The sequence below is a fragment of the Vigna angularis genome, chromosome 7 (assembly GCF_016808095.1).
Source record: "Vigna angularis cultivar LongXiaoDou No.4 chromosome 7, ASM1680809v1, whole genome shotgun sequence".
Classification (NCBI taxonomy): Eukaryota; Viridiplantae; Streptophyta; class Magnoliopsida; order Fabales; family Fabaceae; genus Vigna; species Vigna angularis.
Window position 1 is genome coordinate 24,208,247 of NC_068976.1, and position 61,333 is coordinate 24,269,579.

Sequence of the window (61,333 nt, forward strand, 5' to 3'; positions counted from 1 at the left end):
CAACCGGCCCAGTCAGAATTACTATATCCTTGTAGATGAATCTCATTGTTGGCAGAAGAAAAATGCCTTGTACGATAGTCTTTTTTAAGATAACGTACCTCGAAAAGCAACTTGAAGATGATCCTTAGTGGGAGCAACAACGTACTAGCTAAGCAGCAACATATTGGCTGAGGTGGCTCACCGTGTAAGTAATGTCGGGTGTTAGTAAGATATACGAGCTTTCCTATTTATTTTGAGTAGAACGTGAGATATAAGTGTTATTTATAAAAAGATTTAAAAAATAATTTTGATGTATTATTTTATATATTAGTGTATCATATATATATATATATATATATATATATATATATATATATATATATATATATATATATATATATATATATATTTCTTTATATATAAGGGTTTTATGATTTCTGACATTTGCACAAATTATAATAATGTCTAAATTATAGTTAACAAAATCTTTGACATATCTTAACTTCCAGTCAAGTTGATGCAGGAATATCATGCATTCCTAATTTTAAGAGAGACTTAAACACTTTGTTTGACACTCCTTTGGTGAGAACATCAGTCAACTGCAATTCTGATCTTACAAAGGAAAAGGAAATTATTTCAGCTTTAATTTTCTATTTGATGAAATATCTATCAATCTCCACATGCTTTGTTCTATCATGTTGCACATGATTGTGAGCAATTGTTATAGCCGAAGTATTGTCACAATACAAACTCATAGTTTCATTTGGTTTAAAGTCCAAATCTGATAACACATTTTTAATGCACAAAAGTTCACGTGCAACTAGTGTCATGCCTCTGAATTTTGCTTCAACACTTGCTACTACAAGTTGTTTTTTATTCCTTTAAGTTACAAGATTCCCTCCTACAAAAGTAAAGTATCCAGAGGTAGATCTTTTATAATCTTTTGAACTTACCCAATCTCTATCAGTATACCCTTCTACCTTTAAGTTTCCATGATTTGAGAACAAAATTCCTTTTCTAGGAGTGGACTTCAAATATCACAAAATCCTCTCAACACATCCATATGAAGCTTTCGTGGGTCATGCATAAATTGACTAACAACATTCATTGCATAGGTAATATCTAGACGTGCATGGGATAAATAAATTAATTTTCCTACTAGTTTTTGGCATCTCCCTCAGTCTATGTGATGTGTGAGTAAATGTAATTGCATTCATGTCTTAGTTTAGGTCATTTGCATGCATAATTGCATTCATTGAAGGATTTAGTCATGGATTATCTTTGTTTCGGATCATACATTGGCATTTTGTGTTTTTATTGTAGATTGATGATTCTAAGTGCCAAAATCACAATTTGGGAAGAATTGATGTACAAGATACCAAGATGAAACCAGAGAGTTCAACAACCAAGCTGTGAACAGTCTCACAACCTGTGGAGTTACATGTGGATGTTGCTTCTAAATGGAGTTGCAAAACAGAAAGTTCAACAACTGTGCTGTGAAAGTTCCCACAACCTGTGGAGTAATCTATGGATTCACGTAAGAAAACAGAATTAAAGCAGAGAAGAACACAGGCAGAGTGGGGAGTTTTCCATGGGCTGTGAAAGTTTCCAGGAGCAGTTATTGAGCAGTTATTGATCTCTTTTATGACTGATTTAAAGAGATTAAATTAAAGGAAAATTGGAGGAAGTTAGGGAAAAGGAAAACCACTCTCCTAAAAAGGAGGAATTTGTGGAAATGATGGGAGAGGAATGAAAACACGTGGAAGGGGGAGACAAAAAGGGTATTCACGCACAACAAACGAGTGCTTCTTCTTCTTCTTGGAGCTTTTGGCTGCAACTTTTTGGGGAACTTTTTGCTTTTTGATTTTTCTTTTCCATTATGCAGAACTAAATTTCCTTTTGTTAGTGGATTGATGTAGTGCTTTGGATTATATTTTCTGAACCTTTTTCAATTGATGTTAAGTTCATTTTAATTATCCCAGTGTTCTATTTATGTTTTAATGTCTATTTTATGAGCAGTTTCACAGTTGGCAGATTGGGAATTGCTTGCGTTTATAAATAGAACAAATTAGATGCTGTCACAATTGGGAAATTGGGTAGGACTAGTTAGTTTGAATTGAGATATGATTGTTCTTCATGATCTTGTTGAATTTGTAATTGGCCTAAGGGATTGGGGATTCAAATTCAAGGGATACGTTTGCTTACTAAGGGATTAGGGGTAAACAAGCTCTAAATAAACTCAAGTGGATAATTATAATTTACACATCGATTGAAAAGGGGAGGAAATTATATGAAAAGGTATGAAATCAATTCTCTAACATTGTTTATATCATTTGAATTTCCATCACTTGTTTATGTTCATCATTTCACTGGATAAATTTCATCACTCAAAATTAAGTAAGTTAGTAAACTGGTACTCAACTCATTCAATCCCAGAGGACGATATTTTGTTACTACAATTACGATTGGTACACTTGCCAAACGTACATCACTATGCTATCTGAATTTGAGCATTGAAAGAGTTTATGATTTTGTTCAATTGGTTTATCAACTAGTTTACTCCCAAGCAACCCAGTTTTCGATAATAAGTCAATAGTATATTTTCTTTGGCATAGAAAAATATCATGTTTTGATCTAGTTACTTCAATACCGAAAAAATATTTGAGGTTTCCAAGTTGTTTCATCTCAAATTCAAATGCAAGGTATTGTTGTAAACTAAAAGTATTGTTGTAAACTAGAAATCTCATTTTGGCCATTTCCTGTAACAATCATGTCATCTACATATATATAATCAAAGTTCTAATTTTTTCTTTTCCTCTATTAAAAAATGAGGTGTGATAAGATTTACTTACTCTATAGCCAAAAACCTTCATAGACTTGATAAACCTTCCAAACCATGCTCTTGGAGATTGTTTTAATCCATATAGAGCCTTCTTTAATTTGCAAACCTTTATTCCAATTGAATCTGTCATACCTGATGGAGAATCCATATAAATTTCTTCTAAAATGTCTCCATGTAGGAAAGCATTTTTCACATTGAATTGTAGAAGAGGCCAATCTTGGTTTGCTGTTGGCGACACAAATATTCTCACAATGTTGAGCTTGACTACTAGTGCGAACATTTCTTGGTAATCTACACCATAAGACTGAGTGTAACCTTTAGCCACAAGTCGTGCTTTATACCTCTCAATAGTTCCATCAGCTTTATGCTTAATTGTAAATACCCATTTGCAACCCACAGTTTTCTTCCCTCTTGGTAAGCACACAAGATCCCAAGTGTTGTTTCTTTCTAAAGTTGTCATCTCATCAATCATTGCTTTGGTCTATCTAGGATATGCCAAAGCTTCCTATATATTACTAGGAATAGAAATTGAAGATAATTGAGATACAAATGATGCATATGATTGGGATAATCTGTGAAATGACACATACTTACTAATAGGATATTTAACTTTGGCTTGGTGGTCTGGTCCATATTTAGCTGGAGGTTGACCACGGTTAGAACGGGGTGGAATATTATATTGAGCAGTAGTAGACTTAGTGTTTGATGTGTTGGTAGTCTCACGCAAACAAGAATCAATTTTATGATCAGTTTCATTAGTATTATCAAGGGTAGGATCAAGAAAAAGAGGTTCATGATTAATTTCATCTCCATTAGTATTATCAGAGATATGATCAAAAGTACCTCTGAAGAGTCAAGCCGAACATGTGGAGAAGATTGAGTTAATTGATTATGATCAGAAGACATTGTATTATCCAAAAAAAAGTGTTTATATATATATATATATATATATATATATATATATATATATATATATATATATATATATATATATATATATATATATATATATTACTAGTGCATAATTCATCCGGAGTAATAATTAATAATATCAATATTTTGTGGATCAAAATTTTCATATTCTATATCTTGCACACAAACATATTTGATCATTAACAGTGTTGTCAATATTGTGACAACTAGAAAAAACATCTTCGTAAAACTCACACTGAGGAAAACTTTGATATCATGGCTTTACAGATAAAAAACAACATATTATTGCCCTAATACGAGAATCGAACTTTGTCCTTTTAGTATGAGCAAAACATAAGCAACCAAATATTCTGATATATTTAAAATCACATAGTTTATTGTATAGTTTTTATACAATGGAGTTATTAAGAAAAGGTGTAGGATATTATTGATTAGAAAAATAACATGTAACAAATCATATGACCATAATTGATTAGATGGTTTGTATTGAAATAACAAAGACCTAATCACACTCAAAATGTGTTGATATCTCCTCCTACTATCCCATTTTGTTTTGGGTTTCAACACAGGTTGTTTGATGAATTATACCCTTAGAATTAAAAATTAGATTTGTTAAACTCATACAATTGTCACTTCGAATCACTTTTGATTTTGGGCTCAAATTGATTTTCAACCTATGAAGCAAACAACATGTAGTTTCAAATTTATTTTACATGAGATAATAGTTAAAAAGTTAACTATGCCCATGCAGGAGTGGGGAAAGAAATTCGTGATTGGTAACGGAGGAAAAACCAATTCCGTAAATATAATAATAATAATAATATCAATAATAATATTATTATTGTAATTACAATTGTAGAATAGAAACTTTATATTTTAATTTATTAATCACCACAAATTTTTATAAATTTTATTCTTAATTTCATTTATTTTATTTTTAAATTCCTTAAAAAAATAACTAAAATTCAGCGATTTAAATTAATCCAATTTCATTTAGTTACTGTCTTAAATATATTCTCTCAAATTAATACATTGGTTCTGGTTTTGCTGTCTTATTTTTAGTTGTTATTGTATATGTTGATATTGATTTGTTAAAATGGAAGTCCCTTACTTTGAATTTAATACATGTTTTGGCAGATTGTCACGAAGAAAGGTGACGTGCAGTTGACAGACTTAGGTATAAATGCAATGTAAATTTGGTGTTGCAACTATTTTTCAAGGGTAAGACATGGTACATTTATGCATTGCATTTGGCAAACTAAGTCTAATATTAAATAGTTTCTTTCTTAGGTGGAATCTTAAGAAAGAATTAATTATATAATAGAGACATAAAAGGAAAAATAAACAATTAAGTCTATTGGAATTTTAAAATATCTTGAACAAATTTACTAAAAAAGAATGACTAAGATCATGGACTAGAGAATATTAAATTCATTATATTGTATTTTTCTTCTATAAATTGGTATATATTTTCCTTGAAACATATAACCAGATTTTAAAAATCTATAGAAAATTCTAAGGTGGTTTTAGAGATAAAGAGAAAAGGATGAAGATAATTGTAGTTATGATGATGGTTATCTTGGGTTGCACACAGGCCATTCGCATTACACCTGAACAAAAATCATGTGCTGGAAAATATGTTCCTGTCTACGATAATTGTTTTAATACTTGTATTGCGGCCAAATTTCCTTCTACTAATATAGGTATTCAATTTCTTATCAAATTAATTTCTTTTATTTATTATAAATATTTAATTTAGGTTTAATAACTTCTTTTTTATAAGGAGTTTATTTAATGTATTTTTTAATTATTAATTTAGATTTCTTTTTATTTTATTCAATCTGCTATTTTCTTATGTTGGGTTGTACAGGAGCTAAGGAGGTTACTATTGACAGAAATTGTAGTGTGTTTTGTTTCTTTAAATGTATAACAAAAGGTGAGGACTGTTATAATCGATGCAAGACTGAATGTGATCATTCACATCTCAATGTTGACAATGAATGCGTTAATAGTTGCAGTGTGACCAAATCTAATACAGGTATTCCCTTTCTTACAATATTATTCTATATTTTAATCTTTTATATGTATTATTTAAGATTACATTTTTTTTTATATTTTTGCATCTTTTTAATAATTTACTTTTTGTGTATCAGGTGCTGATGGTATTGTTCTAACAGCTGCGGTGAACTGTTGATTACAAAAATGTCATGTCAAGATATATCTTTTCAAATAACATATGAAAATAAAGTTGTTAGAAATAATATTACATAACTGTAACACACAAATAAATATGAATTGTGTGTATTTTTTCTTCTTTATTTCTCTTGCATCTCAAACAGAATGAGTATTAAGAAAAATTACTAGGACAAATACGTAGTTAAGATGATAATGAAAAGAGTAATAAACTGTATTAGAAGTTACGATATTAAGAATATTATCAGAAAAAAAAGGATCTAAATACTCTAAAGTGATAAGTAAATTGAGACAAAAGTAATTTAAAAAATATAAGTCAAATAAGATAAATAAGTATTTTAGCTTGATTTGTTAGGAAGAAAACCGAGTCTTCTAATTTTCATGTAATGACTTCAAGCGACTGAGTAAATCGTTGGATTTCTTGACTGCACAAACTTACTATATTGTTTAGGAAAAAGAGAAATTAGGAAAATTCATGACTCCATGTGCTGGTTCCGAGGAGGAAACATCCTTCTTTCTCTGCAATCTGCAGAAGTTGTTGATTGTCTTATCAGTCATTATGGCAGACATACTTGTTTAGAATCAGTTTCATTAATCATTTTCAAGAAAAATTTAATGTTTTTAACCAAACAGCTTTGTATCTATTTGGAATAAGTAAAACGATTTAAAATTAAATTGAGTTTTGTTGGGTAAATTTTGTTGAACCTACCTCCCAAACCCCTGAGCTGAAGCTCACGCCACTCTTGAGCCAGTGCACAACAGCAACACATTAGATGTGTCAAGTAGTCATCGCACAGACCTCCCTACGAAAAAACGAAAACGGTTAATAATGAAATGAAAAGTAAGTGGAGAGGGTGAAATGGAAACCAACCTCAATGTTAAATTTGCTACGCAATTTCCCTCGTATGCAACAAGAATAACAGCAGCAAACACAGAATATGGAGTAAGCCATAAGATTAGTCATTGCACGTTTTCGAGCTGTAACAATTTCAAGTTAGAGAGTTTGGACTGTTGTGTACCAGTTAGAGTTGATTTCAGAACTTCATGATGCATTTTATCGTCAACTGTTTAGGTAAATCATATTCATTAAAATCGCATTACTCACAATTTACTTACAAGTTTCTCCCCTGGTAACCACATTAACTATCCAAGAAAATGTTCCACATGGGAAGAAGCAGGTCTTCAAGCCTGTAATGAACAATACTATTATTTTTTTAAAGGAAATCGTAAACAAGAAACACCCTTGCATCTTACACAAATAAAGTATGAAAAAAAAAAACTAGTACCACCCTTAGCTTGTGAAGAGTACTTGATCTATGTCAGTATTTACACTAATAAATAAGTCGCGAGACAAAACACCAAAATTTACGTAAAACACTTTTTAAGAATGTGGGGGAAATCACGGGAAAATATCTAAAAGTAATGTACTTCAATAAGGATGATTCAATCCTCATTTTACTCTGTTTTACGAAAGACATAATAATATAATGTTTCCCAAAGCGAATCTATATCCTCTTGCTATTTAGTTTAAAGAGAACTAAGGAGTACCCCAATCCCAAGTGTCTTGTAAAAAATTCCTCATAAACTTTAAGAAAAATTCAAGCTCTTCGACGCTCTAACACTTGTTGCTTCTCGCTCCATACATTTTTGGACGAACCAAGCACCTTTATTTATCGAGGTCTTGCATGTGTTGCATTATATGCAGCTATAATTTGCATGAAAAGGTTTTACTAGACAAGAAAAATAAAAGGGTAATAATGATTGTTGAATTGCAATTTGCAAGCCACCACTGAACAAGTTTACCATTTACCTTTTTTGAAAAATGTATGTAGAATGTATAGGAGGGGTTCAGATATTTACATAAGCAAGGCTCACTGCAGCAAGCAAAGAGATCAGTCTCCCATTCTGATTGACTTTTATCTCCAGAATCCAACTCGAGGTCCTCAAATGCTATTGCACTGTTAGTTATATGCCTAGACCAAGATATATGTATAAATAATTAACAATTTAGTAATGAGATGGTTACCTGATAAAATCATTCAATGGTATCATAAAACTACCTTGATATCAAATCAGTTGGTTCATTGAAAATGACTTTTGCAACGTTTTCGTTAGGTGACACGCTGACAACATTTTCTGTGACTTCAATAAGATGTTCAATTACCCTGCATTGCTCTGGGTCATTATTGGTTCTTGATCTATGTAGTTCAATATGCAGTTTTTCTTTCTCCTCTTTGAGGGCCTCGTGGAAGCCCAGATCAGGGTACCTACGAGATAAGGACTTCTCCAATATACCTGCATCCTTCTTAGATCGATTAGTCTTTAGTATCACATTTTGGGTCTCCATTTCTTCTTCATCCAGAGTGTATTCCGTTTGATCCTCTTCGCTGAGATGCTGCATTTCAAATACAGAATCATATCAATGGAATGGGAAAGATAGATGAGAAAAATCTATTGATTGAAATTGAAACAAATAATTAAACTTGATTAATTACTCATTCATGAATTTGGAAGTTTAACACTTAATAAATATCTTATAGTTTCTAAGGGTCGTGCTATACATGTAACTCAAGAAAATCTTTGAAAACCAAGAAATCAGATAAAGTTTCATACGAAAGAGTGAGTGTTTGCTTTCTTTTCTTTTTTTCTTATCATTTTTTACTTACCGTGACTAGAAACTTTGCACATAATATATAACGCGATTAGCATATTAAATTGTAACAAATATGAAATTTCCGTCACTAACTGCCCTTTGAGTTCTGAAAGCCATCACTCTTAAACTACATACGTATGTTAAATGTGTATTAAACTTTACCGCTTAGCTTAAAGATTGATAATTCATGCGCTGAAAAAGTATTATTAACAACACAATGTGTGTGGAGTTCGGCAGGTTATGTTTCGAATTTTGGAAGCATCTTAACTCGCAAGAGTCAAAAGAGAGTTGTTTCATCGAACTTGCTTCTTCTTTTTTTAATTTAAAATGCTTTTAACAAAGGAAAATTTCCTCTAAAAACAGGAAAGATTTACTATTAAAAGAATGGTCCTTATACACATTATCCTATTATCTCCACCCATGTCTCAAAGGCACTTGCTAGTTGATAACGCTCACTAATACATTACATATATTTAAAATTAAGGACAAGGTATTTTTTTAACAGCAAAGTTCAGTATGTTTTTTTAAATTATTAAATTATCATAAAACAATATTTGTATAGATTTAAGAATTAAATAACTGATATACCAATAATAGCTCGAAGTTGCCACCGTTGTCAGGAGGAGATCCATGTTATTCCAGAGGTAGCCCAGAGCACAGAGTATAGGGCAATTTACATTACAACTCCTTACTCGAGATTCTAGAGTCTTCGTTTTCGTCCACTCTTTTCAAAAGTGAACAGTGAAGTCTGACATTCTACAACTTTTGAAATTTTGACCAAATTTAATCGGGGGTTAATAATAATAAAATAGTTTATATAACTAGGAGTGAGAAAGGAAAATAATAATAATAATGATAATAAATAATGATGTGGGAAAACAAAACAACGGATGTTAATGTACGTTTATTCATTTTATTAATAAAAAGTAGAAACACTGGTATTGATATTATACTTTATCTGCACCGACAATCTTTTCACCAAATGTGAGGATAACACAGTAATATTGTTCAAGCTGATTTTATTTTTAAAGTGTTGAAGCTAATATTGAAATAAAAATGAATGAATTAAAAAAGAGAATCGAGAAATGATTTTTTCTAATAAATTTTATTGAAGATTTAAACTGAATTAATAAGCATGTTAAGCGCGAATAATATTATCTTAAAAAATAAATTAGGCGATGAAAATGTAAATCAAATGCCAAGGATAATTTATTCAGTTAACAAGTAGGTCTAATGAACTTTTCCTAACGAAGGAAGTGTAAGTGGAAGCAAGGATTAATAATGTGACGTGATTAATTATAGTAAAGGTAAAAAATATAGAAATAATAATAGAAAAACTGTTAACCAGTGAAGAACCTGCATACGAAAATCGTGAACAGCGGAGATGAGGGGCACGAGTTGAAGGTGACGATCGATCTGCGTCTGAACGTGGCGGAACTGATTCACTACGCTCCAACCCATGGCAAGCATGTAAAGGTAACTCTTGTCTTTGCAACTTTCCACCAATTCCAACGCTTCCCGCAGAGCCTCTTGGAGACCGTCCAACGGTTCCTTTGTCGCCGGCAGCCGTGCCACCTCAGTCGACTCCAGCGTCGCCAGCAGGTTCCCTATCATCCTCACCTGCTCCACCAAGCGCTCGCAGTTCCGGCGGTGCGCACTGGCATTATGCGCCGCCGATATAACCGCGCTCGCCACCCTCGTTGCGCTCAACCCTAGAACCTGCGCTAGGTCCTCCATCTTGAATTCTGTGTTTGCTGTTCTTGTTTCTGTTTGTACACAGTGGAGAATAGAGGGAAACAATGTGTTGGATCTAAACTTTTATTTTCTTGGATTCTGCTTTAGCCTATGGGATTCTGAAGTGTGTGAAAGCGACCCGTTCGTTCAAGCTTGAACTGTTACACGAAAATGGAGCGTACTAGTCCCTTGGAGGGGATCGTTTTAGAAGAGTCCCACACAAAGCTACCTAAACTATCGTATTAATAATATTATATTTTATTATCTTTGCATAATATCAAAATGGAAATGTCTTTTTTAACAACTCTTTTTTAATAATTTTTTGACAACACTGATGTGGTGGCTTATAATAGGTTGATTTCAGATATTTTTCTGAAAACAAATTCAAACAAACCAATAAAACAATGACATGTGACCCATTGTCAAAAAATTGTTAAAATATCAGGATCCTATTCAAATAATAATATTTATTTATTTATTTATTAAATTAACACCTGATATGTCGAAAGAAGAACAAGTTGTGAAACAAAGACTTGAGAATGGATGACAACTGAAGAGGCTACTTCTTTCTGCAGTAAAGGAGCAAAAGTGTTAGGTTGGAACGAATTCAAATATGGAAGATTTGAAAAACAAGGATTTGCGTGAGAGAGATTTCATAAATTAGATATTAGGATTAATTCATCATCATAGATTTAAAGAGCAAAATATGAATTAAAGTTTATAAGTGAGTAAATTTTATTATTTTAACCACAAAGAATAATATAATAATATCATTTTTTTTATTATGATATATATTATCATAAAACAACAAGTTATTTAGCGGGACTTTGGTATAATTTTTTTCAAATTTTTATATTTTAAAATAAAATGTTTTTCTTGTTTGAATTTTTATTAAGATATAAGAAATTTTATGATAAAGTGCAGGTGTTAATATGAATGTTATATATTTTGGTACGCTTAATTTTTTTTAACCGTGAAAGATTTTCGATGAAAATTATTTTAATACAAATTTTTTTTATCATACCTTTGAAATTGAAAGAATAAGCAAGATGTATTTAGAAATTTATATAGAACTCGATTATTTTAGTACAGAACTTCTTTTTGACTAAATATATGTTAGGTTGTTAAATTGACATGCACTCAACTCATTTTTATTTGTTTAATATAATCTCACAAAACACTTAATTATCATGTTCCATTGTTATTTACGATAGTTCAAAAACTAACAAATATTTGGATGAATGAACTCATGTTTATTCAAATAAAAGTTTATAGTATAAATAACACGTTATACATGTTAATTAAGTTATATTAATTATCACATTTATTGTTTGTTGACTGTTAGCTAAGTTAAGTGTAAGTATATCTTTTAAAACCCGTACTTCTTTTAGAAAGAATGAACACTAACGAGAAAAATAAATATTTTTGAAATTATAGGTTAAAAACATTTGAAAAATCTTTAAAAACTGTACTATATCAAATATACGATCGGAGTTAATGGTCATTCATGGACAATTATCAAGTATTAATAGGTCAGATTACCTTACACTTCTTTACAAATATACTGTATTAATTATTGATTATTGGGTTTGATTCCCTACAAATATACTGATAACTAATCAATGGACTTGACTGCCACAAACTCTATAAATAATACAATTGATGTCAGGTACGTCTTAATCTATTATAATAAAATAGAGTGTTCTCGAAGTGTCTTCTACAAGTCAACAACCCATTGGAGTGGATCGCGTTATCGGGGAGGATTGAAAATCAAAAGAGAGCAAGGAAGGACGACCGACCCTCAGACCAATTCAACCGTAACATGTTGGCACCCACCGTGGGGCCGAACGACATCCCCATGAAGCCACGAAGAACCAGATGCGCGCTCAGTCTCGACATCGCTAATTTGGATCAACACCAGGTTTTGCAACAAGAGTAAAAAATTTCGTAATAATTCCTAAAGGCATGTCTTTTGTTTTGAGAACTTTCAGGAAGTTTGTTTGAGTCCTACGTTCAACCTTGAGTCTTGCGTTCAACATTGTGAGGTTCTACCGACTCTTAAATTTAAATTATAAATTATAAAATATTATGCACAGGATGGTGGAGAAATGCGTTCAACCTTGTCAGGTTCTACCGACTCTTAATTTTAAATTATAAATTATAAAATATTATGCACAAAAGGGTGCAGAAATGCGTTCAACCTTGTCAGGTTCTACCCACTCTTAATTTTAAATTATAAATTATAAAATATTATGCACAGAATGGTGCAGGAATGTGTTCAACCTTGTCAGGTTCTACCAACTCTAAATTTTAAATTTTAAATTATAAAATATTATGCATAGGATGGTGCAGAAATGCTTTGAACCTTGTGAGGTTCTACGGACTCTTAATTTTAAATTATAAAATATTATGCACCGGATGGTTCAGAGCTGCGTTCAACCTTGTCAGGTTCTACCGACTCTTAATTTTAAAAAATGTTATGCACAGGATGGTAATGCGTTCAACCTTGTCAGGTTCTACCCACTCTTAATTTTAAAAAATATTATGTACAGGATGGTGCAGAAATGCGTTTAACCTTTTTAGGTTCTACCTACTCTTAATTTTAAATTATAAATTATAAAATATTATGCACAGGATGGTGCTGAAATGCGTTCAACCTTGTGAGATTCCACATACTCTTAATTTTAAATTATAAATTATAAAATAATTTTAAATTATAAATTATAAAATATTATGCACAGGATGGTGTCGAAATGCGTTCAACCTTGTCAGGTTCTACCGACTCTTCATTTTAAATTATAAAATATTATGCACAGATGGTTCAGAGCTGCGTTCACATGCACAGGATGGGTCAGAAATGTGTTCAACCTTGGTTCTACCCACTCTTAGTTTTAAAATTATAAAATATTATGTGGAGGAAGGTTCAGACCTCAACTTGGTCAGGTTCTACCGACTCTTTGTTTTAAATTATAAATTATAAAATATTATGTGCAGGAAGGTTCAGACCTCCACTGGTGCAGGAAGGACAACCGACCCTCGGACCAATTCAACCGAAACAAAAACCAACAAAGACTCAATTTTATAAGAACAGTTAAATAGTTTTTCTTTTTATTTCTTGGTGTTTTTCTTTATTTTCCTTTAGTGCTGACTAGGGATGGCAAAACAATCTGCGCCCGCGGATATCCGCGGATAAAATCCGCGACGGATAGTTTATAACCGCGGATATTTACTATCCGCAACCCGCGGGTAGCGGATATTTTAATACCCGCTTATAAATGGGTCGAGTGCGGGTATTATACTATCCGTACCCGCGGATATCCGCTACCCGCAAAAAATAAAAATAAAAATTTAATTTATATTTTATTAAGTTAAATTTAATTAAAATTAACATTAATTTATATTTTACAAGATTAAATTTAATTAAAATTGAATTTAAATTTATATTTAATTTAATTTATATTATATTTTATATATATTTTTGTAATTTTATTTAAATTATTTTAATAATTTATTAAAATATATATTTTTTAAATATTTGCGGGTATTCGCAAATATTGTAACGTCCCGATTATATAATAACCAATATTATATAATAAAGACGTTAACATCCAAATATAGAGAACAGTCGGAATATGACGTGTAATTAAATGTAATAAATTACAGTCATCCAAATAAAAGAAACTGAAAATTCAAACTTGAACATTTGAAAGGATTGAACAATACAAGTGTTCAATCAATAAATTCTAAGAAGACTATCCTGCGACATCGGTAACCTCCAGCTCTTGCTCCAAGGGAAACTCCGCGACAACATCTGCTCCCATCCAAGTGGATGATCATCGCCAAAGAAACATACCCAGACAGTACATAACAAAAACAAGGCAAGGGTGAGCTAGATGTAAAAACATGTTGTACAGATAGAACAGTTAAATTCAATGTTATCATACTTAGATTCGTACAAAAGAACAATTAGAGCATATTCATTAAACCATAATTCCACCCACTCATACAACATGCAAAAGTCATCCAAACATGGTAAACCAACATATTTGTAAAATACTATTTGGAAGACCACTATTCACTTAACCCATTCTAGAACGAAAGTCACTGGACAAACGCTCACTGCTGAGCAGTCTGGACGAACGCTGCCGAACGCGGACGAGCGCACAGTTGGACGAACGCGCAAAGATTAAACCTCCTGACCGAACGTTACACTCACCAGGACGAACGCTCAACAATTCGGACGACCGCTCAACCATTCGGACGAACGCTCAACCATTCATTTAAGGACGGACGCCCATACTGGTTACTTAAGGACGAACGCTACACTAATCCGAAAGGACGAACGCTACACTTTGGACGAACGCTCCATGCTGATCATTTTGGACGAACGCTCGGTTTGGACGAATGGACGAGCACTCACAGATGAAATCAAGGACGAACGCTCTCTGGACGAACGCTCAAACTGGACGAACGATCACTGGGAAGGACGAACGCTCACGGGGAAGAACGATCGCTCACTGTCGAACGCTCACTGACCGTCCAGAACGAACGTACAACGTCTCCGGGAAGGTGCAGAAGTGCCTACACTCATGGTTTTTCCAATGGTGACCCCTGTTCATCTAACTGAGTACCTGTGTTGGACTTTCTGTACAAATTGGCTAATTCTCTCGGGTAATCGTTTACAGGGGTGTTGTAAACGATTACCAGACACCACTCTCAGTCATCTTATTTTCATTCCATAAAAACGAACGTTCAACGTCTGGACGAACGTTCTTAGGCATTTGGACGAACGTCCAATGTGGCTCTAAACGGACGAACGTCATTTTACAAAAAGGCCGAACGCTCAGAATCGAAAACAACACTCGTTTGGACGAGCGCTCAAAGGAAGGACGAACGCTACGGGACGAACGCTAAGACGAGACGAACGCTAAGCCGAACACTTGGACGAACACTAATCCGAACACTTTGGACGAACGCGCTGAACCGAGGACGAACGTATAAATAATTCTAACGCATGAACGAACACTACACTCTTATGCACGAACTCTCACTCAACAACGTGGACGAACGTCGCCGTTTCGGACGAACGCTCATCAAAATACATATAAAAATCGAACGTTCAGAAAATACCGAACGTTCACAAGGTCAAGCTGGACGAGCGTCCTCAAAAACTAGACGAACGCTCAGATAATTTGGCGGGACGAACGTTCAATTCGTCAAGTTGGACGAACGTTCAATTTGAGACCAAATTGGACGAACGCGATTCTGCAGATTATGCAGAATCACAGGTTTTTCCAGAAAACGCAGAAACCCATTTTCACTCCCAAAATTCTCAGATTTGCACCAAACATAGTATAATTCAACAATCAAAACGCAAAATATCTAGCTCCCCTTACCTCTTGAAGACCTCCTAGCAATCTTGATCCTAGAAATACAAGCGTCTGGATCTCCTTCCAACTCCAAAGTTCTTCACTTCTTCTCTCCCAGCAACTTTCAAACTCTCTTCCTTCATCTCGGCTTTTCCTCCTTCCAACCTCTCTTCTTGCTCATTCCTTTATGTTCCTTCCTTATGAAGCAAGCAGCAGCTGCCACACCCAAGCTCAGACTGTCACGGCTGTAAGGAGAAGTTGATCAATCACCTTGCTCACGGTTCACGCAAGGTGCAGCCAGCAAAGAGGAGAAGCGTTCCATGCACAACAGCGTCCAGCATGCTTCCAGGTGGTGAGACTCTTAAGCCTGCTGCCCATATAAAATTTCTCCCCCACCTCTTCAACAGTTGTCCCGTGAAGCTCTTCAACTTGTCCCGTGAAGCTCTTCAACTTGTCCCGTGAAGCTCTTCAACTTGTCCCGTGAAGCTCTTCCCTACCATGCCAAACATCAAAGGATGCTCCCACCACTTCACATGCTCAGCTGCCCACATGGGGCCCACCTCCACCAAATTTTCTTTTCTAATATACGGTCCTTACATTCTCCCCAACAACAACAATTTTCGTCCTCGAAAATTAAGCTTACCAAAACAAGTTGAGATACGTCTCTCTCATCTTGTCCTCTAACTCTTGGGTAGAGTTCCCATCCCACTACTCATATAACAAACTTATCCGGGCAGTTCCCACCGCTCAAAGAGCTTATCAGAGCAACTCCCACCACTACTCTAGTGAGCTTATCAGGGCAGTTCCCACTGCTCAAAGAGCTTATCAGGGCAACTCCCACCACTCAAAAGTTTATCAGGGCAACTCCCACTACTCATCTAGTGAGCTTATCAGGGCAGTTCCCACTGCTCAAAGAGCTTATCAGAGCAACTCCCACCACTACTCTAGTGAGCTTATCAGGGCAGTTCCCACTGCTCAAAGAGCTTATCAGGGCAACTCCCACCACTCAAAAGTTTATCAGGGCAACTCCCACCACTCATCTAGTGAGCTTATCAGGGCAGTTCCCACCGCTCAGCCAAGGTGACAATTCTATGCCAACATACATATCACATCTCACACCAAAATCAGGTCATTTTTCACTTACTCACATAGCAAGAGATATTCTCTAATTGAATGTCTCATACTCTCACAATGTGGCAAAAATCGCAAGCTACAAAAATCTTTTTTTTTTTTTTTTTTTTTAACCGATACTATTGAAGACTCCGGTATGCATGACCGGAACTGTGGACACAGTGAGGTTCCTTGGCTATAAAACGAGGTGCTAGCCGCGTTGGGCGACATTTCGAAACGTTGAGATCTGAGAGCATCTGAGAGAGAGATCTGAGCACTGAGAGCTTTGAGTGTGAAAACTTTGCGAGATTTGAACGACTGAGCGTGGTAGATCGGAGAGCCTTCCGGCAAGCTTCAAATCTGCAAGTTCCAAGGCTTTGCCCCGCCTCGAGTAAGTATTTCTTTTCTCTTATTTCTTTCTTTCCTTTACCCAGCTTCTCCTTCTCCTTTACTTCTTACTTCTTTTCTTTCCTTTCTTCTTTCTGCTTCCTTTCATGTACTTTCCTTTTTCTTTTTGTTTTCTGAGCTTTTATTACTCGCACTTACATTCTGCTTTCTTCTTTACTTTCCGCTTGTTATTTTCACTTCTGCTCCTGCGTTTACTTTCCTCTTCTTCTATTTTCCATTTAATAACTAAAATCTAAGAACACACTGCCTTAACAAAGATAAGGGGTATATCGGCTGGAAACCAGACGTTAATCTCCCCTCGATTGAGGGTATGGCAGAGACAATCGGGTAGAACAACGCCACGTACCCCATAAAAACAGAAAACTTAAAAAGAGGAAATTTATTTGTATGTACGAAATGGACATAAACAAACTTGGACGTAGATCCGTTTAGGAACATTTGCGAGGACCGTGAAACAGACCAGAGACTAGACACCGAAACAACAAAGACCGCCTGGACGAAGTAAACTTAAAAGTAACCAAAACAAATAAAGAAAACACTGACGATTTTTGTTTTATTCTTTTTATTTCCTTATTTTTATGCTTTAGAAACACTTTGAAAGGAAGGATGAGTGAGATGGAGATGGAGAGGTTCAGCAGTCAGCGGTGGAAACCTACTGATGATCAGGTCAAAATGATGGCCAATATCTTCAACCACGGGGTCACACATCCCAGCAGAGCCCAAGTCGCCGAGATTGCATCTCGACTCAGGGCCTTCGGAGAAGTCAGTGAATATAATGTACACTGCTGGTTCAACAATCATGGTAACCGGATCAGGCGCTGGCAAGCGGAATTAGACCCCACTGGCACCGTATTTTCTCAGTTGCCGCTGTACATGTATGGTAAGAACCCTAATTACCACTATTTTTATTTTTATTTATTTTATTTTATTTTTCCCCTTCTATTATTGACACAAATTTTTTTTTTTTTTTTGTTTGAAGAATACGGCTGGGTAATTATGAAGGCGCCAAGGCTGCTGGATTTGTTCCCCGTTCCTATCATCATCGACGATGACAGGGACGAACGAAAAATCCCTCAACCCATGCCTCTCGCATTCCGAACCAGAGCTCCCTCGACGGAGCTCTCCCTTAGGCCACCACAACCCGTTCGAGAATTTTTCCGTTAAATTTTTATTTTTATCTGTAACTTAATGATCACGAGTGATCGAATCCCGAACATCCTTTATTTGCTTTTGTTTATTTGCCTTATTTGCGTATTTTATGGACTGTAATATTTAACGATCACTTATGATCGACTCTAGAACATCTTTATTTTAATTAAGCATTGTAATATTTATCTGCCATGCTAGTTTGCTGATTATTATCTTTATTATCAGCCCTGCCAATTATATATTTTTCTAACGATTTATTTCCAGGTTAACGTCTTACCAAACTCAAGAGTATCAGAAGAGAAAAACCTCACAGAAACTCAACCACCTGTTTGTAATTTTTTTATTGTATTTATTTAAAATATACATATATATGTACTTGTTCATAAATTCAGATAAATTAATTTATTACGAAATTTTGAAATTTGACTCAGAGTTATTCTCAACTATTTTATTTTTATCTGGCCCAAACGAAAAACATAATAAGTTATCAATGAGTTTGAAACGCATGAAAATTATGTCTAAAAATTTATCAAGATTTTAACGATACTTCAATACTCGATGAGGTAAACAAAACACTAATTTGCCCCAAACATAAAACAACCTTTGTGTTTGCAGACTCTAAATTAATCAATAGAATTTCACATTAAGGCAAAATAACAAAGTATTAATGAACTTTGAAAACACAGAACACATACGTTTAACACAACCTGAACTGGGTGAAACTGAAAAATTAGATTGGCTCACAATGACATTGAAAACAAAAGACATAAGAACGGGAGCCGAAATCTGGTTTAGACACATAGAGGTTGATAACCCAAAAATGATACATGTTAATGAAATGAATGAATGTTTAAGGTTGAACACGACAGGATTAAAGCATTAACTTGATGACAAAAACGGTTTAAACAGTGTTTAGGCTTAAACACGAGCAAAAGACCAAAACATGGCACATCAAGGTTAAGACAGGGAGAATTAAACTCATAATGATAACAAAATTTTTTTTTTTTTTTTTATAACCGTAGTCATGGTGTACAATCGGAGCAAGTGCTCAAGCCTGTCTGCATACTCAGTCACGACATATTTCCCGGTATTAACTGAAGGAATTCAATCTCCATGTCATACCTTACACTGTACGGAAGTACTCAGCATATGATACCTCGTTCTCATCTGGACATTTCTTAGCACTACAAATTCTCTCAATGTCCCTTAACCATTGATCAGCTTCATTCGAACTGCACTTCCCATCAAACCGGGCTGAATGATGTTGCAGAAAGCTTTCCAAATTCCACTCTTGGACCAGAATAACTGAAGAGAAAACACCCTGAACGGTCCTGCCACTAGTCAATCACTTTAATGAATTGTCTTTAAGTGTTCTCAGATGTTACTCTCGCGTTCTCGGCAAATACCCTTGCGGCTTCTAGATTATGCAGGGTTATGGTATTTTACTCTACCAATGCAGCATTCTGTTCTTGCAACGCTTGGAACACCGCATTCAGCATCTGATTAGAGTCAGACGGATCAACTCCCTGGGACGAAGGAGGAGAAGAAGTAGGTACCATCTTCTGTTCATACAGAAAGAAAGACCATTAGCCTGACTCAAACCAACACAACTTCCAACCCGAGACCAAAGTACATAATCACAAACGAATCGCACCCACAACCTACAGGTTTCTAAGGAAGAACTGCTCTGATACCATTAATGTAACGTCCCGATTATATAATAACCAATATTATATAATAAAGACGTTAACATCCAAATATAGAGAACAGTCGGAATATGACGTGTAATTAAATGTAATAAATTACAGTCATCCAAATAAAAGAAACTGAAAATTCAAACTTGAACATTTGAAAGGATTGAACAATACAAGTGTTCAATCAATAAATTCTAAGAAGACTATCCTGCGACATCGGGAACCTCCAGCTCTTGCTCCAAGGGAAACTCCGCGACAACATCTGCTCCCATCCAAGTGGATGATCATCGCCAAAGAAACATACCCAGACAGTACATAACAAAAACAAGGCAAGGGTGAGCTAGATGTAAAAACATGTTGTACAGATAGAACAGTTAAATTCAATGTTATCATACTTAGATTCGTACAAAAGAACAATTAGAGCATATTCATTAAACCATAATTCCACCCACTCATACAACATGCAAAAGTCATCCAAACATGGTAAACCAACATATTTGTAAAATACTATTTGGAAGACCACTATTCACTTAACCCATTCTAGAACGAAAGTCACTGGACAAACGCTCACTGCTGAGCAGTCTGGACGAACGCTGCCGAACGCGGACGAGCGCACAGTTGGACGAACGCGCAAAGATTAAACCTCCTGACCGAACGTTACACTCACCAGGACGAACGCTCAACAATTCGGACGACCGCTCAACCATTCGGACGAACGCTCAACCATTCATTTAAGGACGGACGCCCATACTGGTTACTTAAGGACGAACGCTACACTAATCCGAAAGGACGAACGCTACACTTTGGACGAACGCTCCATGCTGATCATTTTGGACGAACGCTCGGTTTGGACGAATGGACGAGCGCTCACAGATGAAATCAAGGACGAACGCTCTCTGGACGAACGCTCAAACTGGACGAACGATCACTGGGAAGGACGAACGCTCACGGGGAAGAACGATCGCTCACTGTCGAACGCTCACTGACCGTCCAGAACGAACGTACAACGTCTCCGGGAAGGTGCAGAAGTGCCTACACTCATGGTTTTTCCAATGGTGACCCCTGTTCATCTAACTGAGTACCTGTGTTGGACTTTCTGTACAAATTGGCTAATTCTCTCGGGTAATCGTTTACAGGGGTGTTGTAAACGATTACCAGACACCACTCTCAGTCATTTTATTTTCATTCCATAAAAACGAACGTTCAACGTCTGGACGAACGTTCTTAGGCATTTGGACGAACGTCCAATGTGGCTCTAAACGGACGAACGTCATTTTACAAAAAGGCCGAACGCTCAGAATCGAAAACAACACTCGTTTGGACGAGCGCTCAAAGGAAGGACGAACGCTACGGGACGAACGCTAAGACGAGACGAACGCTAAGCCGAACACTTGGACGAACACTAATCCGAACACTTTGGACGAACGCGCTGAACCGAGGACGAACGTATAAATAATTCTAACGCATGAACGAACACTACACTCTTATGCACGAACTCTCACTCAACAACGTGGACGAACGTCGCCGTTTCGGACGAACGCTCATCAAAATACATATAAAAATCGAACGTTCAGAAAATACCGAACGTTCACAAGGTCAAGCTGGACGAGCGTCCTCAAAAACTAGACGAACGCTCAGATAATTTGGCGGGACGAACGTTCAATTCGTCAAGTTGGACGAACGTTCAATTTGAGACCAAATTGGACGAACGCGATTCTGCAGATTATGCAGAATCACAGGTTTTTCCAGAAAACGCAGAAACCCATTTTCACTCCCAAAATTCTCAGATTTGCACCAAACATAGTATAATTCAACAATCAAAACGCAAAATATCTAGCTCCCCTTACCTCTTGAAGACCTCCTAGCAATCTTGATCCTAGAAATACAAGCGTCTGGATCTCCTTCCAACTCCAAAGTTCTTCACTTCTTCTCTCCCAGCAACTTTCAAACTCTCTTCCTTCATCTCGGCTTTTCCTCCTTCCAACCTCTCTTCTTGCTCATTCCTTTATGTTCCTTCCTTATGAAGCAAGCAGCAGCTGCCACACCCAAGCTCAGACTGTCACGGCTGTAAGGAGAAGTTGATCATCACCTTGCTCACGGTTCACGCAAGGTGCAGCCAGCAAAGAGGAGAAGCGTTCCATGCACAACAGCGTCCAGCATGCTTCCAGGTGGTGAGACTCTTAAGCCTGCTGCCCATATAAAATTTCTCCCCCACCTCTTCAACAGTTGTCCCGTGAAGCTCTTCAACTTGTCCCGTGAAGCTCTTCAACTTGTCCCGTGAAGCTCTTCAACTTGTCCCGTGAAGCTCTTCCCTACCATGCCAAACATCAAAGGATGCTCCCACCACTTCACATGCTCAGCTGCCCACATGGGGCCCACCTCCACCAAATTTTCTTTTCTAATATACGGTCCTTACATTGTCATGTGACACCCGGGCACGGAGACGAGGGCGGGGAGTGACGCCGGTGCAAGAAGCATGGTGCAGGGGGCACAGACAAGGAGCGGCTCCTGGCAGCTTCGGGTGGAAGGGGTACATGGACGAATCGAACATACACCGGAATGAGAGGGATCTAGAGACTGTATAGGTATGGGACTATGCGGTTGAAGGATAGCTTAAAGGGATTGATTGGGCTACTCATATCACCAAAATGCATTTGCTTTTCGGTAGCCTGACTCATAAGAACTCCATGGTTAAGCGTGCTTAGCCTGGAGTAATTCTGGGATGGGTGACCTTCTGGGAAGTTTTCCCGGAAAGTGTGCGAGTGAGGACAAAGCACACTGGAAAGCCTGGTGGTGATCTGTGGGGGCAGTCGATGGTCCCTGTGAGTTGCCGGGGCGTTACAGATGGTATCAGAGCCTAGCCTCTCCCAGTACGGTGTGGTTCGAGGACGAACCAAGCGGAAGCTGGTGGGCATGTGACACCCGGGCACGGAGACGAGGGCGGGGAGTGACGCCGGTGCAAGAAGCATGGTGCAGGGGGCACAGACAAGGAGCGGCTCCTGGCAGCTTCGGGTGGAAGGGGTACATGGACGAATCGAACATACACCGGAATGAGAGGGATCTAGAGACTGTATAGGTATGGGACTATGCGGTTGAAGGATAGCTTAAAGGGATTGATTGGGCTACTCATATCACCAAAATGCATTTGCTTTTCGGTAGCCTGACTCATAAGAACTCCATGGTTAAGCGTGCTTAGCCTGGAGTAATTCTGGGATGGGTGACCTTCTGGGAAGTTTTCCCGGAAAGTGTGCGAGTGAGGACAAAGCACACTGGAAAGCCTGGTGGTGATCTGTGGGGGCAGTCGATGGTCCCTGTGAGTTGCCGGGGCGTTACAAATATCCACGGGTATCCGCGGGTTTTAAAATATCTGCGAATATTTTTTAAGTAGGTATCCGTGCGGATAACGGGTCGGGTAACGGGTGGATTTTTTTTTGTCGAGTTGGATTGCGGGTAGACACTATCCGTGCTCGATCCGATCCGCTGCCATCCCTAGTGCCAAGTGTGCTACAATTGTGGGAATTCTTTTCATCATAAATAATTGTCTTACAATTTTATTTTATTTTTTACAATAAGAAGGAAGGTTGCGGATGGTAGAAAAAGGTGTCTAACTAGAGGAGACGTGACAAAAAGATGAGTTTGTAACGGAGGATAAAAATATTTGGTCAATTAATCTAATAAAAACAATATGTTTTATATGCACACTCTAATTAGAGTAAAAACCAAAAATAAGAGGAAAAATAAGTAGATTATAAGTATCTCAAAATAAATAAACTATGATTCGTGAACATGTTTTTTTTCATACTTCAATCATGATTAAAATATACTGTGACGGTTTAAAGCGCGTTATACTATACACTTTTATTTTATTTAACAGGTTTTAATTTTGTGACAAGGAAACCAAAAAGGTGTAAAATATACAAAGTACTTAATTTTTATCTTTGTTATTATTATTTGTAACATGTTTTGTCCGACCCATTGAATGGGAAATATATGTCTCATGAATATTTTGTTTAGATAAATAATAATAATAATAATAATAAAATAAACAAATGTAAAATAAGATAATTCAAAATAAATAGTACGTGCTCATTATTATTTATTTTTAGGTAATGGAATTTAAAATACTATTTTATTATACTTTTCATAACGCGAACACCGCATGATATATTATTAACAATCCATATTTTGAAAAAGAATTTGAAAATAACTCCAATTTGACGTTCGACGAATTAGTCCTAAATGTAAAAGATAAAAAATATTTTATTTTTAATTTGGGTAAAGTTTATTAAATCAAATAGCTTCATTTCTCCCAAAATTTCCGCCTTTTGTTATGGCCAGCTACACATTCTTTTTCCCAATCTTTTGTATTACTAAAGAGAATTTATTAGCAGAGTACTAATATTTAATATACTTTAAAAGAGCATCAAGCCCGTCTAGCTCAGTTGGTAGAGCGCAAGGCTCTTAACCTTGTGGTCGTGGGTTCGAGCCCCACGGTGGGCGATTTTTTGCGTTTTTTCTCCTAAATGATTTTTACTTAGTTCTCTTGTGTAGTGTTTTGCTGTGTTGCACGTGCACAAATTTTGTCATTTTCCTCCATAAAATAATTTAAAATTTTATAACATCCAATAAATCATTGAAATTCACTTTGAATTTTATAACATCTTCGTTTAAAATATCATTAGTGTTAATTTGATTGACAAAGATGAGGCAGTGTTTTAGACAAAATTGTTTAAATGAGTGATAATAGACATTTCTACCATCTTTTTACCCTAAAATCTAAAGTTGGTCTAATTTAAAGTCTATAATCCTTAATTTTTGTATAATTGAAGCCAATTTTTGAATGTTAATCTATTGCTAGTTTTAGCCTATTTTAAAAAATGATCAATAATAAGTACTTGTATTTTGCACTTGTATCACATCTACTGTGGTAGGCACTGTAGTCCTGCATTATTAGTTTTTCAGGTGTAGTTATGAATTACTCTTTCACAACGTTGATTGTGTGGCTCAAATGCCTACTTGCAATGATTCCCCTAAGTTGTCTCATGACATGCATGGTGATGAAGCAAGGAAAAGGTAAGAAAAGATGACAAGGAAAAGTACAAAACAGAGAAAGATCACAGATTATACCTTATTTTTATAGAACGCAAAATGCAACTCAGTATAAAAACACAAACAAACATCACTCTTAAAGTTAACTAATTTTTCATAAACAGTGGTAGTCCCTCATTTTTCACTAACTATTACTAACAAAAGGAAATACAATAAAAAAGTTCATAATTGAAGTTTAGTTTCTTGTTTCGGACATGGCAACAGTTTGCAATGGAATGATAAAAAAAAAGTACTGACTGAATGAACGCGGAGTTTAGTGTTGTGTAGGATGGTGATAAGAAAAATAGCAGGAAGAAATTTCCTGAGACAGTAGTACCCAACGCTATTATATATATATAGTGCCATTTTTGTGGATTGAAAATGAAGCAAAGGCAATTCACAGGTATCCAAAGTTCTTCAAGGTTTTAATTTTTAACCTGAATCATCTTCGTTTCACGTATGATTTCTACTTCCTAGCCATGAATACTGCGAGCGAGAGGTTTGTCACGTTCCTCTGTTTCTTTCTGCTTCTCTTCATGACAACGTTGTCAAACTCCCAACCAGACCGTTTTATGAGACCCCTTCGTGGGAGTACCCTAGAATACTTCGAGGTGGGTTACCCTCCGCCGTCACACGAACCCCCTCCGTCCTGTAGCCACCGTGTCCTCCACCACTCCTTCGCAAACACCATCGACTCTCCTCCGTACACCACCTCCTACAGCCCTCCCCCGCGGTGCCCCGGCCCGTGGTCCCGCGTCGTGCTCCATTTCCACGCCCGCTGCAAGGGCGAGCAGTACGACCGCATCGCCGCCATCTGGATCGCCGGCGCCGAGATCCTCCGCACCAGCACCGCCGAGCCCACCGCTGACGGCATCTTCTGGAACGTCCGCAAGGACGTCACGAGATATTCCTCCCTCCTCGCCAAACCCAACCTCGATCTCACCATGATGCTCGAAAACATCGTCAACAACGAGTTCACTGGCGTCTACCACGTCACCGTCACTCTCCTCTACTACAACGAGTACACCCTTAAGGCCCCCGTCCGAGTTCCGTTTGTCCCCTGCCCTGAGGAGCTCACTTTCAATCCAATTTCTCTGCCCAAATCTCGATCTCTTATCCAGGATCCTGGCTCCAGAGGCGTATATGAGTCACCGGCGGATTTGATTATTCCGATATCTGATGATGGACGGCGAGGGTTTTGGTTCAAGGTGGAGAAGGAGAAAAGTTCCTGCTCCCGGAAAATTCGAATTCCGAGAAACACCTATCGCGCGGTGCTTGAACTGTACGTTTCTTTTCACGGAAACGACGAGTTTTGGTACTCGAACCCGCCGACTTCGTACATCACGGCAAACGGTTTGGCGACGAAGCGTGGGAACGGCGCGTACAGGGAAGTTTACGTAACGATCGACGGCCAGGTTGTCGGGTCGGAGGTTCCATTTCCGGTGATATTCACCGGCGGGATCAACCCTTTGTTCTGGGAGCCCATGGTGGCGATCGGGGCTTTTAACCTTCCCTCATACGACATTGATTTGACGCCGTTTTTGGGGAAAGTTCTGGATGGGAAGGAGCACGTGTTCGGAATAGGGGTGGTGAAGGGTATATCTTACTGGCTGATAAACGCAAACTTACATCTTTGGTTGGACCATGAATCGATGGTGGTTCATGCTAATCCCGTGGTTCATCACAGTCCTGAAACTTCCATCGAACGGCAAGAGGGGTTTCGAGGGCTTGATGGGTCGTTTGATGTGGACGCGGAGCAGGAAATGCACATCACAGGGTGGGTCATGACTAGTGCTGGCAACATCACCACCACAGTTTCTCAGGGATTCTCGTTCAAGAACTTCATAAAGTTCCAACACAATGGGAGTATCAAGACCGTTAAGCAGAAGTTCAAGGCAAAGAAAAAAGTGAAGGTGATCGATGGAAATGGTGAATCTATCACCAGGTTGAAGGTTAGACGAAGGTACCCTTTAAGGGTTGTCACCACCACTAAGGAGTTTCCCGATGGTACATACCAGCTTGTCACAGAGCTTTCTCATACTCTCAATGAGAAGCATGTAAGTGGGTGCTTCTCGAAATCCATTACCAATGCCCAGAATTCCAAGGGCTGGATCGAGGTGAAGGGTCACTCTGTTGTGTCGGGTCAGGCAAGCACCACGCAGAATTATAGTTATGTTGATGGGTTCATGTGCTACTCCCGGAATGTTGCAGCGGCTGATGGAAGGATTGTCTTGGACAATTCAACTTTTGTTTGTGAAGAGTGAAGATTCTTTGTAGTTTCTTGTAGCGTACATGTTTTTATGTAGTTTCCTGCATAGGGTTTTAGTTTTATTTTTTCTAGGAACAGGAATGTGTAGTAGTGTAGTATCTTTTGAATCTGCATGTATGTATGTATGTATTGCTTCCATTCAGCCACTGTGCCTGGATCTAGACACAGAAGAAAACACAGGCTAATGAAAATCTAAAAAGCTTCTCCGTAAGCAAGGATCATAGCATAAGTATATGGTTCCTGACAGAGTAGAGCTTGCACATAACAACTGCGTGCCAAAAGTTATGGTAAAGGTAACTCATCACAGCATGAGTATCCGGAAAAGAAAATATATAAGAGAAACAAAATCCTCCGTATTACTATTACTATAAATAAATGTATGGCTGACAAATTTCACACTCGGACAAGATTACTTGTCGGATACAATATTCCTTTCTTGAAATTCATTCTTTTTGCACCTACCTTTTATCCAGAATATACCGATACATAATCCATGGGTGATTGAAGATTTCTTCATGTTCTTAACCCAATGTTCATTCAGTCTGAAGAGCTCGTAGGTCGCCAGAAACCCTTCCTAGCTACAAGAAACTGATCCTGATGCAACGTGACAGACCAGTGAAGTGAACGCAAAATTGGAGTGAGCTTGTTTAGTATCTCCATAGAATCGTGAACCACGAGATATCCATTTGGTCTCAATATGCGATCAATCTCCACAGCCACGTCTAAAATGTCACATCTGACAAAAATTGTTCACTATCAGAATCATATACATATACCAGTGTTGTGTTGTGTAGAAGTGACAGAGTCCTATAATAATAGTAATTAAAAGAGAAATAACATGATCTTATAGATATTAGTTTCTTCAAGAATCATACCTTGGCTCAAGATATTTGAACAGAAAGCTAGAGTGAAGAAGATCGTATGTGCGAGGATAGGTACTAAAGGACTCGCACCAATCATGATACATTCCTATAAACCCTCTGTCCATTATAATACTAAGAGTATCAGGCACATCAATAGGTACTACATTCATCACCCACACTGGAAGATCAACAAGAGCAGCAGCAAATCTGCAAAATATGACGGACGTGGTATCAGTCACAACGAAACTTGGAGGAAACTGTCAATAACATGCCATTGTTACATCATGAGTAGTTCTGATAGAAAATCAAGGATATGGGTTATTACTACCAATGCCCTCAAGAATGTATGGGGAAAAGAGCTAGAATTTAAGAAAAGAAAATATTACTTTACCCTGCATAACCAGCATTCATGTCCATTACATTTCTGACACTTGACCAATTTATAGGGAGACCATTCACATAAACATCTGAAACTAATTCAGACCAGCGTTTGCTGTCCTTGAAGAACTTATCCTTGGAAACTGAATCAGTAGGTAAGCTAGGTGGCTTACTGGTAAGCCTCTGGGGCCAAGACTTAGGCCAGCTCAGCAGGTTACCCTTATCATCAACCGGAAGAGGAGTCAGGCAACTATTGAGCCTGGCATACCTAAACATAATCACAAGCATGAAGAGGAAATTAGCAAAGATAGAAACTAAACTAAGTATGGCACGACCTTCATTCTCATTTATAAGAAAAACAAAAATTAATTTGACACAAATTAAGAAAATCAGTAAACTGCATTAACTTCTATTAGTATCTTAATATAAGGTTACACATTAAATAAAACAAAAGTTGGCAAATTTGCTTATATTCAAGAAAATAAAGGGTGATCTTTACTCAAACGAGAACAGAGTACTTAGATCTAGCATTGCTCGCAATAGTCTCTTTGGCCTTTTTCTTAGAGATAATATTCATTTATTTTGTGTTGGAAGAATGGAGAAAGTATAAATTGATAGAAACATAAGCATAATAGAAATAAGATCCCAAGAAGAGAGAATCTACCATGAGCTGTTCTTCCCATCTTCATTTTCACACAAAGGTGGATTGTTCTCTTTACGTTTCTCATAGCAAGAAGATGAAGTGGGCTTCTGGTATATAACAAGTCCAATTCCAGATGAATCATGAGCCTTAGCCACAACCTTCCAGCACATGGCTTTTGTTATATCCACCATGGCTGCAGATTGACAAAGAAATTCTTCAACATAAAAGCTAAGAAGGCAGAACAAATTTGCTTTAGGGCATCAAGGTCAGCTCATACAAAAATTCAACTTCTCTGTGCATTAAATAAGATACATTCTCAGCACAGATGAAAAAATTATAACTAAAGAGGAAGGAAAGACAATGACACAAAGAGACACAGGATGAAGGTGAGAGAAAGAGAGAAAGACAAACCATTCCATACTTTCTGATCTCTTTCATCATCTCGGTAGACTGGTGTTGCAGACCATGCAAAGAAACCACCAGGTCTAAGAATCCTATTGAGCTCAAATAAGGGCTTCCCACCTAAAGTTGTGACAGTATTTGAGAATAATCATCTCTATCAGAGATTGGTCTAAATGGAACATGGAAGGAAATCCTGATATGGAAAGTGGAAGCAAGAAAAAAAGATAAGTACCATCTGCATCCCAGTGAACCCTACATCGTGCACAATGGATCAAATCAAAGCCATTATCAGGAAAAGTCAACTTCTGTGTTCCAATGACAGAAAGAGTTGCAGGTATTCCTCGTTCCAAGGCAAACTGTATCTGAGCTTCATGTTCATCCTTTGGGGCAAATGACATAGTAATAACATTTTTGTCCAGCAAATAGGCACCAAAGCTAGCAACACCACAGCCAACATCTAGAACAACCCTGGTATGCTTTCCCCATTTAATTGCTGGTAATGTCTATGGTATAACCAAAATAATCAGCAGACCAGTACTACCACCATAAATGTACTGGTTTAAGTCATTCATAAATCAAAACGAAACATTGCTACGCCCTCATTACAACAAAATGTCATCGATTTTATTGGATAAAATAATATATCAATGCCAACTACTGTAAATTAAAAAAAAATGCCAACTCTTAATATCAGATCTTAGACATTTCCATCAATCCTGCTAGAGAGAAGCAATAAAACATTGCATCAACAGCACTAAGAAAAACAATTTCAACTACCGCTCCTGCCTAACATTCCTAATCATAAGCTCTGAGCTTTTTGATGTGTTCATTTGAAATCAATATTCAGGCCAAGCAAGATCCAAAAGTAGTAAGGCTCTTCTCAGTCACTCCCCTTGTCCTCCCAATTTTTTGGTTCTTATTTTTCAATAATTGATTAAAGTTCATCAGTATCTATAACAGTCACACTTATATATATCATAATCATGGTTAATATGTGAATCCACATGGCAAAATACCTTCTGTATGAACTCAATGTAATGATCTACTCCATCTTTGAATTGAGTACCACCACCAGGAAAAACTAGATATTCTCCAGACTTTACTACCCAGTGCTGGTCTTTCTTGTACTCCACCAGCTTCGGATGAGGAACGTTATCATACCAAATCTGAAAATAAAGAAAATATAAAATTCCTCCTCCATTGTCTTCAAGACTAGTTAAAAGACTCAAATGAGACTTAACAAATAACAACTGAACACTATTTTCATTACTTTATTAGAATAAATTGGTATGTGACAAATCATAAAGCAAAACCCGTTCAGAATACAAGTAAAGCTAAGAGTACAACAATTTCTTCAATAACCTGCAGAACAATAGGTAAATGATTAAATAGTACCACAATAACAATTTATTCAACTTTTATGAATCTCACCTTATCCCTGCTCTTAGGCCACGGAACTGGGGCTTTATACCCTTTTGGAAGAGGCAACAAGCAGTGAAGACTAGTCTCAGGGCAATGTCTTTCCCTGTGCTCCATGTGCCTCCTTGACTTAAGAGCCTTAATTGCCAAAAAATTATCCAAACATGGTATAAAATCAACATTCTGCGGGTCCTTACACAGCTTCCAATCAATGGTCACAGCATCCTCCTCTGGGGGCAAACCTTGGTCTTCTTCAGCAGTGACATTGGTCACCTTTGGAGGAAGCTCTTGCTCTTTCGGTTTTGAAGCATGATGAGGAGGTGCTTGGTGTTGGATAACAGAATTGAAAGCAACAGGGTTTGAGGTGGTGCTGGAGAAGCTGAAGAGGAAGAACGCGACACAAATGAGCAAGATTAAGAGGGTGAAAATGAAAGGGTATTTCCTCTCTTTGAAGAAGTCTTCAGCTAAAATTGCCATTTTGGTTTCTCACTCTGCTGGGAGGCAAAGAATAGACATGAAGATGATGCAAGAGCTTACGAAGAAGAATGGGACATGTTGCTGTCTGAACAAGATCAAAGGATAAAAAAGTGGGAATCTTGTGGTTGTCCTTCAGATCCTAAAGACTGTGTACTTTGGTGGTCAGATTCAGAATTCAGAACTCAAAGCGCACGACTTCCAACTCAACCCAGGTTCTTGCGCTCTGTAACCGACGCGTTGACACTGACAATGGTAGCGTTGTGCTTTCTTTTACCAAGGTACACCGACCCAGTTCATGTTATATCTTTAACCATAAAAATAAATGCTCTTTTTTTCATCATTTAAACTGTAGCAGGACGTTAAGATTATCCAGATATATGATAATGTGATATCTATATTTTGTATGGTATAAAATTAAGCTTATAATTGAAAAAATAAAACATAAAAGAAGAATAAAAACTAATTTTTTACATATATTATTATTAATAAGAAGGATGCAACATGTAATTCAAATATATATAAATATTTAAATGTTATAAAAAATAATCAATCGTATAAGTAATGTTAACAAAAATTAATTATATGATTAGTCGTAGTTAACAAAAGTTAATTAAATTAATTTATTGAGATCTTGTCATTTTCAATAATTATATATATATATATATATGAGTTAGTTTGAAATTAAATCATTAATTATATCAAATAAATCATCTGGGATTTCACTTTTTTTATTAAGTCATCTTGTTTGCAAGGTCTTTTTCTTATTTGAGAGTTTTTATTTTTAAAACCAATAGACTTATCATGCTTCAAGTATGTTATGAATTATATCAATTATATTAATTGACATATGTGATTTAATCTTATAATTAATTAACTAATTTTTGTGAATGAATTATCCTTTCAATTTCTAGTTCACATTTTTTGTACGAGGATCAAGATAATAATAATAATTCATTCCAAATAATATTGTTTTATTTATTGTCCTAATGTTGGAAAAAACTTATTCATCAAAATGACAATAGACAAATTGAACTATAAATAAGTCTCATAATGATAGTTTAAGACATATTACTGATGGAGAATCATATACAATACATTTCTCAATCGCTTATGAAGACCCATCATAGTTAGAGATGACAATGAGTTGGATCGGACACGGATGTCGAATCGGATACGGATAATGCTAATCGCTACTTAACCTGCAGCAAAAAAAATTCACCTGTTACTTATTGGATGTCGTTTTAAAAATATCAGCGGATATTTTAAAACTCACCTGTGAATTTTTAAAAAGAGATGTTTTATAAATTTTTAAAATAAAATTACAAGAAAATATAAAATATAATATAAATTAAATTAAATTTAAACTAATAAAATATAAATTGTTATTTTATTAAATTAGCTAAATAAAATATAAATTAAATTTTAATTTTAATATTTTGAAGTAATGGATACGTATAAATAATATGATACTCACACTTAATCTGTTTATAAACAGATATTAAAATATTCGTAGGTAATGTAATAAATATCCACCAATATCAACTATCAATTGTAAATTTTATATGTGGATATCCACATACACAAGTATTTTTGTCATCCAGCAAAATTGCATATCTTCCAAGTAATCAGAAATATTAACTCTTATAAGCAATGATCTTGCAATAAATTTTAGACGTTTTATTAATAATTTTGTAAGTCCATTTTAAGTATCAATACTTCTAGATGTTCAAATTAAATTCTAATTAACATACAACACTCATAAAAAAACATGAGATGTAGATTCACCAACATTATTGGAAGAAATTTTCATAATTTGATAATCTACGAAGTGAATTGTTAACTTTGATTAACTATGTTAATAACTTTACAAATGTCAATTGATAATAAATAAATATGTTAAAGTGAGTGTCCATCAAGTATTTTTTTCATCATGACCCAACCGATCATACCAAAGAGAATTCATTTTGTTTTATGAACTTCTCAATTATATTAACATACATTTTAATTGTCCTTGTTACCTACATAAATGGTGATGACCTTTATAGTTCCTAATTGTTATTGGTTGTTAAAGGTAATGATGACATGAGATTAGAAAATATGACTATCTCGTTATTGAACCCGTTTCAATTAAAATAACAAAAATCATTTTTCACTTTACATTAATAACAATATTGATTTAATAATATAAACCTACATTTTTGGACATGGACATATGTAAGCAAAATGATGTGACAGAATAATAATTATGTCACTCAATTAACAAAAAGTTGATCAATAAGTATTCAATTGAAAATATAAACATTTTTAGTACTTAATATGTAAATAATTAATAAATAATCAATAAAAAATACTCAATGGATATAAAACTTAACTAAACTATTAATATAAAAAATATATTAAATGGTAATAAATTATTATTGATTATTTCATAATGATGCATTAAATGTAAATATATATAGAGAGAGGAGGAAAACTGTTTTTAGTAGTTTTATACACAAAATAAAATTTTCCAATCCTCTTATAAACTTCTTTCAAATTAGATTAAAGAGTGAATTTTAAATTTAATTTTATAAAATTAGAACTGGTAAAATGATAATTCGGTTTGGTCCACCATGGGTTAATCACTTAATGAGTCAATTCAATCCGATTCACTTATTAACAAATTGAAAAAATTTGAATTTGATTCAACCCAAGACGGGTTGGTAGATTAAACGGGGTGACTTACTTAATTATAAGTTTTTTTTTAAAATAAAAAAATTATAACAAATAAGTTTTTAATATTGTGTGTTGTGTGTGTTCATTGAATCTTTATTCTTATAATCTTTCATAAAGAATGAAATTTAAAGAACATGAAGATCATCAGCACAATTGAATAGGAAGTTAAATAAATTGTATTTTTATTTTAATTGCAAACAATTTGTTTTTATTTTTCAAGTTATTTTTGGACCAAATGTCATTGGACTTTCTTTTATAATTTCTTAAATACCTTAAACATTTGTACCTATATATAAGGACACCAAATAAATTGCAGACATTTTTGAATCATAATATATGCATTTATATTTTTGAGAGAAAAATAGATGGACAAAATCAACTTAAAAATAGAAAGAATACTTATATTGAGTCATACATTACTTATTATACACACAATATATATATAGTTATATATATATATATATATATATATATATATATATATATATATATATATATATATATATATATATATATATATATATATATATGTAGTTATAGTTATGAAACGTTTACATATATTTTAAACCACAAGATAGTTCAAAATTCAATTCCTAGGTCAAACTACTGGTCAACCATCATATTAACGACCTTTATAATAAAACCCCTTACATATTTTTTTTCTAACACAAATTCCACCTTAACAAAAAAATCACACCAAAAATCAAATTTCTTAGATATTAGAGCAGTGTCAACAAAAGCTTATTTCTATTTGTTCATTTTCAAAGGAGTATGTTACTAGTTTTGGGTTATTTCTGCAGTGTCAATTTTTCAAAGGTTAACATGATTGTTACTAAAAAAAACATCATAACACAATTATTATTTTCCATTTTACATGTCACTGAATTTGGCAAACAATATTTAGTGAGAAATACAAATCTAAGTGGAAGTCAGAGAATAAAAGGCTCCCCTGTTAAGAAGCAATTCGCAGATATCATGGTGTCCCCAAATTTTGGCCATGTACAAAGGGGTAGCACCCCTCTTATTCACAACATTAAGGTTTACACCCTTCTCAACCAATACTTGCACCGTCCCTACATCGCCGCTCTCCACCGCCATATGCAAGGGCACGTGACCTTCCTCATCTTCACATTCCAAGTCCAAACCTTCTAATTCAACAAGCACCGTCATCACATCCTTGTGCCCTTTAAAAGCCGCAGCATGAAGCGCCGTCAAACCGTACTGATCGCGATACTTCACACTCCCACCACCTTTTCGCAGCAGTGCCTTCACTTCATTCGCCTCTCCGTTCCTCGAAGCCTCGAATATTGCTTCTCCCAGTTCCACCACTTCTTTCTGAACAAAAAAAAAAATGAATATAAGCCTTTTATGTGATGGGCCAAGTAATTTGGGTTGGGCTTTGGCTTCGGCTTTACTTACATTTGTGTTGGCATCTTCTGCCACGTGTACTTCATCGGAGGCGTTGGGGCTGGGGACTATTCTCAAGCCGGCTTCCAGGAGGAGGTGAACCATGTCGTCCGGCTTCAGCAGCTTTGTGGCGGCGCCGAGGAGCGATTCGGCTTCGGCGGGTGACAAATCCGCGAGCATGGAACGCTGTCGTTTGATCAAGTTTCTAACGGCGTCAAGGTCTCCACGAATGACGGCATCGTTAAGGAGGAGGGGCCCCACGAAAGCAACCTTGAGTTTGATGTCCCGAGTTTTGAATCCGTAGGGGCGAGAGGCGAACCACGAGTTGATGGACTCGGGGTGAGTGGACACGGAGGAGTTCGCGGGGAACTCGGCGGTTTTCACGAGGAAGCGGTCTGAGGGGGAGCGAGGGAAGGAGCGAGGGAGATGGGACTGCGGCTTAAGGATGACTTTGAAGGTGGCGAAGGATAAAGGGGGAATGAGTCCACTCGGTGGGTTAACCAGAAACTTTTTTGGCGATGAGGTTTGGATCTTGAAGGCCACTGGTGCGGTTGGGTTTAGAGAGCGAAGCCGCACCGTGGCTCGGCATTTGCAGTTGAGTGCGAACTGTATGCGCACTTCTGCGGGTTCGCACACTTCCACCAGTGCCTCCTCCATCTACCAAAGCTCGATTCTCTCTGCGGGATTGGGATTGGGCTAGGTGGGTGAACGTGAAGTGTAGATGAGCACTGAAAATGAGAGTCACGTGACACTGTGTTGTAAACCTAACGTCCCTCCAGGCGCGTGTCCAATTTCCATTTTACATGGTTTTTCATCTTTTTCTAACGAATTCACCTTCGATGGATAAAAAATGAGAAAAATCGTTGATCATGTGGTGCCCACTCTAACAGCAAGAGTGCGCTAAACAACGTGCTACAGTGTCTCTCCATTGACACGTGTCATAGTCACGCTTTGTAGCACGGAGCACCCTCGGGTAGTCTTTGTTTGCTACATTCGTGGTTAGCATAGGCGTGTTTGTTACTTGCTTGATGCGTTACAACACTATACATTGCATTTTTGGCGGGTAGAAAGGTAGCACGGCGAAGCGAGTGCATAGGAGTGAGTGTCTCTTGCGAGGTTTGCTTTCAAATTCTTCTTTCTTTGCGTTTCTTAATTTGAGATAAACCGAGTTTTTGCTACTTTGGTGAATACAGTTATGTATGTACATACAGATAGTTGAATTTCTCTTGTATCGAAGATGTTCTACTCTCATCAGCTTCTTGCTCGGAAGGCTCCTCTTGGCCAAATATGGTAACTCCGTTTCCATATATTTCATTCTTCGGCTTCATGTTTCTGCTCTGTATTTGTTATAACTCTGATCGCAACGGTTCTCTGTTTTCTGTTACATCAATTTTGGTCGTCATGCTTGTCCATTTCTTTGTTTGTGTGAAGCGTCTACTAGTGCGACGTTTATATATCTATTCTCTATAAAAATGTGATCATGCAAAACCAGTTACGTCGTTGTTGATTTACGAATGTTTTTGTTGCTGAGTTTTTTTTTTTCTTTTCTATTCATATAACGTTATCAGTGATTATGGATTTCAATTTTGTTTAACATCCGCGTTTTGTTTCTAAAATGAAAAATAAAAATATTAGTCGCTTTTTCTCACTGGTTCTTCATGAAGGATGGCTGCCACTATGCACGCAAAGATAAACCGAAGAAAGCTGGACAAGCTTAACATCATTAAGATCTGGTAATGGTTACTTGCACGCTTATTTTGGTGTAGCCTACAGTTATATACGTTGCCAACTAAAGGAGCTGATATATTGTGTTCTTGTTTCTTGTACTTGTTTTATAGCGAAGAGATTCTGAACCCATCTGTTCCAATGGCTCTTAGACTTTCTGGAATTCTCATGGGTGCTCTCTCGTTGCTATCTTCAGTTTCAATTTCTATTTCAGTTAATGGGTAGAAATTTAGCATATCTCCGCGCCTCTGCTTAATTGTTGTTGCGTTTTTATCAGGAGGAGTGGTGATTGTGTATGAGAGAAAAGTGAAGCTCCTTTATGGTAAACTTTGAATCCGTGTTTTCATGATTAATGTAACATTAGAATATTGAAAGTCCCTTTTCATTGCACAACGATTTTATCAGAATTCTCTACTTTTAGTTTATAATTTTATCTTCTTTTTTTCTCGTAGATGACGTGACCCGTTTTCTGGTACGAAGCTCAAGACATTTCCTGAGAATTCAGTTTTATTTTTTTCCTTTTTTATATTTTTTCCCTATGGGTACAAGGTTGAGATAAACGAAGCATGGAAGGTTAAGACTGTCCCTGATCCTACATTGCTCCCCAAGACAAAATCCAAGGCCAAGTTAGTCACATTTGTATGCTCTGTTATTCAAGTTACCAGTAATATACTTCCTTTCAGATAAATATGTGACTCAGTAATTTTATTATTTTTTTCAAAGATTTAAGGAAAATATATACTTAAATGGGTTGTCTGTACATCATTAGTTAATATTTAACTCTCCTATGCTCTAAAGTAACTCTTTTTCTCTTTTACAGGAAAGAGGCTATTACTCTGCCAGGGATCCGTGAGACGAACGTGGCTGATATTGAACAGTCCCTTCAGTTTTCCAACACAGGCACCACAACTGGATTCCAACATAACGCCTATTTCACTATGGTATACGTATCTGGTCTCACTGCATGGAATTAGAAAGGGAAAAGAACTAATCAATAAAATTGATCGCCAATTAGGTTGAGCTAATCCAAACCCTTGTTTATTGCAGCGACTTGATAGCGTGGATGAACCCTTCATTAGTAGTGGAGCAAGAGAGGAACAAGATCCATCTGAATTTCTCCATCAAGGTTGTCTTCCTTGGATTTGCTAAACATATATATGTAGTTCATGCGAGTATCAATTTGCTCACTCTCATCATTCTCAGCTGACGTAGAGAATATTACCTTATTTGAACGCTTTGAAACATTCCAAGCTAATGCGGATCCATACAATCGCTTTGAGAGGTTTGTAGTTTCGATCATCCTTATTTTGTATAGTAGTCTTTAGTTTCTAGCGACAATCCATTTATTTTTTTGGATAATTGTGGCAGGTTTGATATTGAAGGAGATGACGAAACACAGGTAAATGTAACTTCAGGAGATCAAATTCCAACTACGCTTATACCCTCCCCACCTCATCAAGATGAGCCCACCAGAGGTGATTAGGATAACAATCATTTGTTTGTCTGTAAACGTGAAAATTTTAGATAATGTTATAGAAAATTGTATCTTGACGACTAGCTACCAATAATAGTAGTTTTGGCTGTTACTCTAATGTAATTTTAATTTTTAACATTTTGCTTTTTAATTATTGTTAGACTTTCCCTACACCTTAACTGCGTTTTTTATTTTAGTTTCTCAGCATTTCCTTAGTCGGTACCCTACTCATGTAGCTTATGGCACTGGGTTTTTGATGGAAGAATAATGTAACATCTAGACCAAATTGCATCACCTGATCTTTTAGAAGCTTGCATAGTTGAGTATTCCGTATTGAGCTAGGCTACAACTTGAAGTGTACTATAGCTTAAGGTTTGTAAAGGAGTAATGAGTGTCGAATTACTAGTGTTGTACATACAACTTAAGAATTGTAGGGGAATAATGGAGTTTCTGTACTGAATTGTATATACAACTTGTGTATCTCTCAACGTCCTGTTTTACCTTTCCTAAGGGAGAGGAGGTTTAGTCTTTGACAAATGACTATGAAAGATAAGCAATTGTCACTTTTAGTTGGTGGCGTGTAGGTAAAAATTTATTTTGGTATTATAAGTTGACTTGTAAAAGGACATCTTTCGCATAGAAACCGAAGTGTTATCATGAAAATTTAGTGATCATGGGATTACATTTCAGCTACATTACCATTTATTGTGAAGATAATTCAAGATATAGTTTTTCCCTTATGAGTCAGGCAAATATTAAAAGTGGAAATGACTAAACACTGTCAATATAAAAATTAAAAAAGAAAGAATGAAATTTGTTTGCTGACATATAACTTCTGCAGCTGATATGTTTGAAGACCTTCATCCTGAACAACAGGACATTCAGCAACCTAAGGAAGCCATGACACCCAGACAGGTACGACTACTATTTAAAACTACAATGACCGTTACGACTGATGAGAAAAGAAATGACTAAACTTAGAAGTGCAATGCAACAGGAACCTAGAAGGCGGGGACCAAATAAAAGGAAAAGAGGACATCAATTGGATATCGAAATGGATTATGAGCAAACCATTATTCCTGTTCACATATATCAACACTGGCTTCAGAACGCTTCTGATATTGTCTCGCGAAGGGGAAGAAAGAAACAGGTTTTTTTTTTTTTTCCATATTTGATATTTTTGGAACCAGACAATTTTTTAAGGAAAGATGAATGGGGAGTCCAATATCATAAAAAGGAAGAAAAATAATAAATGTGAAGCAGATAAAATTGGAAATCCAATAATATGTTCAACAAAATACTTCGACTATAAACACTACCTTCTCTCTGTTGCAGCAAACTAATGTTTTGTCTTCAACAAAGATAGCCAACCTCATGAAGCTGCCACCTGTTGCGCTCAGTGGTGATTTATTTACAGCTGAAAATAACGATATATATTATCCAGCACCTATTCTTGACTTATGGATTAAGAGCATTCAACCACCCCACGATTCACCTTCAGGTCAGCATAGAGTCCCTCTCTGGGATGTGTCCGGGGAGGGGGCGATTTAAAATGGTATATTAGTTGATCTTAACAAACTAACCAACCTTTATATGGATTTTAGCTGAAAGTAACAAACTCAATTTTATGCAGAAAGGATTTCAGCCCACCAGCCTCCGGAACCATCATTTTCATCCCCTCCAGGAGTACACAGTAGTGGAGATTTCATGCAATTTGTTAGTCTTAAACTCCATCCTTTGGTTTGCTTTTCTTCATTTTAGGAGGATATGTAGCTTATCTCTGATAAAATGTCCAAATGTGAAGCCTTCTGAAGATTTTGACAGTAGACCAGACTACCAGGCACCTCCAGTAGAGAAGCAGAGGAAAAATGTCCTCATGGATGAACTGACGGCTAGCCTTTTGAGAGGGCATGAATCTACTCCTCATGTCTCATCTATGAAAGCCGGTAATTTTTATTGATCTGTTTATTGGATCTTTCAATTCTCTAATGGACGTCCCTGTGTAAGGAAATACGACATAATTGTTCTTGGATATGTTTTTCTAGGAGACAGTGCTCATTCCTTTCCAAGACCAGCGTCTGAACATGGTCCTGCCTCACATTCAGACTTTGATTCGGGGAGGTAGTTGGTTCAATTTATAACCTACCGAATATTGTTCGATAACTCATTATAGTTTCAAATGTCCATTTCACCTTGATATCTAAAGGACAAAAAGATATTATAGTTTTGCACATGTTGAGTAAAATTTGTTGTAGTCTGATGCTTCAGAAATATTAACAGATTCAAAAATAAAAGGTATTCTTCATCAGCAAACAGCAGTGGAGGCCTTGAACCACTAGTGGAAGACGTAAATTTCAAGTTAGCTAGGCTGTATGAAGATGGTCCCACACCTGATCAAGGTATATTACTTGTTAAGGCTTTTTCTAACATTGGAAGAGGACCACCTGCAATGGTATATTCTTTATTCACTTATCACACACATCAGTCTCACAAGTTCCTTTTCAGAACTCCTCGTGGAAACAGGACCCACTCAAACTCAAGTAAACATCAATCAACCCAGTGACAAGATAACCGATTCCATCCAAGCGTATGAATCTCTTTAATTAATTATTAACCATAATTACAGATGTAATTTTGGATAATAATAATAATAATGCATATTCCTTGTATTTGAACAGACATATGAAGGCACACTTTGACACTCCTGGAGCTCCTCCCGTCGAATCCCTCCATAATCTAGCTGCTGGAATGACACGGACATCAGCAGCACAACTTTTCTATCAAATTTGTGGTATTATTCTTTAGTTCCTTTATCTATCCTAAATTTAAAATAGGTTTAAATACATTCAAATTCTCAGTTTTTATTTTAAGCATTTAATCCTTTTTTAAAATTATTTATCTAATAAATAAATAAAAGTTGATTTGTGTATTCGATATTATCTCCGTTAATTCTATTTCACAGATGTTTGTATGTCCTTTTAAATTAAAGGATAATGATATTTTAACAATATTTTTTGATAATATTTTAACATTATTTACGTGTCATTCTGTTATTGGTTCAAAATTATTTTACAATCAATAATAATAATAATCATAAACACTAATATAGATCAATCAATAATGACACATAGATAGAGTTAAAATATTGTCACCTTGTCAAAGTATTATTATCTTGAATTAAAATAGAATAATGTGATCTTTATACTGTTGAGATATAATATACATTGCGACTTTTATGTTTATTAATAATGTATAAGGATAATCTTTGACTGTCATGATAAAAGGGATTATAAGAGAAATTTAAAAATATTTTAATAATTAATTAGAAAAGTTAATAATTGAGTTGTGGCAAAAATACAAAATAAATATAATTTATAGATTTCATCAAAATCTTATAATTTTTTAGATTATCATATGAAGAAAAAATTAATGAAATGCTTGAAATAAAAAATGGTCATATATTAATTTAAATCTTCAAATTAATAGTTTAATGTTATATTCACTACTTAACACCATCATTCAATAATAAAGTAGGTCATTTAAAATAATAATCGTAAACTTTAAAAAAAGTATAATATAACTATTTATGATTGGATAATAGTATAAATATATTTTACAATGTTAATACACATTTTTCTTTTCCTCTTGAAACAACGGAAAACATTATATAACTCCTAAACTTTATTTTCTTTTTTCAAATAAATATTCTGAACTTTAATTTTTTTTTAATTTGTTATAAAAAAAATTATCTTTTACAAGGCATATTGAATTTAAGTTTTTCTAAATTATCCTTACAGTTTATTGTTTTAATAAATAGACACCTACATTTTTAATTTTATTAAAAACTTATTATGTTATGGATATTTTTTCTTAAAAAAATTAAAGAATAGTTTATTTTAATCTAAAAGAATTAACTTCAACATCTTAGAAAAAATTATTTATAAAAAAGTTGAAAAGGTTTAAAGATTAACTATGATAATATTCAAACTTCATTTGTCTATTTAAAAATAGTAAAGTTTAAAAGAATACGTTATGATAAAATTAATTTTCAATACATTTATTTCTAAATAAAACAAAGTTTAAGTATAAGTTAAGATAAAATTAATGTTAAGCTTTCTATTTATTAAAAAGACTAGAGGTTTAAACTCTTTTTTCCTAGAATAGACATTCAAGTTATAGTGCCTAATTAATTCTTTCATGCATAGTTCTTGCTTCCCGCGATGCCCTGAAAGTGGAGCAAAAGGTGCCCTATGGAGAGATTCTCTTCTCTAGAGGATTAAAAATGTGATGAAGTTTTGGTTCCCCTCAGTTATCTATGTTCTTGTAATTTGCTTCTTCTCCTTTGAAGTCTTATTACTATTGCAGTTTGTGCTCTTTATCAGCAAGCTGTATTGAAGTTTAATTTAGTTTACAATCATTAGTTACGACATTGCTGTTCTTTTGCTAGGATTACAAACAGGTTCTTCATTCCTATTCTCACTTTTTTCTAAATTTTCTCATGATTGCGAGTGCGGTTATCATCACTTCCAAGTTATTTGATAATTATTTTATCAGTTAGAATATTGTTTAAACAAAATACACAAAATACGTTTTTTTGATGAAACAGGATATTGATAGATTGAGACAATTTTTATAGACTTGTTATTTATAGGAGGATGTACCGGAGCGGTTACCTAATATCTTTATCAGATTCATCAGATTGTATTGGCTTGAGTTAATAATTTCTTTTAAATATTTGAAAAATTAAATAATTTAAAACGTATGTTATATTAGAAATAAAATTATCAAAATGTACAATATTCTATTTTATTGTGTTATAATTGGTAAGGCGAATTTGATTTATTTACAAAATATATAGATTTTAAATATGTCACACCATATATTTCATCCTTAATGATTCTGCAACCACTCTTCACAATTACAAAAAATGTTACGTTATTAGTTAAAAACTTTACATTAAATGTTAAATTATTTTAATGGAGTCGCTTCTGTATTTCCATTAGAAGTTGCGAAAAATTGAGTTGGGTTAGACTAAGTCACTTCTGAAGAATCTATGGGTGAAACTAGTCGGATGGCAAATATTTACAAAATATATATAAGATTTACCATATTTTAAAAGAGAATAAAATCATTCAAAATATTTATAAAGAATTTTCTAAATATAAATTCAAATAAAACCATAATCTGAATCATAAATTATATAAAAGAAATATATATAAATAATTATAATACTTTTTGACAGCAATACGCATGATATAGATTTTAAAAACATATACGCCACAATTTTTTTTTTGCTTCTCTTTTCAACTTATACTATAACCTACGGTAGTGTTTGAAGATTTTTTTAATTTTCCTAATATTTGAGGTTTCACGTCACGTGTGAAAGCATTGTAAAAACTGAAGATTTAAAAACCTTGAGAATTAAATATTTGTAGAAAGGCATAATAAAAAAGAAAGAAGGCACATGCAGCTGTAGGTAGGGTTATGATTATGGGGAACAATGATGATGCATCATGGATAACAGCAACCATTAATAAGCCTTTTTCCATTTATAACCCCCACACTCTCAACGTTTCTTCTCCTTTGCGCATTACCCTCTCACTCCTCTTCACTACCTCCAAAACCCTTTTCCCTTTCCCTAATAACTTCTCATGTGGCCACCGTGGCTTAATTCGCCCAACCGGTTCCGCAACGCTCCACCGCCGTCTCCGTCACCCTCGTCATCGCCCTCGCATTCTCGATCTCGCTCATTAAGCTTCTCCTGTTCATCTTTCAAAGACATTCAGAGCCTCCTCCAAGAAAAGCCGGAATCCGGCCCCGCCGCTCCCAAATCTCCGTCGCTCTTCCGCCGCGTCCGGATCTCCACTGCCGTACTTCGCGCCTGGGGTGCCTCGCGCGCTACCGTCCCCGCTGCTCTTTCGCCCGGCCTTGACCAAGGCGTCGTAGTATACTTCACCAGTCTCCGCGTCGTCCGCCGCACTTTCGACGACTGCCGAGCTGTCCGATCCATCCTCCGTGGCCTCCGCGTCGCCGTCGACGAGCGCGACGTCTCCATCGATGACCGCTTCCGCGACGAACTTCACGCCGTTCTCGGCCGCCGCAGCCTCGCTCTGCCACGCGTCTTCGTCGGCGGTGTATACATCGGCGGCGCCGACGACGTTCGTCAACTTAACGAGAGCGGCGAGCTCCACCGCCTCATCGAACGGCTCCCGCGCTCGAATCAGAACGCTTGCGACTGCTGCGGAGGTTTCAGATTCGTAGTGTGCGATGAGTGCAACGGAAGCCACAAAATCTTCACCGAAAAAAACGGATTTCGAAGCTGTCCGTCTTGCAATCTCAACGGCTTGATTCGGTGCCCTGCTTGCTTCTTCGTGCACCCGCGCCACACCAAATAACTTACTTTATCGGTTAGTTACTGCTCACAGTTCACAGACAACTCACGGAAGAAATTAAATTAATAATTTATGTTTATAAATAATGACTTTCTCACTTGCATTTCATCAATGCGACTACATTACATATATTAATGGAAATCGTGTACTCTGAGGATCTACAAATCTGAATAGGGTTACGGCATTATTAACTGTTAATTAATTATTAATAATATTTTGATATTATTATATGGTTTTAAAGCTTATGATATAGGTTTGATTTGTTGTAATGCCACACTTCAACACTAATGAAACACTAATTGTCCACATGGTGCTTGACATGCCGAGTCATGTACTGAGTGACAGCACACAATAGTATCTATGAGAAGTTTCGTTTAGCATGACACCAAATAATCTGAAATTGTTTGTTTGAAATTGTTTGTCTGGTGGTGGATGATGCCAAATTTGCTTCAAAGGGTCGAAACTGTTAACAAAGTTTTCGATTCAGTTTTTGTTCTTGTTCATACACAATTATCATTAGGTAGGTCGTGGACAATTGTCTTGGGAGGTGGGAACCGCGTGTGTTGGAACTCGTTTAGGGTCTGGCCCATTCTCCATTTCCCTGTTTTTTTGAGTACTGATTTTGATTGCTTGGCCCACTTCTTTTATAGTGCAAATTTCTTCATGCTCAATTCTCATCTTTTATCACGTTAACATGACCCCAGCTTATCTCATGATCTATATTTTTTTGTCTTTATAATGTAAGGACGAACTATGAGCAAAAAAACGTTTTTTTTTTAAGAACTGAAATTATATTTTGAAGCGTATTCGTGACTTGTGGGATACATTGTGCACCTTACATCAGAATGAAAGTGGGTGGGAAGTTAGGAACTAGGATGGACCATTGACTATGTTAATTCAAAACCCTCCTTAGAAGAAAAGTACGTTTGGTGCCATGGCCGTTCTCCGGAAATTGTCATATGTTTATTTTATTCAGTGTTCTATATTCTCTCCAACATGCTACCCATGAAAATACAAAGTTGGATCGAGCAATTGACTTACATTCGATGAAGAACTTTTAGATTTTGTTTTTCATAATGAAGTGAGGAACCACAAGATATCTACCGTTATATGGAAAATTTAACTCTTACTGCTTCTCTAACTAACACGATCTCAACGCTATATTTTGGGTTAACTTTTTTTAAATCCTAAACTTTTGAAATGTGCCTTGTCAGCTTAGCGGTGGATATGAAGCGTGCGAGAGTATTTAACGCAATTGAATTATTCTCTTTCCAAATCTGTATACACTCTATCACAACGTGGAATTGGAAAGCCCAAAATGCCTCAATCTCCACACCTCATGCCAATTTTTCACATTACTTAAAAATAACGCTTGGAAACTTGCTTCTTGCACCCTTAACAGGCATGCCTGGATCTCGAAATATGTTTTCAGATAAAATGTTAAAATTGGTGGGTGTCTAGATCTTAAAGTTCAAACTTGTTCCTTGCACCCTAATATGCATATCCTTTCTGTAGACGATACATTCTTGTCACATGATTCATGACCTCTCAAGTTTTTTAATTCATTCAATACCTAAGTCTGAATTTGCCAGCTTAGTCTCTTCACTAGTTCTTGGGAACTGAAATACTCTCAGTAACTTATGACTTTCATCTGTCCCAATCACAACTAGACATTCCTATCCTTAGCTAAGTGTTAATTGCAAGCGGAGGCCATTTGTGAGTTGCTCCAGTGCCAAACTTAAATATATGTTCTTAATTAACGCAACGCAGATGAAATTGCAATTTGATGATCTTTGTGTTTCATTTATCTCTTCCTCAATGTAATTGTCCGTGTGCATTAGTCTAGTTTTTCCTCCGCAATAACCACGGTGAATTGGATTATCGTTTTGTGATATTTCTCTGCCGAAAGATGCCCTCATGCATTTTTATTATAGAGCGAATAAGGAAACCCAATGTAGGTGCAAAGAATAGGATGACACACCTCAAATATTGCCAATATCAATGGAGAGTCTTTGAATATTCAAAGGAATTAAATGCAGCAAATCAATATAGAAAATTTACTGGATTATTAAATATAACAATAAAGGAAATTTTTCAGCATAAATCACCTATGAAAATAAGGAAACTTGGACAGCAAAATGCCTATTAAAAACTGATTTTACTAATCTATGTACCATATACATAGAATTAGATATCTTAAGTGTCTTTTTTTAATGGACCAAAATATTAAAATATGACAAATATTTAGTTGACATTCTATTGTAATTAATATTGATTTTAATTTGGTGGTGTACATCCTATTCTCAATATATTACTTTTTTTTTTCCTTAAGGGTGTTCTTTTTGGAAGATGAATTTGAGAAAGAATGTGTAAATGAATTTGAGGAATTTAAAAGTAAGTTGATTTTCGTTTTTGTTTTAAAAAAGTTAAAAGTGAGTGAGAGTGAATTTGAAAGAAAAATTAGAAGAAATTAGTATAAGATTTAATAATATAAAAAAAATATTTAATTAGTAAAATTGAAGATTATCTTTTAATTGTAAAAATAATATAAAATGATATTTATTAATAATATATTTAATAGTAAAGATATTTTAATTAATAGAAAAAAAATAAAAATTTAAAAAATATTAAAATAATATTTTATTTAAGTAAGATCAAATTATTTTGTTTAAACTTTAATTTTTTTAATAATATAATATAGTGAATGTATTTTTGTTGCGTAGAAAGGAAGTTCTTCTTTTCATTTTTGTTCATTGGATTCTTAAAATTCATCAAACACTGCTTTTTGGAATCGAATATCTCTATTTAGAATGGATTCCAGGAGGTTATGTTTTCATATATATAAAATTGGAAATTATCAAATTACTAGAGGTAAAAATGAAATTTCGTATTAAACTCTTTTAAATGTTCGCATATTACTGGGTGATAAAAAAAGCATTTATCCTACAAATCTATGCATCTCATTGCTTAATTACCTCTGGAAGCAGCCTAAATTTTCCACCATCCCGTTTATCACAATGATTATTTAAAAATTATCAATAACTTAACTTTTTCATCAATTTCCATTTTGAAAAGGCCTTATGATATTGATCTTCGTGTGAATAATATAAGGTTCATGAAGTAAAACAAAAAAACTTACAAAAAATCTTAAAATGTTAAACTTAATAAGTTAAATTTGAAATAAAAATGAAAATAGTTATTGTATTAATCATTATTGAAAAATAAAGTCGTGATGTAATATTTTATCAATTGTTTTAATGACATTCACTATTTTAAATATTGACTTAATTGATAGAAAATAAAGATTATTAAATTATCATAATAATAATATAAAATAATATTTTTAAATAATGTATTTTTTGAAAATAATAGAAATAAAATAATATTTTTAGTAATGTATTCATAATATGGTACATTCTTTGTAACGTTAATATTGTTAATATTACTAATATTATTTAATATATTTATTATTATTATAACTTATTTATTTTAATAATTACTTTCACCGTTAATTGAAGTTCACCAAAACAAAACACATGGAATTTGATAAAACTAGTTTTTAAACCATATACCTTACTTATATTTCTTCTACATAAAGGGTTTTTTCTTTCATATACCCTTAAATATCACTCATATACAAAGAATAAAAAAAATTACAAATTTAATAGTCTTGCGTCGCTTTTAAATTCCTCAAAACGAATACAATTGTAAACGCAAATCCGTCTTTGCATTTTTTTCATGTTACTCTCAAACAAACACACTTTAAATTTATCAATCATTTTTGTTACATAAAAATTTATTAAAATAAAATAAATTGTATAAAGTATGGAGGTGACATCCCAAAAATCCAGTCTAAAACTATATGATAGAATAATCATATTGATAATATTACAGAACAGTCTTACATTAAAATATAACGTACAGTTGTGGTCGAACGACCTTACAAAGAAGAACAAGAAATTTAAAGTTGTACAGGGTGCAATTCTGACCGAACGGTTTACAAAAGAATTATACCGAACGGTCCTGCGAAAGAAAAGGGAAAAGGTGATCGAGCAATCACCTTACTATCAGACTATACTACTGACCGAACGGTTCTACTGTTCGGTCTTAACTTCTACCTCAACTAAGTTTTCTTCTTCCAACGCCTCTTCTAGCAGCTCGTCTCCTTCTACTCACATCCACATGGATGATCATTGCAACAGAAGGACAACCGAACGTACAAAATAGACAAGACAGGAAACATAGGGTAAGCTTATGTAATTTAATTCATGTATAAACATATATTTCACACAATCAACCAAACAAGATAATTCATCATTCGTTCATGCAAAGCCTAATACTAGACTGACTGTCCGGACTGTATGAAATCTGTGTAGCTACAACGTTCGTGCACCCGGGTGATGTAGTAGCTGGGATGCCCTCAACAGCTACCACCCAAGGTTAGTCCTATCTGCCCAAATTAACCATAAGGACTAGGACCTCCTGCCGTTCCCACACATGACTTACCCTCCTCTACGTGAGGACGAGTAATCACGGAACATCAGGATGAACCGCCAGCTTAGCATGCCCACATTCATACTTTACAAATTCCAATATACATTCATGAGCTATTCCTCCCCGTAACGCTCGTCCATAATCCAAAACATTTCATCCATATCATATTCTCTTCATCTTTCATTATTAATCATATCAATTAAACCCTTCGTACAAAGATCCCTAAGGATACCAAAATACCGAACGTTCAATCCTAACTCAGAACGAGACCGAACACTTAGAGCGAGACCGAGAGGTCTCCAGTTCCAGAACAGATTAAGACCGAGAGGGTTACTATCGGGTTGAGAAAGAAACCGAGTACAATTAGATATCACAAGAACGAATAGAACGAATGTTATTTACAAAGTAAGCCAATTAAATGAACTGACCCTTGAGAGCTCAAACCGAACACCGAAAAGACCATGCCAAGTGCTAAGACTCTAGGCCGAAACCAATGGATACAGACACTTCAGAACATTCAAAGAATAATACTTAGAAGAATTCACATGAAGAAACCGAACGCTTATAAATACTTAGCTTATTTGAGTTTAACATCAAGAAAACCGAATGCCAGTCAATGACCGAGCACGGTAGAGAGAGAACTCTATTGAAGTTGGACGAACGCCATTTTCATCAAGATAGATTATATGAAAGAGAATGAGCGTTTGGTGTAAGACCGAGCACTACTCAATACGAGCGCTTGTGTAAGACCGAGCACTACTAAACTTATAGTAGAAGGCTTGATAAATATAATAAAATACCATTTTGAGTAGTGTTTAAGAACAAACGAAAATATACAAATACATATAGATATACTTAACTTTATAACCGAATACCAAGGAACAACTACGCTTGGCCGAACGCTCATGCACATTATTACAAAACGAAAACGCTCGTCCTCAACTAGGATTCTTCCCAAATGAAAGAATCCAATTTCATCTAAGTTCACTAGAAAAATCAAACGGTCAAGGACCGTTCAGTGACGAACGTACACTTTCATAGGAAAATTTCATACTAGAATTATTTATCTCCACTCACTTCTCAACATTTATCTTCATAATTTCATACATTCATATCATAGTAAATTTCCATACTTCATAAAATCAAAACATAGCAACCATCATATTTCATATTAATTCAGTCAATTCAACGAACGTACATGCAATACAAGCAACATACAATTAAATTATATAAGCTTCTCTTACCTCTGAGCGTGACCGGACGTTCACAGAGGCAGAATACAGTTCCACCACTACAAGTTCTCCTACCCTCAACGCTCGACAATCCAAACTACACCAAGTGAAAACCCAACACTATCAGAACTACGAATTTTAGAAAGTAAACAACACATGAAACCAGAACTTGGTTTGCATGTCCAGAAAACCGCACGGCTGAGTGAAGAGAAGAACTTACCAGCTCAGCTTCACAAACCGATCGGTTCAATCAAAGCTCTTGACACCGGGAGAGTGGAAATGGTGCCTGAGTGATGATCGGAGTAAGAAACGGTAAGGATTTCTTAGAGAGAAGATGAAGGAGATTTAGAGAGAAGGAGGAGAAAATGAGATTTTCAGAATCTGGGGAAGAAGGGTGCATGTAGAGAGAGTGACGTGAATTTCTGAAAAATCAAGTTTTCCTTCCATCGCCAAAACGAGCGTCCGCTCATCTGCCAACACCTGCCTTCGCCCATCTGAGTGTCGAACCCCTCGCTTGACACATGGAATCCACTAAAACGGCACGTACGTGGATTTGAGTGGTTCTGACAGGAGGCCACACCAAACTTATAATAAAAATATTTTATTAAATATAAAAAATATATTTATTAGAAAAAAAATATCTAAATAAATACATAAAAAATAAAGTACTTATATTATTCTTCATCAATAAAATTTTAATTAACTAACTTATCATATAATAATTTCTTAAAAACATATGAAAAACATATAATAATTTCTTAAAAAAATATGAAAGACTTTCAACTTTCTACCATCGTGTAATAATTCGTATACATCATTCAATCATTTATGGTTACTTACACTAAACATATACCAGAAAATAAAATATTTATTTGAAATAAGTAACTAGTTATTTTATATAAAAAAAGTTAAAAGACTTACATCATTTATAAGTGAATAAGGGTAATATTTAATTATTTTATTCCTCACGCAGGTTCTCTGACGTCTTGTTTATTCATGATTCAATACTCATAAATTATTAGTATTGTTTCTTCTTATATTAATTTTAAAAAAATATATTTCTTCAAAAAGTTGGAGATAGTAAATAATTTGTGTATTAAATCTCAAACCAAAAACTAAGGCTAACTCAATACAACAATATATTTAAGCATATAATTAATCACATATCCAACATAGAAAAAAAAAATAAACAGCATACTTTAAAATAATAGACTCATATTAAAAATAATTTTTTAAGATAATAATAGGAACCTTAAAGCGTGAAAGACAAGAAACAATGGAGAATGATGCAATAGTACCCGCGTTTTAGAGAGCTACTTTTACAAGACAATCAATTAAAAGTTATTCAGATGGTCTAGACAATTCTTTCAACATCAATACAACATTCCAAGTGAGATAGGTCACCACATACAATTATTTTTTAGCTTCTAGATAAATCTAGATTGTATTTTATCTTCTTTTTTTACTTAAACTTCGGAAGTTAGCATTTGCCTTCTTTAATTTAGAAAAAAGAATACATAAATCCAATACGAAATCAAAAGAATTCACAGTAAATTCCAATCCAATGAAGAAAAAAATATTGTTTCGAAAGGATATTAATTGCTAACATTCGAAGAAAAAAGGATTCCTTTTTAGAAATACACTAAGGAGCGCTTTGAGTTAGGACTATAATATTCAGATTTCGAAATCAAATAATGTCCCACCTATAAAAATTGAAATATTTTGAAAACAAAAAAGTTTTTTTTTTCAAAATATTTCAATCGGTATACTAAATAAATAGGACAATTCTGAAACTTTTTGTGCAATTTTATTTCTAGAAAAGTTAACAACATATTCATCCCAGACATCATATTTATCTTTGCTCCTAAACATCATACTCATATTAGACATCATATTAATCTTTGTTCCTAAACCATTAATAATGCAAAACAAAACAATAAAGCAAAGCAACAATGAACTGAGCAGAGCAACAACAAACAGAGGAAAGTAAAAAGAAAAGAGCAAGACACGAGCAAAGCATAAAAATGCAAACATAAAATTAGAAAGAAGAAACAAAGAGAATCACGCTACCATTACGGCAAAGACAACGAATGATGAAAGCAACAAGGTGAAACACACACTGAGCAACACAATAAGGAACAAAAGGTACGATGACAAAAGTGCATGATATTAGTATTTGAAATAACCTATGCCATATGTATTGTTCATAAAAACACAAATAAAAAAAAGAGTTGTATCCGACCTTGGTCAAGCTGTAACCAACATTAGCTAAGTTGTATCTGACTTTGATCAAGTTGTATCTAATCTTAGTTGAGCTGTATCTGATCTTGGTTGAGCTACATCAAACTCGTCCTTGCCTAAATATATCAAAGTGTTAATTTTGAAATTTTAATTACCTTTAGCCTCAATTTTCCATAGAACCGAAACAAAAAGAACATATGATTTCGATTATGTGAAACCTGAGACCATATATATCCTCTTTAGAAAAAATAAATAAAAGTTAACAGGATTTTGAAAAAGATTTCTAAATTTTGGCGCATCTTTCGATTTTAGTTTTCTATTGGCCGATACCAAAAAGGGTTATATGACTTCACTTCTTTTGCAATTGAGACCATTTGTACCGTTAATATAAATAAACAAAAGAGAAATGTGATTTTTGAAAATTTTTGAAAATTTTGATGCCTTTCAGTCTTGGTTCTTTATTAACATGTTAAAAGGAGTATATGAAAAAATTCTTTTGCAACTAAAACCTATAAATTTTTCAAAAATACCGTTGGATCATTATATACTTTAATTTTAAAACTATAATATATTGCGCTAGTTAAAACGTTAAACCTACACTAATGATTTCAAAATAAATAATATTTATATAAATATCATTTAATTACGAAATTATAATAGTAATAATTTAAAAACAAGTTTATGACAATCATCATTAATATTTTTTTTATTAAAGATTTAAAATTAAACTTACTATATTTATTGGATTAAATCATACTTAAAACTTAATTCATATATGATGAATCGATAAATTAGTTACTAAAGTAATATTTGTATAATTTGTTAATGAAAAAGACTTAGAGAAAGGCATGTCTTTCTATGATCACCACCTATATAGATATAGCTAAGTCAAGTCATGGAAGCATAAACATAAATGGCACCAAAACATCTTTCTCAAATCATATCATCCTTATCAAAAACACGGCCATTCATTTATTATTTTATCATGTCCATTTAATTATTTATTTTTCTCTTTCGTTGGCTCTTAAGACTTGACTAAGACTTGTGTTTGACTATATACATGTAAACAAATATATGCATGAGTGATTAAACCTAGATTTAAACAAGTTTTATTTCTATGTAAATATAATTTTATCTAACTTTGTTTTTTTAAGAAATGTTTTTATATCTTGACCTTTTTAGAAGTTTCTACCATTAATTGGTTTAACATTAAAATAGAAATTTTAGGTACAATATTTAAGATGATAAAAAATATTTCAAATTAAAATAGTTATATTATTTTTATGTATATAATTCCATTAAATAATATATTTATTGTTTTTTTATAAATAATATAATTACACGCATTTTTTTAATACATTTTAGTAAAATATATTATATGAATTTTGTTCTTTTATATTACTTGTATTATATAATCATTATTTCTTAATAAATATAATTTAAAGAAGATAGTTACGTATACTTCTTATTTTATATTACATAATATGTGTTTATAACTTTCCACGTAAAAAAAATAGTAAAAGAATATACCATAAACATAATTACTTTTTATATTATTTTTTAATAGCATAAAGATAAAAAAGGGAATACCCATATTCAAATATGTTTAATTTTAAGGGATTTATTAAGAGCAGTGATAATATTATATTATAAGACAAAACTACTAAATATTTTTAAAATTGTTGATAAATGTTAAGATTTAAAACGGACATGTAACGTTATTAACTCAACCCAACTTATTTATTAATAAGTTAAAAGAAATTTGAATTTAATCCGTCTATTACGAATTAATGAGTTAAATTCATTAGCTTAATTGTTCACTTAATTATAATTTTTATTATTATTAAAAATAATATATTTTTAATTCAAATTTAACTAAAGTGCAAGTTTAAATTAGATTTGTGATAAGATTTCATTCATGTATTAATAAATTTTCTCAACAAATATTTTGAATAACTTTATAAAGATTCAAATTTGTTTATATAATATTTGTGGATTTTTCATATGTTATATAATTATTTCATATAAAAGTAATTTTACTTTAGCTTCTATTTCAATATTTTATAAAATGATTAATCTAATAAAAAATACTTATTAAAAAATGAGATGAATTGTGAGTCAATCCGATTACGAGTTCAACCTAGATGAACCTATTTCTAAGTGAATTAAATTCAAAATTAGACTATATTAAAATTTCAAAATTTTTTCAATCCAATCCAATCTTGAATTATCAATTTTCTTTTAAAAAACTCAGTAAAATTTGGTTCTTTAAAATTTCACACCGTATTTATTTTTATTTTTTCTCTTTTATCGTAATGTTATTTTTTTCATTATTCATTTTCTTTGTTCTCCCACTGATCGTACTAGAGGAAAAGGAAACATTGGTTTACATTTAAAAAAAACACAACAAAGTAAACTCCACGGAAAATACTGAAAGTTGAATGTTGACATAATAAGAGTTTTACAAACCTCTATGAAGTACTCAAGCTTTTACAAACTGCGGTGAGTTTCGCTTTTTCAAAAATTATCAAATATTCCGTTAACATGTTAGCGTGGACCGACTCTATGATAAAAAGGTTTAAATATGTTTTTGATCCCTTAACTTTCAGCGAATTGGAATTAGTTTTTTTCAAAACTTTAGACTAATTTAGTTCCCAAACTTTAAAAATGTGTGAATTTAGTCTTTTTAACCAAATTTTATTAATTTTATTTGATATTTCAAACGCATTTCTTAAACTAATTCCAATTTTTGCTGAAAATTAAGAGACTAAAAACATATTTAACCATAATAAAAATAATAACTGCGGATAACACATTTAACAATATAAAAAACCAACAGAAATATTAAATATAATTCCATTAAAATTAACATTTTTGTAATGACTATATTTATATTAAATTATTAATAAAAACTAAAATCAAACAGAATCATATTTATAGAGTGTGGAAAAAACACCCTGATATTTTATATTTTGTGGTGGAAATGTGGAGTTTCGTCCTAAAGTAAGAATTTTAAAATATACAATCAGACAATAAAAATATTTTAAAAAGAATTGAATTATTAAAATGTTGAAAGAGTTAATAGCATCACAAGATTTTCTTTATATATTTCCGTGAAATTAATAATAACGTATTACAAAAGGTTATATGAACCTGTTCTGTCCTTCGCTCACTCCTTGCACCGTTACTACTATTATGACTTGTTAGCTCAGTGACAGCGAACGCGCTTTCAAGTCTCTTGGGTCCATTCACTGATAAAAACACAGACACACACCAATCCCAACTGAAGCTGTCATTACATGTTACCTTAGAATTTATTAGAACTTTGGAACCAGTCCATGCTTTACTTTACTTTCACCCTTTTGCTTCTTCCTTCTACATCTTCTTCAACTACATTTTTTTTTTCTTAATACGTTTGCTCTTTCCAAATTTGCTTCCTTTGGATATTAACCTTAAATTCTTGCAAGAAACACGCTTTTCTTGCTGCAAGAATGGAAAAGAACAGGAAACTCAGCCGCTTGCAGGATCTTTGTATAGCTTCGCGCCTTGTGGCGGTTTTTTTCTTGTTTCAGAGTTTGGGTTTGTGTTGTTCTTTGAATGAAGAAGGTACCTCACTAGTGGTGGGATTTTTGGGTTTGAGGAATCTGGTGGCTGCTTGGATGATGCTGAAACGTGGTTTCTGTGTGCAGGTAATGCTCTTTTGAAGTTCAGGCAGAGAATAGTGAGTGACCCTTTTGGTGCTTTGTCAAATTGGGTGGATGATGATTCATCTTTTGACCCTTGTAATTGGTTTGGAGTTGAGTGCTCAGATGGAAGAGTTGTCGCCTTGTAAGTGCTTATTTTTTTAACCCTTTTTCTCAGAAACTGCTTATTTGTAGCCAATGCTGTGGTATAATTCATGGCCACACAAGAAAAAAAGAGGAATATTTATGTTTTTTTTAACAATTTTTCTTCATTAGTCTCTCATGTTAAAAGTATTCCCCAGTGTTCATAGTGTTAAGCATGAAAGATTTGTTTGGTCAGGAATTTGAAAAGTCCACAGAAACAGGCTGTTATCTAACAGCTTTTGAACTATAGTTTCCTCTGTTTTGAAATTGACTTGAGTGATTTTGTGCTCAGGAATTTGAAGGATCTCTGCCTTGAAGGAACTCTGGCACCTGAGCTTGCGAAACTTATCCACATAAATTCCATGTAATTTTTCTTACCTGGTTTCATTCATTTCCTATCTCGGTTCCTTTCCTTCATTAATTCTATTTTGGCCTTTGATCGAATAATTGGAGGGTGAATATGCTGCAGTATTTTACGGAACAACTCTTTCTCTGGGACCATCCCTGAAGGATTTGTGGAGTTAAAAGAATTGGAGGTTTTGGATTTGGGATACAACAACTTCAGTGGACATCTACCTGCTGATCTTGGGAGCAATATCTCACTAGCAATCCTGTAGGGTGATGACCCTCTTTGAATAGTTCAATTTCACTTTTTCTTTTAAGAAACTTTTTGCACATATGCTCACTCGGTTTCTTCTAATTGTAGCTTGTTGGATAACAATGAATTTCTTGTTGGTTTCTCACCGGAAATTAATGAACTGAGGCTGCTTTCTGAGTGCCAAGTGGGTGAAAATCAGCTAACTAATGCTGCTAAAATGCCAGCGTGTATAGAAAGAGCCACCACATGGTATGTTACTAATTAATTGAAATGTGGTCCATCTCTGGAATTATGTACTTGTATTTTGTATTCTTAGTCGTGTCCAATGTATATATATTTTATTATATGATAGGGTCATCCTATTTCTTTTTTCTAAAAAACCAAGTTCACACAATTTTCTTTTTAAAGGCATATTGGTCAAGGTAAAGGTATTGCTCGTGGCCTACTGCAACTTAAAAAACCATTTCATCGTACTCATGAAGATCCTCGTAATCGTGCGGCTAATCCACCACAAGAGAAGCCTTCACTTCCTTCTCCTCCTTCACCAGTGCCAAAGCTATCTCCCCCTGAGAAAAGTGCTTCTAAGTCTCCTACTCCACATTCTACACCAGGTTCTCGAGCACTACCTAAAACTGAAAAAAGCACTTCACCAAAGGTTCATATTTTGGTTGGAGTTATAGGTGGTGCAGTGTTTCTTCTTTTTTCAACCATTGGCTTATATATTTGTAAAACAAAGGTGGTTAATGTCAGACCTTGGGCCACGGGACTAAGTGGACAGCTGGAGAAGGCATTTGTAACTGGTAAATCTAAGCAGCACACAATTTTTATCATGATAAAGCTTATATACAATTTTTAAGTGTTTTAATGTTCTTCTCAAATCAAATTTGAAGTTTTACTTGATATTACATGATCTCAAGTGAATTTGACTTCAAATCTAAAAATAGAATATCACAAAAGTCCCCGAGGAATTGCCTTTAAATTTTGTCTATCATGCTAGGACCTACATTATTAGGCACAAGATCTACTGCTTATAATAAAAAAAATTGTTTTTCTGTTTCCAAGAAGGATCATGTCTTTTTAATAAAAAAATAGAAGGTCTAAATCCCATAATGCATAGCAACTCAGGATTCCTGAAACACGACAAAGAACAGGAACTTAACTTATTTTCAGGGTTCTTCGGTCATCTAATGATCTTGCTTTGAATGACAGAGTTCTTCATTTTCAGGCGCTCAAAAGCTAAGGAGATTGAATCTTGAAGTAGCATGTGAAGATTTTAGTAATGTAATCGGTACTTCACCTATTGGCACAGTGTACAAAGGAACTTTGTCTAGTGGCGTTGAAATTGCTGTAACTTCTGTTCCGGTGACATCATCCAAGAATTGGTCAAAGACTTTAGAAGTTCAATTTAGAAACAAGGTATCAATTATCATAACAGAAGAAGACCAAACAAACTTAACACTAGAATTGCAATCTAACCATTGTAATTATAACTAACTTTTTAACCGTTATGGTTTCAGATAGATACATTATCGAAAGTGAACCACAAGAATTTTGTAAATCTTATTGGATACTGTGAAGAGGAGGAGCCTTTCACCAGAATGTTGGTTTTTGAATATGCCCCAAATGGAACACTATTTGAGCATTTACACAGTAAGTGTTTTACCATTTTTAGAGTAATTAGCACACCAAGTATAGCAACATGCATTCTTTAACACGTTCTAAATTATTGGTTAAACTTGTTGAAAACCATAAAACTAGTTATTGTTGTGTTTGAGTTGGTAAATTTGTTCTTTTGAGTGCCAGTAAAAGAGGCTGAGCACTTGGATTGGGTAACAAGGCTTAGAGTTGCAACGGGTATGGCTTATTGCTTGCAGCATATGCACCAATTGGACCCTCCTATGGCCCTTATCAAGCTGAATTCTCAAACTGTTTACTTGACTGATGATTATGCTGCCAAACTCTCAGATTTTAGTTTTTCCTATGAAATAACCTCAGCTGAGACAAAAGCCATTGACATGCCAAAAGCAAGTCTAGAAACTAACGTTTATAGCTTTGGTGCTTTGTTATTTGAGATGGTTACTGGTCGTCTCCCTTATTCAGTGGAACAAAGGGACTCCCTTGAAAACTGGGCATCACACTATTTACAAGGAGACCAACCTCTCAGGGATATGGTGGATCCAATTCTTGAATCTTACCAAGAGGATCAGCTTGAACAAGTTGCTGCATTGATTAAATCTTGTGTGCATCCAGATCCAAAGCAGAGACCAATAATGAAAGATGTCAGTGAGAAGCTAAGAGAGATAACAAAGATAACACCCGAATCAGCAGTTCCAAAACTTTCTCCACTTTGGTGGGCAGAGCTTGAGATTGCTTCTACAGAAGTGCGTTGAAACCAGTGAAGCAGATTGTAGTTAAGTTCCAAAGGCTTTTAACGTTGTGATCCTTTTTCCATAAAAAGTTGTTAAAAAGCATCTATTTTTATGTTGTAGAACATGGTCGCAAATGACTTATGGGAGACCAAAAATGTGCAGTGATTTTCTTTCGGTGCAGCTTTTTATTGTAGTTTATGGAATTGCACTGAGAAGCAGTTTTTTGTGTATCAGTTAATTTCAATTCAGTTCATTAGGCGAATCAAGATATTTGCAACTCTTTCATTCTCTTCAAATGTGTCAAACTGACTATCATTTAATTTTTAAATATAACGGTTTAATTGCTTGTTTTATCCCCAGTTTTGTTGAAGTGTGTCAAGTTCGTTCACTCTTTTAAAAAAGTTACAATTTCGTCTACATATGGTTTAAAAGTGTCAATTGCATCCAAACTTAGAAGAATTTGCCTCAATTAAGTCCTTTCCGTTAAATAAACAGAAACAGCGTTAATTTTTTCTTCTCTCTCTTCTACTTTTCTGTGCAATGTAGTCTTTTTGTCAGTGTTTGCAGCATAAAATGATTACTTTCCAAATAAAACAATTAAACATTTTTTATTTCAAAGGAGCAATTAAACCTCTGTACAAAGAAAAAGATAATATTATGTTCCACTCTACTTTTCAACCTAACTATTACTATTACGTGTACACATATACCCTTCTTTAAATGTTTTAATAATATAAAAGGACAAAAACAATATATGTATATTATTGTGTAAATATATCTAAGCAAAATATATGTTTTTTTGTTTGACACCCAGTTTCAAAAGAATATTAAATTAATAAAAATATTATAATAAAGTTAAATACAAATAAAATTTGTAAAAACTCAGTAGTATTTAAATAAATTTAATAAATAAAAATAAAATATAGACGAAAAGAGAGAAAACGAGAGCTTATGAAAAAAAAGTTAATTTTTTTATGAGTTGTTAGTTGGTAGTTTTTTTTTTACTGTCAACACAAATATTATTATTTATTAATAATTTGTTTCAGTTTTTGTAAATGTTGATTGAAATGTTTCAATTTTTGTAAATGTTTGTTTTTGAATTATGAAGTTTATTGTATGTTTCTGTAAATGTTTCTTCTAGATTTTTTAATTTACGAAACTTAAAAATTATATTGCTAATATAAGTTAAAAGATTGTCTCACCATAGTGTTTTTTTCAAACAAAAAAAAAAGATAAAAAGAAATTGTTATGATGGT

The 61,333-nt window shown here is 34.5% G+C and overlaps 8 protein-coding genes and 1 non-coding gene across 12 annotated transcripts; 6 read left to right on the forward strand and 3 right to left on the reverse strand.

Annotated features, from left to right (window-relative positions):
• Positions 1-5,268: 5,268 nt before the first annotated feature.
• On the forward strand, positions 5,269-5,958 carry LOC108337925 (uncharacterized). The gene is made up of 3 exons (XM_017574511.2): positions 5,269-5,457; positions 5,625-5,792; positions 5,908-5,958. Exons 1-3 carry the CDS (start codon positions 5,301-5,303, stop codon positions 5,946-5,948), a joined length of 366 nt encoding a protein of 121 aa, XP_017430000.1. The 5' UTR covers positions 5,269-5,300; the 3' UTR covers positions 5,949-5,958.
• A 299-nt stretch (positions 5,959-6,257) lies between these two features.
• Positions 6,258-10,539, reverse strand: LOC108337429 (protein MID1-COMPLEMENTING ACTIVITY 1). 2 transcript variants are annotated; one of them, XM_017573956.2, is made up of 7 exons: positions 9,957-10,539; positions 8,008-8,342; positions 7,808-7,920; positions 7,064-7,135; positions 6,819-6,925; positions 6,657-6,750; positions 6,258-6,473 (listed from the first exon to the last, which is right to left on the reverse strand). In XM_017573956.2, exons 1-7 carry the CDS (start codon positions 10,335-10,337, stop codon positions 6,421-6,423), a joined length of 1,155 nt encoding a protein of 384 aa, XP_017429445.1. In that variant the 5' UTR covers positions 10,338-10,539; the 3' UTR covers positions 6,258-6,420. The 2 variants fall into 2 exon arrangements, with proteins under 2 accessions (XP_017429445.1, XP_017429444.1); XM_017573955.2 differs by having other exon boundaries at positions 7,064-7,150.
• A 13,952-nt stretch (positions 10,540-24,491) lies between these two features.
• On the forward strand, positions 24,492-24,564 carry TRNAK-CUU (transfer RNA lysine (anticodon CUU)). Its single transcript has one exon. It is a non-coding gene; the product is annotated as a tRNA-Lys (tRNA).
• A 1,067-nt stretch (positions 24,565-25,631) lies between these two features.
• On the forward strand, positions 25,632-27,632 carry LOC108338167 (peptide-N4-(N-acetyl-beta-glucosaminyl)asparagine amidase A). The gene has a single exon (XM_017574905.2). It carries the CDS (start codon positions 25,632-25,634, stop codon positions 27,414-27,416), a length of 1,785 nt encoding a protein of 594 aa, XP_017430394.1. The 3' UTR covers positions 27,417-27,632.
• A 122-nt stretch (positions 27,633-27,754) lies between these two features.
• LOC108338166 (probable methyltransferase PMT23) lies at positions 27,755-31,912 on the reverse strand. The gene is made up of 8 exons (XM_017574904.1): positions 31,139-31,912; positions 30,724-30,873; positions 29,940-30,210; positions 29,717-29,827; positions 29,327-29,498; positions 28,676-28,930; positions 28,297-28,491; positions 27,755-28,157 (listed from the first exon to the last, which is right to left on the reverse strand). Exons 1-8 carry the CDS (start codon positions 31,601-31,603, stop codon positions 27,959-27,961), a joined length of 1,818 nt encoding a protein of 605 aa, XP_017430393.1. The 5' UTR covers positions 31,604-31,912; the 3' UTR covers positions 27,755-27,958.
• Positions 31,913-35,144: 3,232 nt separating this feature from the next.
• On the reverse strand, positions 35,145-36,382 carry LOC108336398 (protein VAPYRIN). Its single transcript, XM_017572835.2, has 2 exons — positions 35,738-36,382; positions 35,145-35,653 (listed from the first exon to the last, which is right to left on the reverse strand). Exons 1-2 carry the CDS (start codon positions 36,380-36,382, stop codon positions 35,237-35,239), a joined length of 1,062 nt encoding a protein of 353 aa, XP_017428324.1. The 3' UTR covers positions 35,145-35,236.
• An 89-nt stretch (positions 36,383-36,471) lies between these two features.
• On the forward strand, positions 36,472-43,380 carry LOC108336396 (sister chromatid cohesion 1 protein 1). Of its 3 annotated transcripts, none has more exons than XM_052881016.1 (21): positions 36,472-36,841; positions 36,919-37,015; positions 37,390-37,458; positions 37,564-37,622; positions 37,728-37,772; positions 37,903-37,922; positions 38,000-38,076; positions 38,271-38,391; positions 38,498-38,576; positions 38,654-38,732; positions 38,819-38,925; positions 39,766-39,839; positions 39,922-40,074; positions 40,260-40,425; positions 40,558-40,640; positions 40,729-40,870; positions 40,970-41,045; positions 41,205-41,323; positions 41,430-41,511; positions 41,603-41,715; positions 43,130-43,380. In XM_052881016.1, exons 2-21 carry the CDS (start codon positions 36,963-36,965, stop codon positions 43,210-43,212), a joined length of 1,800 nt encoding a protein of 599 aa, XP_052736976.1. In that variant the 5' UTR covers positions 36,472-36,841; positions 36,919-36,962; the 3' UTR covers positions 43,213-43,380. The 3 variants fall into 3 exon arrangements, with proteins under 3 accessions (XP_052736976.1, XP_017428323.1, XP_052736975.1); XM_017572834.2 differs by having other exon boundaries at positions 36,937-37,015; XM_052881015.1 differs by having other exon boundaries at positions 36,472-36,823; positions 36,937-37,015.
• Positions 43,381-44,180: 800 nt separating this feature from the next.
• Positions 44,181-45,561, forward strand: LOC108337520 (uncharacterized protein At3g28850). Its single transcript, XM_017574067.2, has one exon. The coding sequence runs from the start codon at positions 44,576-44,578 to the stop codon at positions 45,317-45,319; it is 744 nt and encodes a 247-aa protein (XP_017429556.1). The 5' UTR covers positions 44,181-44,575; the 3' UTR covers positions 45,320-45,561.
• A 10,887-nt stretch (positions 45,562-56,448) lies between these two features.
• LOC108338631 (probable inactive receptor-like protein kinase At3g56050) lies at positions 56,449-60,366 on the forward strand. The gene is made up of 9 exons (XM_017575632.2): positions 56,449-56,889; positions 56,973-57,111; positions 57,403-57,474; positions 57,580-57,723; positions 57,817-57,957; positions 58,117-58,508; positions 58,934-59,124; positions 59,226-59,358; positions 59,512-60,366. Exons 1-9 carry the CDS (start codon positions 56,775-56,777, stop codon positions 60,096-60,098), a joined length of 1,914 nt encoding a protein of 637 aa, XP_017431121.1. The 5' UTR covers positions 56,449-56,774; the 3' UTR covers positions 60,099-60,366.
• Positions 60,367-61,333: the final 967 nt, after the last annotated feature.

Bases quoted from the DNA above. Each gene is read 5' to 3' on its own strand.
- LOC108337925 (XM_017574511.2), top strand. From the start codon at position 5,301: ATGAAGATAATTGTAGTTATGATGATGGTTATCTTGGGTTGCACACAG. The intron at 5,458-5,624 runs GTATTCAATTTC...TGGGTTGTACAG, and splicing joins ATTTCCTTCTACTAATATAG to GAGCTAAGGAGGTTACTATT. The intron at 5,793-5,907 runs GTATTCCCTTTC...TTTGTGTATCAG, and splicing joins TGTGACCAAATCTAATACAG to GTGCTGATGGTATTGTTCTA.
- LOC108337429 (XM_017573955.2), bottom strand. From the start codon at position 10,337: ATGGAGGACCTAGCGCAGGTTCTAGGGTTGAGCGCAACGAGGGTGGCG. The intron at 8,343-9,956 runs GTTCTTCACTGG...TTTGAAATGCAG, and splicing joins TTCACGATTTTCGTATGCAG to CATCTCAGCGAAGAGGATCA. The intron at 6,474-6,656 runs GTAGGTTCAACA...CAACTTCTGCAG, and splicing joins TCAGCTCAGGGGTTTGGGAG to ATTGCAGAGAAAGAAGGATG.
- LOC108338167 (XM_017574905.2), top strand. From the start codon at position 25,632: ATGAATACTGCGAGCGAGAGGTTTGTCACGTTCCTCTGTTTCTTTCTG.
- LOC108338166 (XM_017574904.1), bottom strand. From the start codon at position 31,603: ATGGCAATTTTAGCTGAAGACTTCTTCAAAGAGAGGAAATACCCTTTC. The intron at 30,211-30,723 runs GTATTTTGCCAT...GTTATACCATAG, and splicing joins ACATTGAGTTCATACAGAAG to ACATTACCAGCAATTAAATG. The intron at 28,492-28,675 runs GTAAAGTAATAT...CATATTTTGCAG, and splicing joins ATGAATGCTGGTTATGCAGG to ATTTGCTGCTGCTCTTGTTG.
- LOC108336398 (XM_017572835.2), bottom strand. From the start codon at position 36,382: ATGGAGGAGGCACTGGTGGAAGTGTGCGAACCCGCAGAAGTGCGCATA. The intron at 35,654-35,737 runs GTAAGTAAAGCC...TTTTTTGTTCAG, and splicing joins CAGAAGATGCCAACACAAAT to AAAGAAGTGGTGGAACTGGG.
- LOC108336396 (XM_052881016.1), top strand. From the start codon at position 36,963: ATGTTCTACTCTCATCAGCTTCTTGCTCGGAAGGCTCCTCTTGGCCAA. The intron at 38,392-38,497 runs GTATACGTATCT...TGTTTATTGCAG, and splicing joins ATAACGCCTATTTCACTATG to CGACTTGATAGCGTGGATGA. The intron at 41,716-43,129 runs GTATTATTCTTT...TTTCATGCATAG, and splicing joins ACTTTTCTATCAAATTTGTG to TTCTTGCTTCCCGCGATGCC.
- LOC108337520 (XM_017574067.2), top strand. From the start codon at position 44,576: ATGTGGCCACCGTGGCTTAATTCGCCCAACCGGTTCCGCAACGCTCCA.
- LOC108338631 (XM_017575632.2), top strand. From the start codon at position 56,775: ATGGAAAAGAACAGGAAACTCAGCCGCTTGCAGGATCTTTGTATAGCT. The intron at 57,112-57,402 runs GTAAGTGCTTAT...TTTTGTGCTCAG, and splicing joins GATGGAAGAGTTGTCGCCTT to GAATTTGAAGGATCTCTGCC. The intron at 59,359-59,511 runs GTAAGTGTTTTA...TTTGAGTGCCAG, and splicing joins ACTATTTGAGCATTTACACA to TAAAAGAGGCTGAGCACTTG.